This window comes from Vigna unguiculata, chromosome 8, assembly GCF_037176805.1.
Source record: "Vigna unguiculata cultivar grain cowpea cultivar isolate G323 ecotype 2 chromosome 8, ASM3717680v1, whole genome shotgun sequence".
Taxonomy (NCBI): domain Eukaryota; kingdom Viridiplantae; phylum Streptophyta; class Magnoliopsida; order Fabales; family Fabaceae; genus Vigna; species Vigna unguiculata.
Genome location: NC_140799.1, coordinates 31951779 through 32016226, shown reverse-complemented (window position 1 = coordinate 32016226; position 64448 = coordinate 31951779). Strand labels below are relative to the sequence as shown.

The 64448-nt window shown below is 31.2% G+C and overlaps 4 protein-coding genes across 6 annotated transcripts; 2 read left to right on the top strand and 2 right to left on the bottom strand.

The window, feature by feature from the left end:
* Positions 1-8483: 8483 nt before the first annotated feature.
* GLY1 (NAD-dependent glycerol-3-phosphate dehydrogenase family protein) lies at positions 8484-12840 on the bottom strand. Its single transcript, XM_085665393.1, is given in 11 exon segments — positions 8484-8810; positions 8812-8861; positions 8864-8892; positions 8996-9126; positions 9214-9363; positions 10092-10239; positions 10440-10527; positions 10634-10835; positions 11362-11467; positions 11583-11719; positions 12454-12840. Coding segments are annotated over 11 exon segments (1380 nt in total). The 5' UTR covers positions 12766-12840; the 3' UTR covers positions 8484-8783.
* A 1467-nt stretch (positions 12841-14307) lies between these two features.
* LOC146884404 (uncharacterized) lies at positions 14308-16895 on the bottom strand. Its single transcript, XM_085665972.1, has 8 exons — positions 16705-16895; positions 16500-16578; positions 16094-16274; positions 15463-15796; positions 15187-15369; positions 14884-15057; positions 14557-14728; positions 14308-14463 (listed from the first exon to the last, which is right to left on the bottom strand). The coding sequence occupies exons 1-8, from the start codon at positions 16893-16895 to the stop codon at positions 14308-14310; spliced, it is 1470 nt and encodes a 489-aa protein (XP_085522098.1).
* Positions 16896-28081: 11186 nt separating this feature from the next.
* On the top strand, positions 28082-37515 carry LOC114194682 (sucrose transport protein SUC4-like). 3 transcript variants are annotated; one of them, XR_003606413.2, is made up of 6 exons: positions 28082-28785; positions 31546-32285; positions 32546-32609; positions 32693-32736; positions 36459-36677; positions 36918-37515. XR_003606413.2 is itself a non-coding variant. In XM_028085045.2 (6 exons), the coding sequence occupies exons 1-5, from the start codon at positions 28269-28271 to the stop codon at positions 36615-36617; spliced, it is 1524 nt and encodes a 507-aa protein (XP_027940846.1). In that variant the 5' UTR covers positions 28082-28268; the 3' UTR covers position 36618; positions 36918-37515. The 3 variants fall into 3 exon arrangements, 2 of the variants coding, with proteins under 2 accessions (XP_027940846.1, XP_027940845.1); XM_028085045.2 differs by having other exon boundaries at positions 36459-36618; XM_028085044.2 differs by having other exon boundaries at positions 36459-37515.
* Positions 37516-45175: 7660 nt separating this feature from the next.
* Positions 45176-47306, top strand: LOC114194014 (protein DETOXIFICATION 48-like). Its single transcript, XM_028084043.2, has 2 exons — positions 45176-45476; positions 45615-47306. Exons 1-2 carry the CDS (start codon positions 45345-45347, stop codon positions 47160-47162), a joined length of 1680 nt encoding a protein of 559 aa, XP_027939844.1. The 5' UTR covers positions 45176-45344; the 3' UTR covers positions 47163-47306.
* Positions 47307-64448: the final 17142 nt, after the last annotated feature.

Genomic DNA, 64448 nt, shown 5'->3' with positions numbered 1-64448 from the left:
TTTTTATATTTTATTTATTAATAGTATTATTTGTTTAATTATATTCTAACATTCTTAGAGAGAAAATTCTTGTTATTTCTATTTTGATTACTCATTTGTATTTATTTTTACAATTAAAAATGATATAGAACAGAGAACTCAAAACACTTTTTATGAACTAATGTGTTTGATATGGTTATAATTAAATCAGCTTCAACTAAGTCTAAAAATTTATGTTTATAATTGTTTCTATTTTTATTGGTAACAATAAATGAAATTATGAATAAATAAAATTCTGGTTTACTGAATAATTTTTTTGTGATGTCTAAAGCTAATGTTTTTTCTATTATATTAATTTATGATTTAATATATTTTTATATTTTCAATGCATCAAATTGTTATACTTAAAGTTCCAAGTAAAAATGGCAATGAAATTGACATATGAGAATGAGAAACAAATATATTAGAAACTCAATTACTCATGGTATTATCTCCCTTGACTTTGTCAGGTCGGAAAGAAATTGCAGATTTGCTTATCAAAAAGTTGATGCATCAACAACAAGAATTTAAGTTGTCGAGGGGAATGAGACTATAGTCCATAAATTAGTTACAACAATGGACACACATCTCCATATGAATGGCGATCTCATGGAATGAAGTTCAATGGGCAACAACGAAGTTGTTGTTGATTAAAGTACACAAAATAATTTGATTAAATTTTATATCTCATTCCTATGGTGAAGTGTATTATAAATTGTGGCAATAATTAGATTGAGATATATGCATTATTATGCTTACATATGTTTTTATAAAATACCTCTTAATAAACCAAATGATAATCAATTATTGTAGGGGTGTGAGTCACAAACCACCCTTTGAGAGTTTACCTAGTGAGTGTGATGGTGGGACCGCCATTGTGAGACATGGACAAGTCTCTAAGTGACATTCATGAAACAAGATACATGCGGAAGGTTGTAACATGCACCCACTGATTAGAACCTATATAATGAACATCAATATTGTATGTGTTATTAACTAAAACCCGATCACAGGAGATATAGCTCAAGACAATCAAGACTCCACATTTTCTCGGGTGGAAGTTTATAAGCACTAGGTGTAAGGCTCAAATCTGGAAGGTTCCTTACACTGAATTACAATATTTTGTTTTAAAAGATAATATATTTTGTTTTATTTCATTTTTTTATATTATGTGGGGGACTGTTGGAAATATTTTAATATAATTTAAAAATAAATAATAAAAATAAAAATTCTATTGTTACTCATATTTTTATGGACCTTCTAATTTTATGGGTTAATGTTATTTATGATTAACGACTATATTTTTTATTCCTATTTACTCTTGTATCTCCTTGTCTACCTCTAAATACCACCAAGTGCATGAGGGAAAATACAACAAAAAAGACAACAAACACTAGAGTTTTCTCAAAAGTGTTCTTCTTTTCTTCTCTATATCTCTTAAAACAGTGGTGTTCATAAGGTTCGAAGATCCTTAGCTGCACTTGATCGATCTGACGGGTTGTTGTATATTGGGAGAGAAGCGCATATGATTTTGTTTTACCCTGTGCAGTAGGGACGTTTTCTCTCTAAGGATAGCGTTATGCGTGCCTCAATCCAGACTATTTCTACTCCTTACCTCATTTATCTTCTATCTATTATTTATTGTTGTTATAAGAATTATTGGGTCTTTGATTAATATCCTTGATTCACATACATGTTAGTATTATTATTGTTCTAATAATTATTATTATAATAATTTTATTATTAATAGTATTATTTGTTTAATTACTTTCTAACATTTAGGAATAGAACTTGGTTCATTAGTAATCTTAGACTCTTAAAACTAATGCATGATTTCACTTGTTGATGATTCAAGAGATTGGAACTTGATGAATGATTATAGGCTCAAAGGTTATATGAATAGAATTTGAGTATTCTTGTGAGTTGATTTTAACATGTGTATGTGGAATTGAGATAATTTAGAATGCATGAAAATGAAGTGATTGAAGTCTAATCTTGATAAATTGTAAATATATTATGTTAATTTCTTATTGCACATCAACTTTTGATAAAATACAAAAAGAATTTCTTAATGTTTTTGTGAACTTTGTGTCTAATTGAGTCGTGAATTGTAAAAATAGCCATGCGTTGTATAAATTTCTTAGGAAAAAATGATAAAATACTTATTACTTGTTATGTGCGATCGACACACTTGTCATGTTAGTTTTCACTAATAACAATAAACCTTTATGATTTTTTTTATTACTTTAATATGATATTATAGAAGAAATCAAACTTTGTTTTCCCTTTGAAATAGAAGTTTCATTCTGCAAGATGTACCTTTAGCGGCCACCTCACTCTACAAAACATCATCATTTCGTTGGAACACAAAATGACTTTTCACATGAAATTAAACTTTTCATTTACAAAAATTAAAAAAATATCATAGTTCTTTAAATGGTCTTCTACACAACTATTTATTTACAAACATTTGCATATACCTTTAAAACTAAGGAAGATAGTTGTGACTAAAAGTAAAGGTTAAAAAGACAATCATCAAAAACCAAAATAAAATTATTTCCAAATTGGAATATAAAAGGAGAGAAACACTTTTAAATTTCGGAGAGTGGATACAATGTTAAATTTAAGAGACTAAAAACATCAACTTTAAATTTTAGGAAACAAAAGGAATAATAATTAATATTTCTTACCAATGATATTATACTCATTAATCACCTTGCTAATAACATCTATGTCAGCAAAGCAAGTACAACTAAAATAATAATATCAAAAATTAGTTTTTATTTTATTATTTTAAGGTCATCTAAAAGTGCTATACTAATTATATTTACTTTTTAAATAATTTTAAAAAGCTATTGATAATATTATGAAACTTTTTGTCGAGTCCAGATTTTTTAACTTTTTTCTTCTGTTATATCAACTAAATATTAAAAATACACTATATTAATATTTTAAATATATTTTAAAATGTTAAAACGTCAAAATTAATGATAATTGATATATTATAAAGACACGTTAAAGTAATAGCACAACAATACTCAGAATCCAAATTCCTTATTGCCACATAACTTCTCTCTTTAGACTATTTTTTTTTATCTTTTTCTTCTGATATTTATTCCCTTCTATTTGTTTCCTCTATTTCCATCTCTACCTAAATCCAAACTCTACTTTCCTGCTATTCATATCTTCCACAAAACAAAAAAAGATTGACGAGTGAAAAACTTGTTTTTTTTTTCATGAAAGTGAAACGTTTTCTTGAGTGTGACCAATGGAGTTGGCATGATCGATGTACCCAACTCCAGTTTCTTGTAGGAAAGGTAATAGGTGATGTGATGGAGAAATAGAAAACAAAACATTGGATATAGATAAGAACCAAAATTGTTGAATCACATCTTTTAAACACTAGGTCATTTTGTTGAATCTTTTAATATTGAATTAACATGCAAACATTTTTTTTATTAAATTAACATCTAACATTTTTGTGTGTTTTTATATTGAATAAGCTATAACACATGGATCTGCTAACAGATTGCAGAATGAGGGAATGAGAAAGTGTTCACACTATTATTCATGGAATTTTTTTCATGTATTATTGTTATGATAGTAACTTAAATAACGTGTTTTGACATTTTCAGCCATGTAGAGGAGAAATTTTGACTTAATGTTTCCATGCATTCAGTCACTCTCTACTCTTTTGGCACCTTTGCAAGTGAAATTATGTATGAATTGTTAAGAAATAAAGTGTAAATTAAAAGTCTCATTATTTAACATCAAAATAAAGGATAAAAATACCTCATTTTGGATTCAAATTAATCTTATATTAATTCTTTTATATAGATTCATTCATGCCTGTAAATCTTCAATAACTCTCTGATGTTTGAAATATTGTCGCTCGTCTAATTTAATCACTAAAAACTTCTCTTTATATATATAATAACATATTATACTATATGAATTTATATTGATAATTTTATTGACACATAAATTTAAATTATATTTTTTATTAAAATTAAATAATTATTGATAAATAAATAAATTATAATTTAGTTAAAACTATAACTTTTATAATTTTCTTAATTTTTAAAAGTTATAAATTAAATTATAACTTTTTAGACAATTATATGTAATTACAAAAGTCATTCAATCATATTATATCCTATCATTATTTAGTTTACTATCTAATATGTTTATTATATCATGTTTTGTATTTTATCATATCTATTTGACTACACTAAACCATTAAAATGTTATTTTATGTTAATTGTAATAATTGATTACGTTATTTTGATATTTGTTAATTTTTTACAGTTAAGGAATTTGTATGAATATCTGAATATCACTTTTCGATTTTTGTGTTTTATGTTTTTTAGTTTTAGTTCTCTGTGCTTGCCTATCGTTTTTTGAGTTTTTGAGTCAAACTTTTGGAAGTGTTTTTGGCTGAAATTTCTGGAAGTCTTGTGTGAGTCAGTGAGTGAGAGATTGATTTCTAATCTTTTGAAACAATGTGACCTATTCTTTGTATTCTTTTCTTTTTTTACAACCATGCTATTTCTCTATTCAATTCAACTATTTTTTATTTAGTATAATGTATTATATAATTCAGATCGGCCAGAAGGTAAGCATTTTTTAATTAAATTAATTATAAAATTATATTTAAGAAAAAAAATTAATTTTTTTATTTTAATATATTTCTAACTTTATGTTTGAAAATAAAATTTAAATAAATTACTATGAGTGTCAATTAACATTTATTGGCATTAAAAGTTATATTAAATGAGTTAAGACATGTTTTCAATAAATTATAATTTTATTTAAGAAAAAAGGAATAATTATTTCTTTTTATTTATATCTTATAATCAAATTTGATGTATATTTTGTTCTTTTATATTTATATAACTTTTTATCTAGTGATTTCATTCCTTGTCTTTTCTTATTTTCATTTATTCTAGAGTTTTTTTTTTTTAGTGTTTTGACAATGGTTGTTTGTGTATTAATCTTTTTATCTTCATCTTTGATTAGTATGTTTTTTCTTTGTATTTGTGTTGTTGTTTTTATTCTATTTATTGAATTCGTATAAGGATTAAAAGTGTAATTCTTTTGTCGAGATTTATTTTTAGGTATTTTTCAATTCATGGGTTTTAAAAAGTTTTGTACATATATTTTGACAGAATTTGAATTTTTGTTTGAATTAAATTGCAAAACTATTAATTAGGTAGCTGTGCCTTTTGGTGGATAATAAGATGAAATTTCTAATGAAATAAACTATTGAATTGGAATTTTATAAACAGTTTGAAAGTTAAATAAAACTAATTAAGATGATTTTACATAAAAAAAACACTTAAAAGATAAATTTTAAATAAAAGACATAATTCGAATGATTTGTCTCATTTTACCACCAAAACCCCTAATTGCAAAAGTGTAGGTCTACAATGAATAATGCAGTGTGGGTCACCTCATATGCTACAACTAGAGATAAAATTTCAATACATCCAACAGGTAATTTCTCAAGTTTATTTTAATTCAAGATTGAAAATACAGTAAAATAAGGTTATATAATGCAAGAGGAAAAACTATTAATATTTTGGATTAAATTCGGACCATTGTGTTGAGTTCTCCTTATTATATGGGTCAATTTCTTATGTGAACTAAAATTGTTGTTGCATAATCTACACATGTGGGTATGGGTATGACATTCTTTTATTAATGTCTGATGCAACCACTGTTATTTTTAACTCTAAATTGTTAGGAGAAAGAGGGCATTCTTTTGTTAGAAATGAGAGTAAACAAGGAACACTTTACGTATGATACTTTAGGTTTTTCTTATGTCTGTTTTAGGTCAAAATAATATATGTAAATTTATATTTGTTGCATTGATAATATAAGTAAATTTTTTGCCTATTTTTCCTAAATTCTGGACAAAATTTATTTCTGTTATCACATTAACCAAAATAAAGTTGTGTTTATTCAAGTCTTTACAGAAGTAAATTTCGGAGTATTTTCATCATTTGTTTGATATTTCTCTTTTATTTATTTATTTTCATCATGGTTATTGAATCACAAATTATATTGTTTATTTAAGAACTTAAATTTTGAATTGTAAATCATACTGTATGGTGCATCTTAAGATTCATAAACATTAATAAATGCAACACATACTTAAAATTTTAAGATATCTAAATATGCAAAGAAATGATTAATAACAAAACAAATCATCATCAAATAGAGTAGTTGTATCCATGTGTATTTACCAAACAACTTCATAATTTCAGCAACACAACCTTCAAAATGCAAAAAAGCAGTATGGTTGATTCATAAGATTTCTTTAACTATCGCTATATCCTACTAAACAAATTATTCATTATAGTCATCCAAAAAGTAGGTGTTGTTGTTGCTAGTTGCATACTTACTATATATAGACTACAATTGCTTGCTTGTATACTAAACAATCTTAAAAAAACTTTCCATTCTAATAATTCATAATTCATTCTCTTTCCCTCTAAGATCTACTCAAGTCATCTTTATCTTTTATTGAAAGTTCTTCTCCTTCGTTAATGCTTTAACTCCTTCTTCATCTCTTACTATGGATTTTCCATTTTTATCAGTCTTGGCATTTAAGTTTCTAAGACCTATATTAGCATAAAGAAAAACAAATAAAGTTTAGTTCTAGTTTGTTGAACACTCAAGTTCTAACTTCTAAAAATTATGAATAGAAGTAAGTACCTATCTTCCCTTTCTTTTTTTTTTTTCCTTTTTCTTTGCCTAGAGCTTCCTCTTCAACAACTAAACACTCATGTTCATTCATCCACGAGGAATCAATAGGTAAATAAGGATTTTCTTTTCTATTGATCCATTCATCATCTGTTTCAATATACAACAAACATATAGGATCATAAATTTTTCCCTTCTTTCTCTTCTTTACTCTTTTGTCTCAACTCAAATTGAAGATTGTACATTACATAAACAACAACATTTAATCTTTGTTGTTCCAATCTATTTTTTCTTTTAGTATGGACTTGGTTAAATGTGCTCCATTTCTTCTCATACCTTGTTACACTACATTTGAAACTCAAATTTTCATGATTACCTTTTCTAACTCTTTACTTATCCTAATACAATCCTATCCAGGATATATATATATATATATATATATATATATATATATATATATATATATATATATATATATATATATAACAAATGTAGGAAAAAAAATAGAGTAGGTTAAAAGAGAGAGATTTGGAATAACATATATTAGAAGAAATTTTGACATTTTAAAATTGTTTCTAGTATGTCACTTAAATCAACAAATTAGGTAATGAGATTAAACTCTTTTTTATATGAATTTTAATAAATTTATATGTATTTTTATAAAAAAGAAATTCTTTTTAATTATATATTAATTATTTTCATTTAACTTATTTCAAATTCTTATCGTATTTATTTATATTTATATTATTTAATTTATTTTCAGTTTTGCATGATCATATTTATTTGTTTAATTTAATTTAATTTATTTTTAGTATTTGAAAAAGTTTATTTCAAAATATATTTCATGTATTCAAAAATATTTGTTATGAAAATTCTATTTTGGGTATATTCCAAAATAGAAATACTGGAAAGCTAGTTTTAAAATATTTCAAAACAGGTAACTTCGGAAATCACTTTTGAAGAGGTACAATGGTTTTTTTTTTCAAGAAAATTATGGAGTGCAATTAAAAATTATGGGGTGCAGGAAATAAAAGTCCTAAATTAATCCCCATAAAATTGATCAGTTTTATAGAAAACTTAAAACTACGCGATAGTTCAGTTTAAAAAAAAAAAAAACTAAATTGTTCGTTTCAATAAATTGTTAGTTTTGATGGCTTAATGCGGTCTACATTCTCCTAAACTTGTTGAATGAATTAAATTGCATAATCGAAACACAATACTTGTAAGTATAAAAAGGTAATAAGAAAACACCTGTTGATTACCATGTAGTTGAAGAATAAAATCTTTTACGATCATACAAACTACACTAATTAAATCATTACAATAAAAATTTGATATGCATAATTTCAAAAAAGTAATGATTTATATCCAGACGGAAACAAATTTCTTAAAGTAGTTTATTTAAATAGTTTGTTTTTCACAATAACAATAGAAAAAATTACTATCAAACCCATTGTTTATCAAATTTACCATAAAAGAGAATTAGAATCCTCAACTCATGAATAGCATATCCTAAACACTGCTCGAAAAATTGAATGCCTAAAGATATATATATATATATATATATATATATATATATATATATATATATATATATAGTACCGATGGAGGTATAATAATTTAGACAAGTAAATGTAGTTTATAAAGTAATTCAGTTTTAAGCAGTTTCAAACAGTTGCAAATTCCAAAAGCAGCATGGTTTTATTCATAACATTCAGTTTGATTCTAACAAAGCACATTTCTAGTTCAATAAAGCCTTTTATAGTTTTAAATCAATTTATTTTGCCCAACCCTACTTTTACATGTGATTAGAGAATCCATAGAGTAGATATAAGACAAAAATCATCAACTGGGGCAAAGATGCTAGTAAAAACGTTCATATCAAAGAGAGTTGCACAAACAAATGACATTCATCAGAGTGATGCAAATTTGTGGCTCCAAGTATCGTCATTTTAAAGAAGTATATGCATTGAGGTGAGATTTGCATGATCCAGAATGTAATGACTGTATGGGGCAAAACCCGGAATGTTCAAAATTTTGCTCACCAAGCCTTCAGACTAGAAGCACAATGGTGAAAAGAATTGAGTACTTGAATTTCTTATAAGCAGCAGTTAAAAAGCAGCTGATAGATAAGGGGTGTGCTGAAAGGTTTCATACTTCTTCAACCTATAATGAAAATTAGTCATCAACCGAATGTGTAATCTCAATATTGAACAAATATAGTTGCTCTTAAATGAGGGTCAGAATAACCTGAGGGAGGCTCATTAACTCAAAAACAGCTTTCTTAGGAGTAAGTTCATTGTCAATAATACGAGCAACTGCTGTCAAGACTGGCATCTTTACATTATATTTCTGCGCCAAAGCAATCACAGCTCCGGCTGTGGAGACACCTTCTGCTACCTGCAGAATAAGGATAAACATTTTGGAAACTTGCCACATGCTAGAAATTTTGGAATGATCAGATGCACTTGGAAGCTTCTTAGATACCTGATTCATGGAGCTGAGTATGTTCTCAAGCTTCTCACCTGATCCAAGTCGCACACCAACTGTTCTGTTTCTTGAAAGATTCACGAAACATGTAAGCATTATGTCTCCAGTTCCTGACAGACCAGTTATTGTGGTAGGTTTCGCACCCATCTTCAAGAGATAATTTGAGGGAACAGAAACAAGATAGGCAGAACACACGTCAGGTTCGTTGGAATGTTAGAAATTCTACATCAATTAGAGATATGACTAGATTATGTATAAGTGAGTATAAACCTTATATTATAAACTGGTTTTGTAAAATTGAGTCAAGTTTAAAATATACATCTTAAGATGATATCAAAATCTATCCTAACAAAGTTTGTTTGGCTTATATGTCAATGTCACCTTCTATTGGACACCAAGAAATATCCAGTCACATGTTCAAAATATTCAATCCTTGACACAAAGGGATGGTCGGAAATCTTTCATTATACGTCAAGTTAAGCCCACTTACAGGAAGAAAATGTGCATATGTACACCAATATAGGTGTCTACTATTGTATTTAAGTAAAATACATACATATATATACACACACACACACATATAAAGTAACATCAAAACCAAGATCTCCATTGAAATGGCTATAAACCATCAGAGCTCTATTCTCCGTACTGTGTTAGCCATTATATGCATCATTGACTCTCTGCCTTCAGAAAATTAGACATTGCATAAAGTATTGCTCTTACAGTTATCGGAGTGTTGATAGTAGACAGCCATTTAAGAGGAAAGCAATTTAGTCCTCTATGGAATGATTACTCCGAACAGAAAAAGGGAAGGGAAGGACAGTTTCTACCATGTGCAAAGAATTCTGAGAACTGACTTAATAGAGGTCAACTACCTTTGTTGCAAGCCACCGTATCTCCGAACAGCCTTGCGAGACAAGAGCAGCCATTGAGTTGTTACCAAGATTCATACCTTCTACTATCCCAGCTGCTATTGCAAGCACATTCTTGAGTGCACCAGCTATTTCAACTCCTGTAACATCACTGGAGTTATCAGAGATTACAAGCTGAACATTTGCACCAATATACCATACATAAAACAAACAGAAGGTAGGACATAATAAAAGTATGGGAGAAAGCGTACACTAAAGAGGAAGACAAACTAGTTCAGAAGGGAGAACAGAAATGAAAGCAAATCATTTACATAATCAATGTCATGTATGAATCTAGTGAAGGTCATCTACCTTGATGTGCTGATTCTTAAATGACTTGAAGCTAGTAGTTGCTGAACTGTATTTGCCAATTTTTTGTCTTTTGACGCCACCACCATTGCTGTTATTAGAAAATGAAACCAAAAGGCAAATTTGACTGACTTTCATCTAATAGATGCAATCAAAGAAACAAAATGTGCACACACATGTAGCAACATCATTGTCACCTGTGGGTAGCTTATCCATCAATTCCAGAGCAAAAGAAGGCCCTGATAGTGCAACAAAAGGTTGGCGAGGATTTCGTAGTGCTTGAGGAATAATTTGAGCCATCATCCTCAGTGTATTCAGCTCTAGGCCTTTACTCAGAGAAATGAATGGCAAGCCTGGATCAACATACTCTGCAACACTCTCGAGAAAAGATGCACTGAACTGCAATAGCAGAACCAAAGAATTAGACAGTCATGTCTTTTACAAATTTCAAAAGCTATAAGAGTCATCAAACGTATTGCATTTGACAGCAAAGATTCAAACTTAATGAAGCATCATACCACTATTAACGATTAGTATGAATACACTTACCCATAAGTGCCCTTAAGAGAAGAAAACAAAAAAAATTAAATTAAACTTTTCTCTTATGTTAAAATCAATTTATGCATTTCGTCTTTTAATAAAATCTCTTCCTCTAGCTTTTAAAAAAATTACAAACATACACTGATTTTAGCTTAAGAAAAAACAATCAAAGTTTGATTATTTTTTCCATTTTCGTCTTCAAGTGTATTATGAAGAATTCTATTCAAACCGTTATGTCATTGATTTTAACTAATGAATAAATGCTTGATTCATTTTGCTTTTTATTTTCTTTCATGGAGAGAAGGTTACCCAAAACACCTACTAATTTTCTATAATAATATGCAATGATTGACAAAGTAAAAAATAATCAACAAATTTAAACGACCTGAACAGGTACAGCATGGAGGCAGTAATCAGCACCAAGCAAAGCAGATTTGGCATCGGTCGTGGCAACTACATTTTCTGGCAGCCTATGATCTGGAAAGTACTTACTGCCCAACAAAAGAATACAAAAACAGTCACCTACAGATAACAAAATTAGATTACCACAACTCACAAGTTATCATGTACTTGTGCAGATTATGAGCACAGACAAAAAAAGGTTACCAATTAAAATGGTTCTCATTGATAGACAAGCAAACTTGAGGGTCCCGAACCAGCATATTCACCTCTAACTCAGCCTTTCTGTTTGCCACATGTGCAGCCATTGCCGTCCCAAATGACCCCCCTCCAAGCACAACCACCTTTTCTCACCCAAAAAACAAATTTCTCAGCAACACTACCACACAACACACCACAATGAAACTCGCAAACACCATATCACGCTACCAACATTCAGACATAGAATCACAGGAAGAGAGTAAAATGTTTGTTATATTTTCTTTTAAGCTTAATTAAGTTTTAAACACAGTATAAATTTAATTATATTTAATTACCGTGTTGTTTGATTATGCCGTCAAGAAGAAAAATGACATAACTTTTACTTTGGTCTTAGCTGTCTCAAATTCACTGACCAATTCATTTTTCTCTCACTGATGCAGTTAAACTCTCATATTACCAACAAATTAAAGAAGATTGGAGAGGGAATTAGTGAGTTGATTCAACGAATTAGACACAAGAAGATGAAAATAATGACTATGTCATGTCTTGCTTAGTAAAATCAATCGAAATAGTTAGTTACATGAAAATAAAAAATAAATAAAAATTGATTAGTGAATGGAAAATATAACCAAGATAGTAAAAGCTTAACTCAGCGTTGTCTTTATTATTAATTTAATCAATTTCAATGCACTTACAACTATAATCAACTATGCTTCAAAGGAGCTAGTAAATTGTCTGAAGTATTCGATCAGATATAACATGACATTTAGTGGTTCACAAAATCTTAAACAGTATTTGAACGCAATGAAGCGATAAACCAAAATTGTGGGACAGTTTCTTCTATTTGATCCAATCATAATTTGAAATAAATTGCGACCTTATTGGTGCGTTGGAGGATGTCAGTTTTGGCCTTGGAGCGCCAAGACCGGGACCAACGGAGGATTTTCTCCCAGGCGACCCGAACAATTCTCCGGCGGTCACGGTTCGGGTCGGGTTGAGGATCGGAACCTGGGTCCGGGTCCTGAGGAGGAGAAGCATTTGCCACACAAGAATGAGGGTGCGTATTGCGAAGGGTGAGAAGAGTGGGTTTAGAGGGAAAAGTGTGAAACTTGGGAGGGAAATTGGTGTTGTGAGGCTTTGAAGAAAACAATGGAGTTGCCAATGGCGCTTCCAACACTGCTGCCGCCATTGTTAAAGCTTCACTTCACTCTGAGAGATTTGGGTATCTTTGTGTAAGATAAAATGCCACGCTTATTATATCCCTGTTCAATTCCCAAAGGATAGGATCATAAAATAAAATATAATATAAAAGACTTCATATTTTTTTTAAATAAATTCTTCTAATAGTTGGGCAACCAAGAATGCCTATTTTTTTATGTTTATTAAAATAAAATAATAGAAACAACATGAATATTATATATACTCTTTTCCATAGTAATTTGTTTGTAGTTTCATTATTTTCTCTGTTTTAACCTTTTTGCTGACATAGTTGATTACGCAAGGACACGTGGAATTATACAAATTTATTTTTCTCACTAATAATAAATTAAAAAACAATAAAAATCATTGACATTATATATTATCTATATCACTATTATATAGAGAGATATCATTACTATATTTTTTTATCAATTTTCAATAAATAAAAAGTAATATATTTATTTATTTAATAAGTAATTGAATAATTTTTTTAATTTCAAAATAACTAAATGACTTTTCTTCATAAAAGTAGTGGTTACATAATTTTTTCAGCAGGCTATATTTACCAAATATAATGTAATATTGTAAAAAATATTATGGGCACCATTCTTTGTATTTTATTTTTTTTATGAAATTAAGTTTACTATGTAAAATAATTTTGAAAAACGTATAAATAAACAATAAGTAATACATTTTTAATAATACAAAACATTAAACTGAAATTCTTGCATAATTTTGAAAAACGTATAAATTAGCAATAAGTAATACTTTTTTAATAATACAAAACATCAAACTGAAATTCTTGCAAGGTTTTGTAATTTTTGTTTTCTATTACTAAATCTTGGTTGTCCATTACTAAATTTTTCAATGTATTATTTTTTGTTTCTCTTGTTTATTCTCTATCACCCTTGTTAATAAATGAGTGTGATTATCGAAATTCTTTGATTTGTTTTAAATGTTATTTTTCTTGTGTTTATTGTTGATATATAATGTAGCTCTCAGTATCCAATGTATCTCACTTATTGTCTCTATTGTTCATTCTCTCTCATCCTCATTGACAAATAGGTATGATTACTGAAACTTTTTGATCTGTTGTAAATGTTGTTTTCTTTGTTTACCGCTTATATAAAATGTGTCTCTCTCATTCACTCTCCCTCACCCTCGTTGGCAAATGGGTGTGATTACTGAAATTCTTTATTTTGTTCTAAATGTTGTTTTCTTTGTTTATCACTTATATATAATGTATCTCGTGATATCCAATGTATCTCACTTCATGTTTCTATTGTTTACTCTCCCTCACCCTTGTTGACAAATTTGCCTAAAACCATTTTGCCCTTACCTCTAAATTCAATCTCAACCGCACGCATCACATTCATCATCCATGAATGTGACATCGAACCTAGGGCGTAAAAACTCTTGACTTGTCCCTTGATGCCTTCTCTCAATCCACGAAGAAACACATGTGAAATATTGGGGCTCTAGAATTTTTGGGATTTGGGCGGTCAAAAACTTGAAGTCCCTAATATATTGCTCAACGTCTTCGATCTGCTGGAGGGTTGTCAAGTGCTCGTAAGCATTTCCTTCTATCATAGTCCTTCAAGAACTCTATCCACCTTCTCTGTCTCATGTTCAGTTCCTTCTGACCAAACAGATACTTGAGGCTCTTGTGATTACTAAACACGCGGAACTGCGCACCATAAAGATAGTGCCTTCAGATCTTCAAGGCAAACATCATTGCTGCCAACTCCAGATCATGAGTGGGGTAATTCTTCTCATGAACTTTAAGTTGTCTTGAAGCATAAGCCACCACCTTCTTATCTTGCACAAACACACAACCAAGGCCCCGATGAGAGGCATCACAATAAACCTCAAAGGGTTTACCAATATCAGGGATAACCAACACTAGAGCACTCGTCAACCTTTGCTTAAGCTCTCGAAAGCTTTCCTCACACCTATCAGTTTAAGCAAACAGTTTGTCCTTCCTAGTAAACTATGTCAGAGGCGCCACTATCTTGGAGAGTCCGTCTATGAACCTTCTATAGTAGCCAGCTAGCCCCACAAAGCTCTTGATCTTCGTCACTGACTTGGGACATTCTCACTTTATCACCGCTTCCACCTTACCTCAGTTGGATCCACAGTTATGCCCTGAGTCGATATCACATGTCCCAAGAACTGCACTTCTTTCATCCAAAAATCACACTTAGATAACGTGGCGTACAATTGTTTCTCCCTCAGAATCCCAAGCACTATCCTCAGATGCTCAGTGTGCTCCTCATGAGTCCTAGAATAGATGAGAATGTCGTTTATAAAGACCACGACAAATTTATCCAAAAACAACCTAAAGATCATGTTCATGTAATCCATAAACAAAGCTGGAGCATTGGTCACACCAAAAGACATAACCACATACTCGTAGTGTCCATATCTGGATCTAAAAGTTGTCTTCTGGACATCCTCTACCTTCACCAAGATCTGGTGATATCCTGATCGCAGATCAATCTTGAAAAACACTAACATCTCATGCAATTGATCCATCAAATCATCTATCCTTGACAAGAGATATTTGTTCTTAATAGTTAGCTTGTTCAATTTTCTATAATCCACACACAAACATGAGCTATCATCCTTCTTCTTTACCAACAACACCGACGCTCCCCATGGCGACGCACTAGGCTGGATAAACTACTTCTCCAACAACTCCTTTATTTGCTTCTTTAACTCTACCAACTTCGTCGAAGCCATACAATAAGGAGTTATCGATGTTGAACATGCTTGTGCTATCAGATCAATGGAGAACTTGACTTCCCTCCTCGGGGGTAACCCTAGTACTTCCTCTGGAAACACATCCTCAAACTCACGCACCCCTAGTATCACTATTATCCTTTCATCTTTCTCAATCTCTGAGTGAGCAAAGACCATGAAGCACTGAGCGCCTCCCTTCATTTCCTTTATAACACTATGGAAAGACAACAACTCAAGCTCCTCTGAGTTGGAGAACAACAACCTCTTCTCTCGACAATCTAAGAGAACATGATTGGCAGAGAGTCAACCCATCCCCAAGATCACATCCAAACCTTGTAGAGGTAGGTAGAGAGTCAATCCATCCCCTTTACCTCCACAAGACACCTAGCACACAAGGACGATGTCCTAACCAACCCAGATGCCGGAGTAGATACCACAAGATCAAACTGCAGCTCACACACTGACAAACCCAACTCGCACACAAGACTCTGACACAAAGGAATGTTTCGCTCCATAATCAAATAACACACAAAGACGTTTACCAACAATCATACAACACCCAATAACAAGGTTACTTGAGCCTTTTGCCTCTACCCCGATCATCGCATACATGTTGCCCCCCGCTTGAGGCCTGCTGCCCCATCTTCCTTGTTGAGTCTGAATCGGGGGCCTTTCCATAGCCCCTCTAAAGGAGGGATAATTCCTTATGAAATGCCCCAGCTTCCCACAACCATGACACTTCTGCGTATTAGCCAACTGCAGACATGCACTCCTCAGATATGGTCCATTACACTAAAAACACCAAGACATTGACGACTGCTGAGATGTGAACCCCTTAGCCATATGAAGTTGCGGCCTAGCATAAGGTTTCTTCCTCTCCACAACTTTAGGTCTGGACCCAGATGATCCATTGACCTTCTGCTGCTGACTTTGCTAAGCCTCCACCTCAACCTTCATCCGCTCCATAACTCAAGCTCTCACCACCAAAGTTGCAAAGTCCTTAATGGAGAGTGATGCCACCATCAAACGAATGTCTCCTCTGAGACCATTCTCGAACTTCCTGCATCGTCATTCCTCATCTAGTGGCATGGTGTAAAAACGTCCTAAATGCTTGAACCTCTCAGTATACTCGGTTACAGACTTATCTCCCTAGGTCAACTGGAGAAAATCTACCACCTTAGCATACCTCACACTATCTGGGAAGTATTCAAACAAGAACTTCCTCTTGAAGGCTTCCCAAGTGAGCTGCACTCGCTTCTCTTCCATGACCAACCTTATGATGGCCCACCAATGCTCGACCTCTCCAGTCAACATATACATTGTGTAAGCCAGCTTGTTCTCATAAGGACATCTCACGGCATCGAAGATGTGCTCCATGTCTTTCATCTACTGGTCTTCAAGGTCGGGACTAGTTTTGCCATCAAACTTGGCAGGCTGACGCTTCAAGAAATCCTCTAGGCTCCACTCAGGGGTGGGGGTGGAGCTTGGGGACCGTAGACAGGTGCACCAGCCATGTTCACCTCCAACTATCGGAGGGCTTCCATGTGTTGCCTTTGAACAGCCTTAGAAGCCAACCTCCCAGCCTCCATTTGTTGCATCACCATATGCTACTGCTTAAGAGACACCTCATGACGCTGCATCATGGTGTTGCTTTGTTGAGTTAGGGTGCTGCCATAGCCTCAACCGCCCTTGCGATATCTGGCGCATCACTCTGAAGGGGTGGAGGAGTTACACGAGGAGGTGCCATGTCAATGGACACATGGGAGAAACCATCAGTCAAACTCGATTAAACTAGAAACTTAACTAACACAACACTAGAAAGACACATCGAAAGCTAAGCAAGCACAAGCCCACAGACCCTAAAGAACTAATACCATAAAAATGTGACATCCCAATTTTCTTAGAATAAATTTCTAATAAATGAAGTATCACATAGTTATAAATAAATAGAGCATAAGACAAGGAATATAAAGGATCAACTAATATAGTCATTCATAAATATACCAGGAAAGAAAGTTAAGGCACACCACGATGCCATGAATAGAACATAAAAGTACAATTGTTTTACAAAAGAATACTCATAGAGCAAGAAATTACAAGGCAACAGTACTCCAAAAGATGCTCCATAGAACAAGATCCAAACCATGCATGCTACACTGCAATGTTCCCATAATCTTGATGACCACTAGGGGTTTCCACATCTGCTCACACCAATAAATTTAGTGATCAATGCAAAAAGGAAAACCAAACAGAGAAACAAACACCACACAGAAAAGGTAAGCTAGAGTAAAATATTTTTGTTCATGTTATTAAGCAAGTAAATATTAAATCAGGTTATGAACATACAAAGAAATAGGCACTCAAACCATTCGATAGCAAACAAATGCAAGACTTTTTGACCCAATTATCCGAATTATATTCTTGATATAGAATTCTAAAGGAAGTATGCACCTTAGTTGGTTTCTAAACTCTGCAGAGTTTAGACACAAGGGGTTATCACCCAACCACACCACAGAGTTAATCCCATGATTATCTAAGGCCATTATTTTGACCCAGACTAGGACCTCCTGCCACTCTCACCATATAAATCATTCTACTTTATGTGAATGTGAACGATTATTAGAGTTCAAGATACCTTCCTTTATCTAGACATCTCATATATCAAGGTATACACTAACCACACCATCACCAAGAGTTTCCCATGAAACTCTTTTACCAACAACATTTCTCATGCCATCTCAAGCATTAAAATCGCATGTCAATGTCCAACCAACCAACCCATTCGTATTTCATTTCATACCAAGAATGTCAATATCACTTGAAACATACATAATCACATATTCATGCTTTTAAGAGTAATTAAATCAATCCACAAGTGAAGTCATAGAGTATGAAACCAATCTGCCTCATTCTCGCTCAAGCTAAGAGGTCTTGCCCAAGCGACAAGGTCCCCTCGCTTAAGCTAGACACTTCTCGCCTGGGAGAGAACCCGTACAGAAAACACAGGACATCATCACGAGTTCTCGCTTAAGCTAGACCATCTCGCTTGAGCAAAATGCATTGCTTAAGCCACAACTTGCGTAGGGACCAAGGGAAGTTCTCTGATATTCTCGCTTAGGCTAGAGGGTTCTCGCCTGGGCGAGAATAGCAGGATCTCTCCTGCTACTGCATGTAGCAATAAGAAATCCACCCAGAAACTCATACAACATATTTTTAGACCAATACAGACATCATCCAAGCATCACAAACACGAAACCAAACTGAAACAAGTAGAATATATATATAAAAAAAAAACATGCAAACCCTAGCTTCGCTTACTTGGACAGATGCTAGCCAATCAACACCGACACCCAAAGAAGAGCACCACAACTCCAAAGATGAACTAAGCAGTTGTAAAGTACGAATGTAAGGGTGAGAATGAGTCTCTAAGGGCAAACCCAAGACTGAACCAAGACAACTGAGCGAGATAAGGAAGAAAGGAAAGGTTAAGCATAACTTACTTGGAGGAAAATGAGCTCAACTTGCTCGAAGGGGGAAGGAGCTTAGGCCATAACAGAGCTCTCTATTTCAGCACTCTGAGGGGGGAGGGGAACAATTTCTAGAAAATGAGGCAGAATGAGAGTGAGAAGCTGAAAAGGGGGGTTCTGGAGAACTTGGTGGGCTACCCTTTGGCCTATCTAAGAAGGCCAAGCCCAAAACATTTTTAAGACGGAAAAGGGGGCTTACAATCTCCTAAATAACAAAATATTTTGACCTCGAAAATTAAGGCTTACTTTAAAACAGATGTGGATATGACTTCCTCATATGCTCCTCTAGCTCCCATGTAGAGTCACTTGTCCTTCGGTCTCATATGACTTTGACAAGATTGATGGTTTTTCCCTTGAGCTCCTTTACTTGGCGATCTTCTAAACCAACTGGTTGTACATCCACTGTTAGATCCTTCCTAACTTGTACATCCTCATCCTCCAATATGTGAGATAGGTCAGACACATACTTCCTCAACTAGGAGATGTGGAAAACCAGATGGAGGTTAGTCAACTGAGGAGGTAAAATAACCTCATAAGCTATAGGCCCGATCCTCCTCAGGATCTAATACAAACCAAGAAACTTAGGAGAAAACTTCCTTGAGCGGATAGCCCTTCCCACACCAGTGGTTCGGGTCACCCTCAAGAACACATGATCCCTAACCTCGAACTCCAAGGGCCTCCTCCTTTGATCCACATAAGCTTTCTGCCTACTCTGAGATGCCTGCAATCTATTTTTCACCAACTACACCTTTTCTGTGATCTGTTTCAACAACTCTGGCCCAACCAACACTAATTCACCATTTTGGTACTAATACAAGAGAGTCCTACATCTCCTCCCAAACAAGAGGGGGTTCTAGAGAACTTGGTAGACTATGTTTTTAAGACAAAAAAGAGAACTTACAAATATATATATATATATATATATATATATATATATATATATATATATATATATATATATATATATATATATATATATATATATATATATATATATATATATATATATATATATATATATATATATATATATATATATCATGCTTATTCTTCATTAAATGAAGTGTTCCCGACTTAAAAGAAAATTAAATTAAAAACAAATTAAAACTTTGCATAAATAGATGGGCTAAAAACAAGGTAAATATGAAAAAGAAAGGATAGGTGAAAATTAATTTTAAAATGCTAGAAAACTAGAATGTAATTAAATTGACAATAAAATTGATAGAAGCATTGAAAAGAAACACAATGAAAGGATATAAAGCAAAAAGAAAAACACAATATAATTTTTATATATTTAAATCACTGACTGATCCTACATCTATTATTTCAACCTTGAAAATTTTGATTTTGTTGTCAAAAATATGTTTGTACAATGCATATAAAACTTTACGTTTTTACTCCATATAAAAAATATTTCATATTTTCTCTAGGTAAAGTCTTAACATTGAAAAATAAGTCAAGTAGTGTTTAGGAGATATTGTGATGAAGTAAAATAGAATAAATAATAAAAATAAACAATAAGAATTAAATGAATAAAAATACTAATTAATTAGATAAAATATTAATTATTAATATATATATATATTAACATTTATTACATAAAAGAAGTTTTTAAGAAATAAAAAGAAAAAAAAAAGGAAGATAAGAAGAAGATAAGAAGAAGAGAAAAAAAAAGAAAAAAAAAAGGATGATGAGAAGAAGAGAAAAAGAAAAATTAAATTAAAAATAAATTAGAACTTTGGAAATAAATAAATGGGTAAAAAAGAAGGTAAAAGTAGGAAAAAAAAGAAAAGGGTTGGTCAAAATTGCTTTTAAAATGCTACAAAACTAGAATGCAATTAAATTAAAAGTCAAGATTGATAGAAACATTGAAAAGAAAAAAAAAATGAAATGATAGAAAGCAAAATCAATAATACAACACAAGAGAATTTATACTAGTTTGAATTATGCTCTTGAAGTATGTCAACTAAGTTTTTAACTTAAGAAGATGTAAGAAAAGAATTGATGATTTTGTTAAACTAAAAGTATGAGTTGATTTTAAAAATTTTTTCTAAAAACATTCCCCTCTTAGATTTTTTTTTTTTTTTAAATGGTAGAAAACTATGATGAAATTAAATTAAGAGTCAGGATTTATACATGCATTGAAACGAAAAACAGTGAAAAATGAAAAGATATAAAGTAAAAGCAACGAGAGAAAATAATTTATATCCGTTTAAATCACCACTATATTTCTATATCTAAACTTTCTAAACCTTAGAAAAATTGGTTTAGTTATCAAAAATAAGTTTGTCCAATGCAACCTATGTAACATCCATATTTTTTAAATAAGTATATTTTTATTTTATCCTTAGTTTAAAAATATGAGTTAAAAATTCTTGCGTTTGTACTCCTGTGATTAAATTATATAAAAAATGTTTCATATTTTATCTAGATAAAATTTCGACGTTCAATGAAAAACAAATCAAGTAGTTTTTATAAATTATTTTGATTAAGTAAAATAAATAAATAATAAGAATAAAATGAAAAATATTAATTAATTAAAAAAATATAAATTATATATATATATATATATATATATATATTACATTAATGAAGTTTCTAAAAAAAAAAAGAAGAAAGAAAACAAAAAGAAAAAAATGGATAAGAAGAAGAGATAAGGCTTATTCCTTGATTAAACGAAGTAATCATGACTTAAAAGAAAATTAAATTAAAAACAAATTAAAATTTGCATAAATAAATGAATTAAAACAAGGTAAAGGTAAGGAAAGAAAGGATAGGTGAAAATTATTTTTAAAATACTAAAACACTAGAATGTAATTAAATTGACAATCAATATTAATATAAGTATCGAAAAGAAAATCAATAAAAGGATATAAAGCAAAAGCAATAACACAAGAAAAAAAATTCATAGTTGTTTAAATCACCATTCATCCTACATCTAGTCTTTCAATCTTGAAATATTTAGTTTTTTAGTGAAAAATATATTTGTAAAAGGCATATAAAATTTTGCGTTTTTACTCCTATGATTAAATTCATATAAAAAATGTTTCATATTTTATCTAGATAAAATCTTAACATTGAAAAATAAGTTAAGTAGTTTTTATAAAATATTATAAAATGAAAAAAATAAAAAAATACTAAATAAATAAATAAAATGTTAATTATTAGAATATTTGTATATATTAAAAATTATTATATAACGGAAGTTTAAAAAAAAGGATAAGAAGAATAGAAAATGTTTATCCTTCATTAAATGAAGTAATCATGACATAAAAGAAAAATTAAATTGAAAACAAATTAAAACTTTGCTTATCAATAAATGGGTGAAAAAGAAAGAAAGGGCAGGTGAAAATTAATTTTAAAATGCTACAAAATTAAAAATTTATTAAATTTAAAGTCACGATTGATACAAGCTTTGAAAAGGAAAAAAAAAATGAAAGGATAGGAAGCAAAAGCAATGACACAAAACAAGAAAATTTATACTTGAATTATTAATATATATATATATATATATATATATATTAAAAAAATGTAGGAAAGAAAAAGTAGTTAAAGAGAGAGAAAATTCGGAATAGCATATTAGAAAAAATTTTGACCTTTTAAAATAATTTCTAGTATGTCACTTACATCAACAAATTGGGTAATGAGGTTAGACTTTTTTTTGGTATAAATCTTAGAAAACTTATATGTATTTTCATAAAACTTTTGTTTATTTTTAATTATATATTAATTATTTTCATTTAACTTATTTCGATTCTTATTTTATTTATTTATATTTATATTATTTAATTTTATTTTTAATTTTGCTGGTCATATTTATTTGTTTTATTTAATTGATTTTTAACTATAGATACATTAATCTTATTTATTTAATTATTTAATTTATCTCTAATTTTTACGTACTGATTATTTATTTTATTTTTATTTACTTTCTAATTATATGTATTTATTTTATTTTATTTATTTATTGATTTAGTTTATTTATTTCATTTAATTTATTTTTAGTTGCACTCTTATTCTATTCATTTCATTTTATTTATCTTTTATTATGCGATGAACTTTATATTAATTTATATTTTTGTTATTATATTTGTTCAGGACATTTTAATTCATATCTAATTATTATTTAAAATTCCTTTTTTATTCATATTTTATTTTGTATTACTTTATTCCTTTATAATTCGAATATATATATATATATATATATAAATAAATAAAGTAAAAATAAATATTTTTTATGAACTTGAATAAAAGAAATTTATTTATATATTCTATTGTTATTTTATAATCTTTGTATTGTATTTATCTAGATGGTGTGTATAAATTATTAGCCAAGGATAAATGACACATATTGATAATCATCACATTTTGTGATCCTTTAAAATGTTCAAGAATATATTAGTTGACTAAGAGTCTTAGGTTTGATTTCATGAGTTAAGATCAAACTAATATAAGAGTATCTTTGTTTGGAAAGTCACAATTTTGATGGAGAAAACTTGGGTTGAGACTTTATATCCATAGGGACTGAGCCCCAAAATCCACAACATCACACAATATCAAGTTTTAAAAGAGTTATTTAGTTGTGTGACCTATTGACAAGTGCACCAAGTCGTTTGTAGTATAGTTGAATGAGAGTTATTGTATCCTTATAGATTTAGTAAGCATATTGGTAATTTGTTTTTGGAGTTTTGTATTTGGAAAATATTGATAGTAGTATATTAAACAAATAATTAGTTATTTAGATATTTCATCATTGCCCTACTCTTGTAAGTCGTTGCAAGTTTTATCAAGATGATACTAAGGAAAGACAAACTCGGTGGAGGCAAGGAGGATCATTGAGGCACAAAAGAAATGAGTTCAACAATAAGAAACCCTACAACCATCCATATCACGCATCTTGAAATTATTCAGGGAAAAAACACGAGTTGGGTCGGTTATGAGGTTAAGAAGATCCAACCTAGGGAAAATGTCGAGATGGGTCAACCTAGGCAAATGATCGAGACAAGTCGTAGGACGAAATGGGCAGACCTGAGCCAAAGGTCTAGATGGCTTGGTCTAGGCTGAAGGTCAAGATAGATCAGTCCGTGCTAAAGATTGAGATAAGCCAGATTAGGCAAAAGTCGTGCCAAGTCAACCTAGGGTAAATATCGAGATCGACTAAAGGTAAAAGCGGGTCGAATGACAAGACAAGTCAGTTTGGTCCAAAAGTTGAGACGACTCGCCCAGGCTAAAGGTCGACACAGATTGGCCTAATAAAAAAGGTCAAGATGGGTCAACCTGATCAAAAGGTCGAGGCGAGCCGATTAGGCAACAAGTTGAGACAGGTTGACTTGTGCAAAAGGTCGAGATGGGTTAGCTTGAGCAAAGGGTTGAGATGAGCCAACCTAGGTCGAAGGTTGGACTATCTAGGGCTGAAGGCCAAGATGGGTCAACCTAAGCTAAAGATCGAGATGAGTTGACCCAAGATGGAGGTTGACGCGGGTTGACCTAGGTCAAAGACTGAGATGGGTCAATTAGGACAAAAGGTCAACATGAATCGACTTAGTCAAAAGGTCGAGATAAATTAAGTCGCGTAAAAGGTCAAGATGGGTTGGCATGGGCCAAAGATTTAGACGGGTCGGTTTAAGCGAAAGGTCAAGATTGGTCAGCTCGTGTGAAGGTCGAGATGGGCCAGATCGAGCGAAGGTAGTGATGCATCGGCCTGGGGTCAAAGGTCGAGAGGGGTCGATCTAGGCAAAAGGTCGAGATAGGTCATCCTGAGCTGAAGGTCAAGATTAGTTGCTTAAGTTAAAGGTCAAATCGACTCAACCTATGCCCATATTTGAGTCGAGTAAGCCTTGACTGATAGTTGAGCGAGTCAACTTAGGTCAAAGTTCAAGACGAGTTGGCCCTAACTGAAGGTTGAGACATGTCGACTCGAGACAAAGATCAAGACGAGTTGGCTCGAGTCAAAGGTTGAGATGGGACAACTTAAGATAAAGTTTGAGATAAGTCGACACAATTCATAGGTCAAGTTGAGATGTGTAATCAAAAGTAAATGTTTAACTTTCAACCCATTAGTTATATCATGTGGTTAATTGACATTAACATCATAGACACTTGACACAACTTTTAAAAGACGTGTGCATTGAATTAGACTCAAATATTTACACCTCTCACACCATCTTTACTTAGTTATCACTCCAACAAAACTACATAATAAGAACACATCCATTTACCTAACATGATGAATCTTTAAACTCTAGACACGATTCTTTTTCACACTTCAAACTAAGTTACAATAATCTCTTTCAACTCTCTTACCTAATTTTATTTACGTGAGTTAAATATTAATAAAAATAGGATATCTTATACAAAATTTCAAATTCAATACCTAAACATATCAACCTTTTATCTTTGTTAAAATTATAATAGAAAGATAAAATTAAATGTACCCTTCTATACAAATTATTAATAAAAGTTCGATCCTAGATAAATATAATACTATATTACTTAGCTAGTTACCTAAACCAACACAATTAAATAATTTAAATTAGTATCCGCTAAACAAGTTCTAAATTAATGTCAATCTTTACTCATTTCCATTCCTCTCATTTATGTTTTTGTTATAGTGACAATTTTTACTATCATCACAAAAAAAACATCAGTCTTCCTTTTCAAAAGATCAATAATAGATTCTATAATATTATGCGATTAGAGTTTTTGTAACATGTGTAGCTTATGAGTGCGGATGACAAAAATATCCGTGTTTACGGATATTTTTAGATAAATTTTGCAGTAAATAGTTAGTGTTTGTGGATATTTATTAATCGTGAGTAAAGAATATTTTAATACCGATTTATAAACGGGTCGGGTGTAGATATCATATTATCTATACCCGAGTATATATGATATATATGTTAGTTGTAAAAAAACAAAAACAAAAATTTAATTTATATTTTATTAAGTTAAATTTAATTAAAATTAAAATTTAATTTATATTTTATTAGATTAAATTTAATTAAAATTAAAATTTGATTTATATTTAATTTAATTTATATTTTATATAATTTTATTTAGAAAAATTATAAAATATATATCGTTTTAAATATTTATGGATATCCATAGTTATCCGTAAGTTTTAAAAATTTGCGAATAATTTTTAAACAAATATTCAATGAGTAAATAAAGAGGTAACAAATATTTTTTTTTTGTGTGGGTCAAATTAATAGTGTCCTATAAACCTGGCCCATTATCATCCCTGAACATATTTGTGTCTTACTAATTATTCTTCTTCTTCCCCATTTTAGTAGTACAATTCATCAACCCATATATGTTATCCATAGAGTAAATAGATAAACACATATTTCCATATACCAAATATTATTTTATTTGGATTAAACATCAAATAGAATATGAGGTCCATTGCATTGCATGTCTCGTCCACTTTCACCCATAAAAAAAACTCTTCCTCTCATTAAACATAAACAATTTTTTTTTTTTTTATCATAGAGTGTTGATAAACAATGCTTCATTTTCTCAATTTTTATACGTTTTGTAGGTACATGTTTGTAAATCAAAATCTACCTTTTCCCCTTAAATGCAAACTGTAGAATCACTTTTTTGCAACTAGGTCCAAATTAAATTAGTTTCGAGGTAGAACGAACATGATGTTGACGTCACCCCCATAAAAATATCTGGCGCGTGACTTTACTTCAGTACGAATCAAATAGATGAATGAATCTTGCGTCTTTCACGACCATGACAATTTTCTTAAATTTTTTTAGAAAAAAATTGTTTTATTTATTGTGTTCCTAAGTCGAAACAAAACCTAGGAATAACGAAATTCCAGAGAGTAAGTTAACCATGCTCACAACTACGATGCATTGTAAATGTCTCAAGTTCTTCTGTCATGCAATTAACCAAAATGATTGAAGTGTGTGCTCTGTGGCCCCTACTTTTCTACAATTATCATCTTTTTAATATTTTCTATATTCTTTGTCTTTTCTTGATGAGATTTTCAGAAAAAAATATTTTCACAAATCGTTTTCTATACACCATATTTTTTTTCTTCAATTCTAAACGAATCGCAGCGCAACGATATTTTAAAAACATGACTATGTATACGAATACGAATACAAATACAAATACAAATCGTATATTTGTTTAGAAAAAACAGAAAGTATCTTGAAAGGCTTTGTTTTATTTTTTTGCCCTTCATAGAAATAAGACAAGTACTAAGAACAAAATGAGATAAATAAAGGTGAACGAGGGTCACTTTAGGATATTCTACCCCACAAAAATAAAGATTTGGTCCATGCCATACGACGTATATACATAACTATTTATGATGTACTTTACGTTCTTCTCCCGAAAGCCGAAAGCCAAAAGCCAAAGGCAAAATATCTTCTAATCAGTGAACCATTTTTTTCTAACCAATAATTATTATTACTTAATTAGCCTTGCCAACCCATTACCACCACTTTTTCTTTATCCCTTCCCTAACCTTATGTCACACACTACCCTATTAACCTAACGCTATTATTAACTAATAATATTTAAAACACATTTTAAACGAACCCGTTCCTATCCAATTCCCTTGTCGTTTCATTGCCACTTGAACTTCTCTTCATAATTACAAGACAAATATTATTCTCATTATATTTTAGTTGACTAAAATATCCCTAACTCTATCTTCTCTCAAATCATATTATGTGCGCACAAGGATTTCCAAATTAAACTGCTAATCATACTTTTAAGACCTGTATTAATATCAAAACTTCATTCCCTATGGTAGAATACTAAATTAACTTTTAATTTCTTTCATGCTTTTTATTGTTGTTTAATTTTAATTAAGATTAATTTCTGTCAAATTTTAATTTACTTTTTTTCTTTTCGATTGAATTGAATTTAAGTTAACTTAATAACTAAAAGTTAATCACTTGTAATTTTCCTTAATTAAATTTGAGTGTAGAGTTAAGAATTAATGATAAACGGCGAGGGTAGTTTCGTAAATAAGTGTGGCTAAGAGGTCAAATATGGTGATGACAAGTCCCACCTCGCAAGTTACAACGGAATCGCACTGAACTGAACCACACCGCACCACCTTTGCTTCTGCTTCACACCACAGACGAACCGCCACAGACACAGACCACACAACACAGTTTCTCTCTTTCTGTGTCATATCTGACGAAACGGTTTTCATCAGAGAGAGGGGGCACCGGGAAAAGTGCCGCCACCTGCGATGCCGAATCCCGAGGCTAACCGCAGCCAAAACTCCCGCTCCCGGGCCCGTCCGTCTACGTCAGCGGCGCCGCGGCAGCCGGTCAGGGCCCGGGCCTCGCTGCGCCAGCTGCTGCGCGTGGCGTCAGTGGCGAGCGGTATTCAGTTCGGTTGGGCCTTGCAGCTCTCCCTCCTCACTCCCTACGTCCAGCAGCTTGGCATCCCTCACCAATGGGCCAGCATCATCTGGCTCTGCGGCCCGGTCTCCGGCCTCTTCGTCCAGCCTCTCGTCGGCCACATGAGCGACCGCTGCACCAGCCGCTTCGGCCGCCGCCGCCCCTTCATCTTCGTCGGCGCTGTCGCCATCGTGATCGCCGTCGTCATCATCGCCTACGCCGCTGACATCGGCTGGATCCTTGGCGACACCGCCACCTACCGACCGGCTGCCATAACTGTCTTCATAATCGGCTTTTGGATCCTCGACGTCGCCAACAACGTCACGCAAGGTCCCTGTCGAGCCTTGCTCAGTGATCTCACCAGTATGCTTTGACTCCTCTCCTTCTATCTTAGATATTGAATTCAAAATTCACAATTCCTAATTCGAGTTAACACTGTCCTCGGCTAATTGATTTTTTCGTTAGTTGATTTTTCGAATGCAACTGAGGTGTTCAATTCGACGAAGATCGAGCTACCTAGTTGACTTCCCTGTCTCTTCATGGATCTTACTCTGTTTCGTAGATTGCGTGATTTCGCTTATGTTTATTACATTTGACTTGGCTCATTTACTGAACTTTGACTGTTATGATCAGCGTGCGTTGTTACCGTTGACCAGATTTGACCAAATCTTCTACTGTGAAATTTGTAATTAATGTTAAATTTGGCGTTTGGTTTGGAAAGTTGTTTAGATTTGAGCTATTGTATTGATTGCCAACTTTTTTTTTTTGTTATGGAGAAAGCAGAATGCAAAAATGTAAAGTGAAAAACGCGAAGATTCAATTATGTCTTTTGTTAAGGGTTATTTTGTTGGGATAGGGCTGGTAGTGGCTCCTAGTTCATAGTTTGGGTCAAAATGGCGACTAAGAAACTCTGGGGAAACAAAATTTAAGTCTTCACGGTCATTGTACACTTTCTCTGCATTCTAGTTGTGTTGGTGGGGTCAAGGGTGTTATCTTTTTCATTACATGCTTCTTCTGTTGCTAGATTTGTTTAGTACTTCTTGTCTTGCTTTAAACTCATGGGTTTGCTAGATTTTTACTTGTACTTTAGTTACATCCTTGCCTGTTGAATTGTAACTGTTTTTCTTTGATTGATGAAGAAACACATGTCTGTTGAAAACGAAACATAGTCTCTGAATAATCTTACGTGTACAAATCAAAATATGGAAAAACAACATCATGTATAGAAGAAAAAAAAGGTATACATAAGATTACATAGAGGTTAGTGCTTACTAACAAGTATTTGATAATTGAAACCATGGTTTGTTTATTAATGCGGCTACAGCTAGTATCTGTTTCTGATATCCGTTTTTTTATTCAATGTTGATTAACTCTTGAACTTGATGTGTTTTTAAGGATGTGACTATGGTTTATGTTTGGATTGAGCCTTTTTTTATATAGTTAAGGACATCTATTTGTCAGAATTTATTTTCTTAGGTCATGTCTTTCGTCTGAGTTGATATTTCTATAACTTTTGAATTAGCAACCTTTTCTCGCATATTCACAGCAGTGAAAAATTTGAAACTTCTACCTAAGGGAAGAACCAAGTTTTATGGTTTTTGCTGGCTGAATGTCAGGTTCTCTCCGGTGACTGTTAGCTGGTTTAGTGGGCACCCCCTTGGATTACAATCCTTGTGTTACTTCGTTTGACGATCTTGTGTTTAGAAAAAACTAGATAAACTGTGAATTTAGATTTTTCATAAAAGAAAGGTTTTGATTCTATGGGGAGGTGTAGCCTAGAAGTTAAAGTAAGTAATATTTTGGCTTGTTTTCTCTTCATCCCTCATCCTCATGACTAGTTACCCTTGGTTTGTCTAGAATTTGCTGTGAGCCTAATAATCCTAATGGTGAGCTCATGAGGTGAGGACCCTCCAAACTTTTATAAGCTTTAGTCTGTCCATGTCTGTTGCTTTGAGGATCCTCATGCATAGGATTTGTGACATCTGGAGATTGGACTGACCAGGTAGAGTTTTAGATAGTTGAGGGTAACACAAATTTTAGATTCACATAGGCTTTTTATTGCCTCTAGAACTTGAATTGTGGTGATCTAACATTAGATTTAAAATAGGCTCTAATGCAACATTGAATATTTGAGTTGAGCCTGAGTGAACCCCAAAAGTGAGTTTGTAAGGTGAGGATTGTCTAAGTTTTATAAGCTTAATCTATTGCATTGAACTCGAGCGTAGACTTTGTAAGACTATTTATTTATTTTTATTTTTTTTCGCATTTGGGAAAGCTGCAGACCTATTTAAATTTTTAAATAGTTAAGAGTGACTAATATTTGATTTGCGATGGGCTCTGCTATCATTTTGAATTTGGTATGAGCCTGGCTCAACTTCTCAAAATGCTTGCTCATGAGATAACGATAGCTCAAGCCTTTATATGTTCTACTTTGGCCATATCTGTAATTGATGTGGGATCTCTACCTTCTCATTATGGGATATCTTCTGGATGTTATAATTGCATAAAAGGCTGAGATAATGAAACTTCTATTTCAAAAAGCTTAATAAATGTCGTCACATTTAGAGGTGTCTAAGAAATTTGAATGAGAAGAAAAATGTTCTTCACTCCTGTTAACAAGTACATGTTATACAGAATGTAAACTGTTGTGACAGAACAGAGTAAGCTGCTACCAACTAATCCAACTAGCAGAATCTATACTCTAACTATTCATAACTGCTATTGTACTAACTGCTGTGTATAGCAACTTATTTGAAAATAAATTTCCTGTATTGACCGAAACTGTAGGTCCACTTCCTATACAATCTTCTGCCATATTATTGAATTCAGTTCTCAATTAAATTAAATGGATATAGTAATTATCTATTGATTTTATAACATATAAGTTAAATTGTCTGAATAAATTTCACGAGACATTATGCATCTTTATATACCTCAGTAACTATATCTGATACTTGGACGTATAAATGCTCATTTCAGAGAGAGAGAGAATCATGTTTGTTTTGTGCGAATTCTCTCCCTCCCCTCATGAACAAATAAAAAACCACGTTTTCATTGCGTCTGTCATCATTTATACGAAAATGATCAGCAAGACATTAATGTTCATCTTCTTTGGAATGTTAGGCAAGGATTCTCGAAGGACACGTGTTGCAAATGCTTACTACTCACTGTTTATGGCCATTGGTAATATTCTTGGCTATGCAACTGGATCATACAGTGGTTGGTACAAGATTTTCCCTTTTACACTTTCCCCTGCTTGCACAATTAGTTGTGCAAATCTCAAGTCTGCTTTCTTTCTTGACATTGCTTTCATTGCGGTCACAACATATATCAGCATCATGGCAGCTCATGAAGTGCCTCTAAATTCTAATGTGGTGGCCCACGCTGAAGCAGTGGCCGAGGAGTCAGGTAGTGCCGAAGAAGCTTTCATGTGGGAATTATTTGGGACATTCAAATATTTTTCGACCCCTGTGTGGATAATTTTGTCTGTTACTGCTCTCACATGGACTGGGTGGTTTCCATTTACTCTATTTGATACGGATTGGATGGGTCGAGAGATTTATGGTGGTGATCCAAATCAAGGCCTTATTTATGATACTGGAGTTAGAATGGGAGCACTTGGTTTGTTGCTTAATTCAGTTGTTCTTGCATTGACATCATTGCTCATGGAAAGGTTATGCAGGAAGAGGGGGGCTGGTTTTGTGTGGGGAATCTCAAATATCGTGATGACATTTTGCTTTCTTGCAATGCTTGTATTAACCTATGTGGCAAGTAGCATGGGCTATGCAGGCAAAGATCTACCTCCACCTGGCATTGTGATAGCCGCATTGATTATCTTTACCATTCTTGGATTTCCCCTGGCAGTAAGTTGCCCTATTCTACTGCACAAAGCATTTTGTTCCTTTCCTATCAACATTGAATATGTGGCTAATACATATGAATTATATTATTTGGCTTGTTTTTGCTGTGCAATGTCCTTTGTCTCACACTGTCCTATCTTGTACAATCTCTTATTTTTTTGGGGGGGAACCCTTGTCATACATTTTATTTTAGTATAACTTGTTCTTAGAAATTGAAATTTCTAAACGGTACTAAATATTGTTTGACTATTTATTTATTGCAGATCACTTACAGTGTTCCGTATGCCTTAATTTCCACACATATCGAGTCTTTGGGACTTGGGCAAGGTTGACTTCTTTTCATTACAGTGTTTATTATTTCTTTAGTACGTGTGTGTAGAACTATTTATATGGATTGCTGGTATTTGCAGGGTTATCAATGGGTGTCCTAAATCTGGCAATAGTGGTCCCACAGGTATTTCTTCTTTGAATAGATATATGATTGAAGTCAAACTGCCTTTATTTTGAAGTATGTACTTGTTTGAGATATCACATTGTCTAGAGGTAAGATAAAAATATAATATATAAATGGAGAATAATCTCATCATATAAGTCAGTCTTGTTAGAATAAGTTAAGTCCAATTCCAAATTCTAATAATACAAACCTAGTATAAAATATATTCTTAGTAGATTTTCATTTGAACCAGGTGTACTTATTTAATTCAATATGTAATCTTGAATACTGAATTGAATGTAAATAGTGGTCCTGATTCACACAAGCTTCTCAAGTTCTGTACAAAAACACATTTGCCTACCACTTCTGTGGGGGAGAATATCCTAAAGTGAGAATTTGATTTTGAATATAATTGCAGTAATTTTTGTTGTCAGCCAGCACATGGAATCTCTTGGAATATATTTGTAGTATTGTTGCGACAGCTATATAGCTTCCAATAAGAGTTTCTTTGTAAGAGCCTTGGAAAGTCCCGTTAGTAAAAGGAAATTAAGGTGTCAGATTGTTATTTCCTGTGTTGGAGGAGGAAGCTCCATGTTAAGGGGATATTTTCTTCTTTGTGCTTAAACCTTGCCCAAAAACTAGATTTTTATCCTTTTTTAGATTTTTGTGTGTTCATTTTCTGAGCCCAACAATTAGCCTATGTTCAATTGTGTAGTTTTTACTGTTCCTGCAGATTAGAAAGGTCGGATTTAAAAAGTTTTTGTGTTCCCATTCAATTTTTAATTTTTAAAATAAAAAAATACTCGTGTCTGCTTTGTAGGTATTAGAAATTCGTATTTCTTAATATCCCAACACGAGTATTTATTTTAAAAATGTATTTAATTTTTTATAAATTTTTTAAATTCGTATTATTTAATTTTAATTTTTTTATCACATTAAATTACAAAATCATTCTATTTTTTCCATCAAGGGTATTTTGGTAAACTTCAAATTTTATTTATTTTCACAATTGTTTTAATCTATTACATCAATCAAATACTCACTAACTTTTACAAAATTCATCTCTAAATTCACTCACATTATTCTCTAAATCTATTAAAAAAACACATTTCTATCTCCTTAAATTCACACAAATCCATCTTCAGAGTCTCTTCCAAATTCATCTTCACAAAGAAACACAGCCTTAGTTTTTATCCAGCTTCAAGGTATTAGACAGTCACGAGTCAAATTATCTGCAGTTTCATTCACTCTATAAAACAACGGGTCTTAAGTCCCTAGAACAGCTATTGTTGGAATAAGAGTAAATTTAACCAGCATGACATTTTTTTGTTCTACTACATTGTTATAATGAACATAAAGTGCATTTCTGTTTCCTCCTGAATATAATATTTCAAGAAATTGGCAGATCTCAATATGGTATACATAAATTGGGAAGTCACTTGCATATCATAAGACATTTCCTGCTGCCTCTTTTTCCACAAACATAAGTGGTTTAGATAGGCAAGGATAGTAGGTAGGGAGCCCTTTGGGAAATAGAAAATGAATCCATTGAACTTGCACTAAGCAATTAGTCTTACATATCTTACTTACCGTCAGTGGAGTGAACCATTGGTCCTATGATCCATGAAGAAACTGTCGGATATTTTAACCAACGTGTTTGAATTTGAAAGAAACCACTTGCATTAAGACTGCACATATTAACTGTTGTGTTTGAAATCATAGAAATACGAAATTGATTTGATAGGATGTCCTTTACACTGAAGGTAACTAGATTTGGCTTCCAATTCACTAATTTGGAACTTGCACAAAAAAAAAAAAATAGAGGCCATTTCAGCCCCTAAAATTGTAGAAGACTGTTAACCTAGTCTCAGAAATTATTAAAATTCCAAAATAGTTCAGGCATTTGAAGACTATTCAAGTTAGTTCAATCACCCCCCTAAGTTAACAAACAATGTCAGAGATGCTGATATGGCTCCCCTATGTCCATCCATATGTGGCAAACCAGTCGCAAGGATTATTTTCTGTAACATTCACCTTCTGCCTCTTTCTTCTATTAAAAAAAATCATTTGAAATCACCCAAGAATATGAAGAACCAGAACTTTAAGAGGGAGTGCATCATTTACCCTTACACTGATTTCTTTTGTGTCACCGTGCATTTTAACACTGAAGCAAAGCGTTTGCTCACATGGGCAACTACTGAAAATACTTGTTATAGCAGGTTACTATTTACTTTTGGCGTTTTGTTCCTTAAATAGTAAAATTGTTGATTAGCGCGTGCTATCTCCTATTTAGAAAATAGTGTGGGCCTCTATTTTGGCAATAGATACACTTGTCCCATTTCAATACTCGTGTCCCCAAAGACCTTATGTATCTAGAATATGAAGAATCAGAGCTTTTAGAGGAGCAACACAGAAGAAACGATGATGACTAATGATCATATGCACAGTCAAGAGAGCTTTGTACCTAGCACAAGTTGGTTTTTGATACGGGTTGTAAACCATAGCAAAAAATCAAAATTGTTGTTTTCCCAACCATTGACCCATGAGTTTGCAAATGCACTCCAACTTCCTTTCATGCCTTTCTTTTGTTGTCTAAGCTGTACAAATGGTCCTACATTCATCTCCAATGTGTTGTTCCTTTTGAGGCTTTTATTTCTATAGTTCTTGGGACGGTTCTGAACTGGAGGAAGAAGCCGAAAGCCAAAATTGTTAGAATGGTCCCTGTGAATGGACTGCCACATGGGAGCTAGCATGGCAATTATAGTCCGTTTACTTGTGCTTTTATTTCCAATTTTGATTTCTGTTTTCAATTTTTAAACGGTTGTTCAGGAAACATACACAACAAAGAAAAGTTGTTTTCAACGTTTTCTACACAAGTCTTTGATAATATGAAAAAAATTGACATCAAGGTGTTACTTTTGTAATTAAAAAGTATAGAGAAATGAGAATAAGAAATAAAAACAGTAAAACTGATCCATAATGTGCCGCATTGGCATGTCTGACATTTAGTTTACTGGGGAAAACAGTTGTATTAACTTGAGTGATGATATTCATTTTTTGATACTGTATGAACCATGTTCATAGTAAAAAAGAAATTCCATTTTGGAACTATCATGAGATCTTAATCATTTTTTGGATTAAGTTGACTCTGCACCATAATTTCAAGGACTAAGTTGGCAGCAACCTACTGTTTTAGGGACTAAAATGCTGATGTCTTATGACTAGGTTGCTACTTGTGGGTCAATGTTGGCATAGGTAGGCCACTTAACACGCCACATTAGCACGTTTGTTGCCATTGTTGAGTGGGGGTAACAGATGGAATAAAGTTGACAATCTTCTATTTTAGAGTATTTAGACATTTTAATAATTTCAAAGACTAAATTGACACATTTCTACAGGACTAAAATTATGATTCCCTCAAGAAATAGAATTTGAATTAATTTGCAAATCATTCTCTTGTTTGTAGGAGCACCTCTAAGATAAATTGAATTTATTTTGTTTTAACAAATTTGTTTACTACCCTTATTTAGAATATAGGTAAAATAAAATCACAAATGTAATGTGGGCAATTTTTCATTTCTAATAAATTAAAGCTAAAGTCAAATTTAATCCAACCAAGCATACTAGTATGTAGTTCTTAGCAAATCATGTTTTGTGTTCTCTAATTGGAAACTTTATAAAAGAACAATAGTTATGAAGTGTTTTTGGTGCCAGATTACATAATAATCTTTTGATTTTAATAGATAATAGTGTCCCTGGGAAGTGGACCATGGGATCAGCTATTTGGTGGAGGAAACTCCCCAGCCTTTGCTGTGGGAGCTGTTTCAACCATTATCAGTGGACTCATGGCTATATTGGCTATTCCTCGATCTGGTGCTCAAAAGGCTCGAAGTCATGCGTGAGGTATCATGTTCATGTTAAAGCATTTATTTCTTTCGAAGGAGGATGGTGAAAATGAACAGGTAGCAAGAATTTGTATATAGTTATTTTTTATTGTATCTTTTTTCCTGAGCAAAGATTTTACTCCCAATTGTCTTCTAATAAAATAAATGTACTTTTGTTGTATTGTACTTTAATATTATTGGTCATTATTTGAAGCCAAATGACCTGTTTTCTGAGTGTTATTATTTTCTGAAGCAAAGAAAGCTTTGGGAACAAATTTTGTGTGTGATCCTGATGAGCCAGTTGTCTGTTTAAAACAGTGAGGTTGGTTGGCTATGTAAATCATGAGACATGACAAGCTGTAGAAAAGGGTGAATACTCTTGATGTCAAAGGAACGATGTAAAACACAAAATTTATATATCATTACCTTTCCCATCATCTTGGAATCTCATGTAAATATGATATCATATAAGCTGTCACCAAATTCTGGTTGACACATTGTGCAATCAGTGGAGACCTTCCTCATTGTAAATTAGTTATTCCCGTGCTAGATGTTCCTTTCGTGGCTAATTGCAAAGTAGTTACGGCATCTTCCATGGGTTCTAAAGTTCATCTCGGGCAACATTCTTTCCCACCAACACGAGTTGCTGCTGATTTGGAATTATTCGAGATGAAAAATTCTTTTATTTTTAGGCAATTCTGGTTGTGTATTAGTGCTTCTATATTGAAGTGTTGGAATCTTCTACATTTGTGTGACTTGTTTGTATTAGTGGGATGAACGTGTTTAGTGGCCAACACTGAGTATGTGAATTTTTCTGATGGAAAACCTTGATGGAGACATCCCTATAATGCTCTCCTTATTTTGGTATAAGTATTTTTCTTTCAAAAAGAATAAAATTCTTCAACAACTGGTCTCATTTATCGTGTTCGTTTAATGCTCTTATATTTGGTTTGTAGGTCTTGCTTGTGTGGTGCCTTAAAGACATGCTTTAAGGAGTACGTGTCCTTCTCTTAATTTATCATAATCACTAAAAGAATAAAGTACTTATTTTAATTAAATTTAATGTTTTTACTTTTCATTCACGATTTTTCTATCAATGGGTAATGGTTAATGAATTAAATTGAAATATTTTAATTAAATATTGAACGGAATATTTAATGTTATTATTAGATTATTTTTTATGAAAAAAATTATATTTGTTGATTTTCTTACTCTCTCCTTGAAGGCTGCCAAATTTTTTTCTAGATATTTTCTTTTCAATTCATAATGAATGCTTAGGGACAAATTCCTCCAATCGTTTTGCTGCTTTTGTATGATGGAATAGATTCGTGTTTGATATACTTCACCCTGATTTGCTTTCAATCATCTTTCGCATAATATCTTTTTCTCACACACACCACACATTTTGATTGGCCATCAAATCTCTTCAATGGATTGATGAACCATGAGCAAATAACTGCATAAATTGGTTTTGATAAGGTTTATTATTGTGAAAAGGGAGATTTTCACCTTTTCACAGTTTGGCCCATCAAAACTTAATGTTCATTCATCCTGATAGACAAAAAGATGCTTATGCTTATTACATCTGGTCAAGAAAATGGACAAAGTATGTCCAAGTAGTAAATGATTACTAAAGATAAACCAAAACAAAAGGATGTAATTTGATTTGTGGATGAATTTGGTGGTTGTATGGTAGAATATTTGACCCCTTGATAATACATTCATGGGAAAAAGGTTTCGCTAGATTGATACAATACAAGTGTGGAATCTGTTCCATCTTCTAGAGAAGCATAACATTGTCAAAATTAATATTTCATTTGTCTTGTCACTCTTTTTGCCTCAGCTAGCGTTGTAGTTTTCACTGTCATATCCATAAAATTTGAGCTATATTCCTCAACTCATCTACTTTTCTAATCAGCTTGAGGTATATTATTCTCATCTGCTTTACTTTCTATAAGCCATTTTTTATGTCTGTCTATTATATTACTAAAATTTATTTTGTATCTCTCTCTCTCTCTCTCTGATATATTTTAATTATGCAGATAACTGCAAGAGAATTTCCCAAAAGAAAAAAAACTGTCTAATCTATCTATTGAACTTGTACTAAGATGTGTTTTAAATTGATGAGAGAACTTTTGTTTGCCACAACCACGTGATCCTAGTATTGGGTATCTATCAATTAAACCCCTCTCAGGTGGGAAGGAGAATTAGTTGCCCAATTAAAATGCCAAATTCGAATTTGGATTCCAAATTTCCAACTCATGTTCACTCTTTGGATGACAACGTTTTTCTATCTTCCCATCTTCAGTACTGATTCTTTGGATGCTATGCCTGTGACTCCAACTAAAAACCAGCTAAAATAAGATATCACTTTATTTCAACCATAAATTTTCTTAGCAAAAGATTCCCCCAAAAGAATATTTGTGGAAACATTTACTTTACTTCAAATACAGGAATCATAATTTCAACCTATGCCATTTTACATACAAATTTAATGCTTATCAATTTGAAAGCATATATAAAAGGAAAGTTTAGCAAAGAAAAAAACAGTTTTTCCAACCATTAACTACTACTATATATTATTTCCAAGTTCCTCCTGCTAAAGATTTTGCAAATAACAATAGGTTGTTGGAGTGTAATGGGATTCACATAGTCTAAAGCCGTCACACTCTTTTATGAAGCTAGCCAGTTTTTAATATGTTAATATGCACAATCTGAAGGTGTTTGCCAACACTGATAGCAACACCTTGAAGGCTGATGATACACATCAAAGATGCAATTCAATATTTTGTATTTTCATCTCTGTTTTCGTGTATGTATCAAGACTAGACTAGATGGATATAGGATATGGATGTTTTGACCTCAAATGTATGGGTTTTAATCATGTTTATAGAAATCTAAAGTAGGAAACAATGTAGATATCTTTTTGTATAAGGGTTGGGGCATCCCATGTCCTCCGATACTTTGCCAATTAAAAATAATTGCAAAGGAGGGAAAGGTAATGCAGTTTGGGAGAATGCCTAATTGTTTGTTCATCTAACTCATATTTAAGTAATGGTGGAAGCATGTGAAACTAACACCAACTTGGTGCATGTGCATAGTACTTGACCTGTGAGAGATGAAGCATTAATTATGGTGAGGTTGACCTAAGGAAGCACCTAATTAGGCTACATAATAGAAGCAGAAATATTAAGAATGTGCATGTTGGAGATAATTGATTTTTAGTTATTCAAAACAAGATGAATAATCTGCTTGGTGGTGAGTGTCACGTCCCCTACCAGCAATGCCAAACCCTTTTACTATGTATTGCGTTGCCTAGAATCTAAATGGGGACACTGCTATCTGTTGTGAAAAACAGGTCCACACTATTTCCCAAATAGGGGCTAGCATGTGCTAATCAGCAATGTTACCATTTCTCAGAAACTAAGCACCAAATGTAGAGTAACCTACTATCACTAGCTAGTACTTCAGTACTTGCTCGTCATGACACCCTACAAGAAGAAGTTGAACCTCCTTGTGTTCTTTCTATGCTAATCATTCACTTTTGTTGTCTTTTAAGTTTACCAAGCAAGATAACTATTAAGTAGCCACTTTCTCCAAAAATGTCTAATTTGCTTGTACAAATTCTGTAGTATTACAGATAACTATTTCCTACCAACATGGTTGGTAAAAAATCTTACCTTTTAAACATGATATCAAAAGCTTTATAATGGAAAAAAAATGTCTTGAAAGAGATTAATTCATTCAATGGATTAAAATTCTTGACTTCTAACTTTATGACAGGTTGGTCTAACTCAAAAACTATGCCAGATATTACTTCCTCAGAAAGATTTTCTTTTTCATACTCAAATATATACCACAAAAACTAAATATTTGTTGTGATATTTCTCTGTCAACCTAAGTAATCATTCTAAACAAAATTGATTCAATCATGTACATTTTTGATGTATTGTGTTTACCAACCATGTTTAAACCTTTTTATTGTCTAAATAGAAATTAATTATGAAATTGTTTATTAGGAAAGACGGGTGATATTGACCACCTTTGAAGTATGAGTTGTCTATACAAGACATCTGACATCACTTTCAACATAAAACCTTAACCATAAGTACCCTTTTACTTGTAGTACCTTTCATCCTAACAGGACACATTTGGCTGATCCTCTCAAGAAGATTTTCGATGTACATCGGTTTTGATATTGCTAATGGATATTTTGAGAGAGGATCACAAAAAAGACACAACAATAATAAGACATGAGTTCAATCCACACATAAGAGAATTACATCACCTTCAACCCAAATCCTTAAGATAATAGATTTATAGGTCTTCTTCCTTATTTGTTCATCTTTCTCATTTTTACTCAATGTGATATTTAGACTCACTTGTATTCGCTGTATTCCCAGCTAGAGGATTTAATGTTTGTGAGTCTTTTTTTTCTTAAATACTATTCAACTTTTTCATTTCTACTACTCAATGTGGTACTTCAAACTCAATCTTGGATTTCTAAGTGCTTAAGTTACTAATTGAAAGAAATAATACTCTGTTGAACTATATCCAATTAGGTTGATCACTGAGGACAATGGTAATGCTATCCTATACACATGACTTGTGACCTTTGTGATTCAGATTAAATGGATGTTGTGATTGGAGCACTCAAATTCTCTCTCTAATGTTTCCAATTTCCCATCTGTCTCTCCTCCGTATGGCCACTAGTGGCCCAATCCATTCCATATTTTCACTTACTGCTATAAACATACATATATAATCATACAGATGAAGAAAACCTTTACAGAATGGAAACTAGGAAGAAGGGTGCACTATAAAACCCTCTAAGCCACAAAAGCAATTAGCAACTTGTCATTGGTACTACTGTCTTCTAAAAGACCATCTGTTAATAGCAATCTTAATTCAGACATTTCATTTCTCCTCTATTGGTTAACACAAACTACTCACATTACCGATGTTACCTAACTTGGTATCTGCATATGTCACTATAGTGCACTCATTCATTGCCCTCAATCAATTTGCCTGCTTGTGATTGAACATTCAAAGGGCAATAATATGAAGAGCAATAATATGAAGGGAAATAGAGGGAGAAGAGTAGAAAGTGTGGGGCCAAAACTTAGATATGTAGTGAAAAGTTGCTATCTTTAGAATTTGGGAAAGTAGTGATCAATGGAATGGAATGTTTTGGTGTTTTGGGGTTTCAGATATGGTTCTATTTCTATCCACACTAGACAGCAGGAGTTGTGTTAGGAATGGGGTTTTATGACATTGGTTGGGAAAGAATGGAACATGCAACACTTGGATGCCTCAAAGAACATGCAAAAGCAAAACATTTTGCCTTCCAAATCAGAAGCTATTGTTCAAAACAAAACAAACCATGTTGCATTTGCAGTATACATGAGAAATTTTAATATAGGACAAGAACAATGCTAATTATATCATTGCTCTTTGACACTATTTTTAGAGTTATTTATTTTTTCTTATAAATTTCATGTGGGTCCCTACGTAACTTCTAGTCATTTTCATGCATGTACGTGTCAGTGATAATCAATTTGTTTTAGGCTAATAATAGGTACATTAGTTGTGATGATAAAGTGTTCTATTTAAGGTTGTGAATGCAATAACCAGTTTAAGGCTCTTTTTATCCATTCATTGAAATATTAGTACATTCACTAATATATTGAAGCAAACAAGCATGATAAGTAATTAGATGAATATACATATACATAGTAGAAAATAAATATAAGATTAAATGAATATTTTGGTATTTAAATGCTTTTAATTAATTTATTTTAAATTGAAAGGGTTGAAGAATGTTAATAAAAAACAAAATTCAACGTTTCCATAAAGATATTAAATTAAATCAAATTGATTTTTGCATTGTTGAATGAAACTTTCGAAAATTAAAATTGTTTATATTTTTTCTTAAATTAATGATGTTACAACAAAGATTAAGTGGGTTAGCACTATGTTTTTGGTAAAGATGAAATCTTAAAATTACTTGATGATAAACTTTAATAAATAATTTCACAACTTAAAAACGATAGAAATGTTTCTGATTAAGATGTTATCTAAGGCTATAAAGGCATACAATAAAATTTGTTTACATATGAATGAAAAAAGGCATACAAATAAGTGTCGAGAGAGGTTTTGCAGAAAACCCTACATTTAATATATATAAAAAAAAGAGCCTTTTGCTTTCATTCATAATTGGGCAATGATATGTGTGAGAAGTTGACAACAATAAATCTAGTCCTCAGGTTTTCTTATGACTATAAATCTACACTAATAGTATAGTAAGGGGAGTGAAAGTTTGGAGCAAAATTAAAGGAAAAGAGGTAAGTTCTCATTTTTAATAAATATTTTTCGAAGTTTTATTTTTACCACAATTAGTATTAAGGTTTAATACTTTTTTATTTATAGTATTTGTAATAATTGTTTAATTATATGAATATTTTTCTTTTTGTAGAAATATAAATGTATCACTTTATCAAGTTATCACTCACTAACAATATTAATAAATAGTAGGATCAAATTAAATAAAAAATAATAATAATTAAATATTAGGTTCAAAAGAGATATTAAACCTTAATATTAATTGAATTTGTTTATAACACATCCAATACTATGCATGCCTTTTATGAATATCATAGTTTTACTTATTGAAGTTGAGAGCAAATAAATGACAAGTTTTGAAGACAAACATATAACTTATAACTTTTATATAAGTAGAAATGAGAGAATTTATAAAATGTAAGTTTAGTTCACATTCAAAATGCTTAGAAGAAAATTTTGAAGACCATGGCTTATTATCACATGCTAAGCATGGACTAGATATCTTGATAGCACTATTATAAAAAAAAAAGGAAGAAAAAGGAGAAAGATATTAACCACAAGATTGGTATAGAATGGATGTGTATAGAATCTTATATGTGACAAAATAGTACTAAAATTATTTAAAAAATATTTTACAACACAATCATATTGAGATGTTGTATAAAAGTATGCATAATTTGGACGGTAAAAAGGCAACGACAAATAACCTCAATTTAAAAACTATGAGTGTTGTGTTATTTTAAACAAGATGATTAAAAACAATGCATAAAAATGTTGGAAACCTATTGAAAAAAACCATAAGTGGCAGAATCTTATTTTAATTGGTTTAGATGTGTAGGAAAACTAAAAGATAAGATGAAATAAACAACTTCAAGTGAAGTCCTCAAATAAATAAATAAAAATAAAATAGAAGCCAAGAACACAAATAATTATAATATAGATATTGCAAAATTTTTATACAATTATTCAATTATATATATAAATTAAGTTTGTTATTTTTATAATAACTACGTTAAATTTATAACTATGATATTTAACTAGTTTACAACATAAATTTTTTAAACTCATAATAGAGTAATAATATGTAATAGACTCACAGATAAAATAGTATATTTAATTAATTAACTTATCATCTCGTTTGAAAAGCATGGATATGATAACAAATAAGTTAGCAACTACTAAAAAATTAAGCCTTTTCTTTAATCAAGAGATGAAATACTATTAAAAAAATTAGTTGGACTTAATAAAGAATGAAATATTTCTACCATAATGGTTTAATTTCACATGCAAGAATTGACTTCTCATAAACACCCCCCCCACTTTACCAAATTTCAGTATAAAAATCTTTATTTTCCTTCACGAGAACCCCAAACATGGTGTTTTTTTTTTTTTTCCTTTTTAATTGAAAAGGTTATCCATTTCCAATAACATTACTTAAAACCACTATTGAGTGCATCATTATCGAACCATAGTTGTCGTTTTTAGACGGCTGAAAAAAAAATCATCAAAGCGAATAAAGGCATTTTGTTCTCTTTTTTGTTTTCTCTTCATTTTCACCGTCCTAAAGATGATAGCTTTGAACTTATTTTCTCTCCACACTCAATGCTATAATAAAATAATTTTTGGTTTAAAAACTGAGCTTGAGTTTAGTTGATTGTAGATTAAAGAGTAATTTTTGACTGAGATCTCTCACCTTTTTGTCCTCATATTTATATTTTATATTAAAATTTTGAAAAATTATACTATGATTTTCATTTTTTAATATTTATCTTTTATTTTCTAACGTAGTTTAGTGTGGATCATTAATTTTTTTCAGATAAAAAATAGAAATACATTTATCAATGACTCACACTAGATCACTTCAAAAAATAAAGAATAAAAAAGCGAGATTCATTTGTCCTAAAATTTTAGTGATTTGATTAAATTTGAAATAACAGTATTTTTTACTAAGATATCTCATTTTTTTGCCATCATATTTATATTTTATATTAAAATTTTACTATGACTCTTATTTTTTAGTTTCATCATTTTCTCTCTGATGTGATTAATTGTAGATCATTGATTCTTTTAAAGAAAAAAATAATAGTATATTAATCAATGATTCATATTAAACCATCAGAAAATAAAAAGATGATAGTCGTTGTATATTTTTTCTAAAATTTGAGTGATTTGATTGAATTTGGAAAGTTGCCATCTTTCATGCATAAAAGGGCCTCCCCTTGGTTCATTCTCCCCACATACAAACCTTGCTACTCTGAATCAAACAAACCGCACGCTCACTCTTGTAAGGCAGAAGAAGAAGCAAGAGTGGTAACAGGGGAACACACATAGCACATATTTTCCTACCTTTCTTACACAAACACACTCTTCTTTTGTATCCACATAACACTTTATACCATAGTCATGTGTAATCCCAACCCAACTTCACCATCTTCATTTCTCACTCCCTCAAAATCTCACCCCAAACTTCTTCATCCTTCTCCTCATCATCATCCCCCTCAACATGATTTGCACAGATGGCCTACCCTTAATGAGGTAATCAAACATAATCCACTTCAAACAACAAAAATGACACATGTTGTTTGTGTTTTTGTCTTTATGTGAAACTAAATTACTGACGTTAGAAACAAGTAACTATTGAGCTTATGTTTCTGTGTTTCTGCATTGATTCAGGCCATAGCAGAAATGAAGGCAATAGGGATGATATCAGGTCCAACAGCCATAACTGGTTTAGTCTTGTATTCAAGAGCTATGATCTCTATGATTTTCCTCGGCTATCTTGGGGAGATGGAACTAGCTGGAGGGTCTCTCTCTATTGGTTTTGCCAACATCACTGGCTACTCTGTGATCTCTGGTTTAGCCATGGGGATGGAACCAATTTGTGGACAGGCTTATGGAGCAAAGCAATGGAAGCTACTTGGGTTGACACTGCAGAGAACTGTGCTTCTTCTCCTCTCAACATCAATCCCCATCTCATTCATCTGGCTCAACATGAAGAGAATCCTCTTGTGGTCTGGCCAAGACAATGAAATAGCATCAGTGGCTCAAAAATTCATCACTTTCTCAATACCTGATCTTTTCCTGCTCTCACTTCTCCACCCTCTGAGAATCTACCTCAGGACTCAGAGAATCACATTGCCACTCACATATTGTTCAACCATCTCAGTTCTTCTCCATGTGCCTCTCAATTTCCTCCTGGTGGTTCATCTCAAGATGGGAATTGCTGGGGTGGCTACAGCAATGGTGTTGACAAACCTCAATTTGATTCTCTTCCTCTCCTCTTTTGTGTACTTCTCTGGTGCATACAAGGCCTCATGGGTTCCCCCAAGTGTGGACTGCATCAAGGGGTGGTCCTCATTGCTCTCACTTGCAGTTCCAACCTGTGTCTCAGTTTGCCTTGAATGGTGGTGGTATGAGTTCATGATAATGCTATGTGGCCTTTTGGCCAATCCTAAAGCAACCATTGCTTCAATGGGAATCCTTATCCAAACAACCTCTTTGGTCTATGTTTTCCCCTCATCACTCAGCCTTGGTGTTTCCACAAGAATAGGGAATGAGCTAGGTGCTAACAACCCTGGAAAAGCAAGAGTTTCAATGATAGTGTCACTCTTTTGTGCTGTGGCATTAGGCCTTGCAGCCATGGTTTTCACCACCTTGATGAGGCACCAATGGGGCAGATTCTTCACCAGTGATCATGAGATTTTGGAACTCACATCACTGGTGCTGCCAATTGCTGGCCTCTGTGAGCTTGGAAACTGCCCTCAGACCACAGGCTGTGGAGTCCTGAGGGGCAGTGCAAGACCTGCCATTGGTGCCAACATCAATTTGGGCTCATTCTACCTGGTGGGTATGCCAGTGGCCATCCTTCTGGGCTTTGTGGGCAAAATGGGGTTTGCAGGGCTTTGGCTTGGGTTGCTTGCAGCCCAAGTCTCCTGTGCAGGTCTCATGCTCTATGTTCTTTGCAGAACAGATTGGAATGTGGAAGCAGAAAGAGCCAAGGAACTCACAAAAACAACATCAACAACTACTACCACTTCTTCTTCTGCTGCTGATTCTAACTCTAAGTTACCTACTCTCACCCCTAACATCAACAACAATGCTCATGCTTGTTGTTCTCTTGAAGAAATAGTTATTACTGCTGCTGCTGATGAACTTACCAATATTTCTTCACTTGAAACAGATCCTCTGATCATTCCCACCACCAGACACACTCAAGTTTAGTTAACCAGAGTTTATTGTTTTTCTTTTTTGGCCCCCATTTTTTTTACCTTCATTTATTGGATTGTACTGTAGGATAAAATTGCCCCTCCTTTTTTGTCTTGTTTCTTCAGGTTGTATTATTAATACCCCATCTTTTTTTTCTTCTTTTGTTTCTTCAGGTTGTATTAGTAATAATTACAATTGAGAAAAAAAAAGAATGTTTTTTTTTATTAATTACTTCCTCATAAAGACACTGATAGGTAGAGAAGGGGTTGGAGGCAGGGCAAAAGGGATTTCTACCTGACTTTGGTACTGATCCATTCCATAAAAAGCCAAACGAACTAAAAACAGAAAAATAGCCTCTGATACCATTAACACTAGGCCTAACAACTCACTGTAAGCAAAATTCTCTGAGCATCATGTTCTTATTCTTATTCTCTTATCTTTAACAATCATACACCAAATAAAACCATGCAATATTTCAGTTATGAACCAAAAATCTTGTACCTTAATCTCTTGCACTCCTGTAATGTGTGAGAAAAATGTTACATTTACTAAATGATGTTTTCTCTATCTTTTTATCTGCAGCCAGAATATTCCCGATAACAATTAGAAGTAATCTCTTAAGAGAGACATGATAACACAATGAAGAGTTAAGTTTCCCTCCTTCTAACAATGTCTTCCAAAATATCTTAAAATTAGTTTGAACAACCTCTTGAAATACCAAAAGATATGTTAACACAGTCATGAGCCATATCTTAATCAATGTGCCTAACCAACCTCATTATCTGAAACTGTTTGGTGTTTTAGTGATAAATACAGAATGACAAGCATTTAGCAGAGGCAATTCAGCACTGTTGAACAGTGGATGAAACAAAGAATGACCCCACTAACAAAGAGTGAACTTTAATAAGCAACATAAGATGTTACCAAATAACACTAATAAGTTGAAAAGGGAGCAACACACATTCCTCCTCTTATCAATGTTTTTGACATCATGGCAGAAGGCACATTGAGTAGTAGTGGATGAGGTCATGACAATGGCAAAGAAAAAGGGCAGAAAGCAATGTTCCTGTTTTCCCATGAACACACACACACACAGAGTGTAGTGTGTGTACCACAAAAACATAATAAGCAAAGGAAGAATGAGGTTGAACAGAAAAAACAGTGACAGAAAAATGCATGCACAAAGCATCTATATGCAGAGAGAGAGAGAGGGAGTAGTAAAAGAATGATGGCAATAATTGGCAATAGAGAATATGTACAGAAGAAGGGTATTGGGGGGCCCTGTTTCAAACTGTACATACAAATCCATGTATTATTGCCTCTGTCTATTTCTCAGATAACAACAAATTGGAACAGTGTCTTTGCATCACCACTTGCTCTCTCCACCTTAAGCTTCTTCTACTCTTCATCTTTTTCTCTCTTTTGCTTCAAACTATGTCACCAAACACTACTTTATTATGAATAAAAAAAGGTAGTTTATTGTGTTATTTGTGTTGTAGCTAATTCCTCTAATTGTTCATGTGCACATTTTCTCCAACAAGATGTGGTACAGGTCCCATCTTATTTGCAGTTTGGAGGGGAACACACCTAAGGTCAAGTTTTGTCTTCTTCTCCTTCTTTTCCGCTTTATGTAGTAGTGCTTTTGTAGAATTCAATCCACTTCTCTTATTACCTTATCTTCTGTTTTTCAACTTGTATAAATAATATCTGCATTAACCCTCTTCAACAAAACACTTGGATGCATTTCCTTTTTAATCGGTTCAGAATTTAACCGTGAGTTTAAGTCTCAAATTAAAAAAATTAAGGATCTTACGATAAAAATACTCATAAATTTATTGTATTAAATTTTTGAGTTGAAAATGACTTAATATCTTGAGTGATAAAGGAGAGTACAAAAAATTCGAATGTCAAAATATCATCGTTCATTTTTACTCTCCTTTATCACTCCTTTTACTTTCTCTTCTCTTTCACAAATATAAAAGTTTACTAATTTTTATGATGATTTTACTTTACATAAATATCAAACAACATCTTTTCCATGTAAATATTTAATACATTTATCATTTGAAAAAAATAAATCATCAGACATATGCATTTGATCCTTGAAACTTTTCTATTTTGTTACCTTTTTAACACAAAGATCTAGTTTTGTTGCATTAATGAAATTAGTCAAGCTTCCATTTGTTTTGTAAATTTTTATCAGTTATTTAGGTGGAATTGACTTTAAGAAAATTGGTTTTGTTAAAGTGTGTATAACTTGCAAGTCTCACCTAAAATTCTTTCTATCTCATGAAAAAAGTAAAAAATGTTGACTTCTCTAGTAGAATCAATTCTACCCACGTAGAATTGATTTTGTAAACCTCCATTTGGAAATCAACACGTATGAAATCAAATTGGTGAGACAACATGTGACTCAAAAATAATATTCTAAGTGCTGTCCAACTGGGCACTACAAATGAAAGTGCAAGTGATTACTAAAAATTTATAATAATAAAATAGTACAAATTTGTGATAACGGGTTAACCCATCACTTTATAAGCTTAACTTGGGAGAAGCAATTCTATATTAAAACAAGTTGGATTAAATTAAAACTAATATCATGTGATTAATCACACTATTTGAATTACTCTATTTTAAAAACCCTAACTTTGTGTGCATGGATACGTTTAGTTTCATAGTATTGATTTCATAGAATTTAAAACCTTATATTCGAATCCTCTTCTATGTCCTATGAATTAATTTAGTTACATTATCGCAATTTTATGATTTTGTTTCGCGTTATATGCTTCAGTTATCTCGAAATCGAAACATATAATGACGTGATAATATTTTTGTAATTTTTGCCAATTTTTCTGTCTCGGTTCACCAAATACTCAAAGCAGAATATGATTTTCTACTTCAATTACTAAATAACCGTCTGATGAAAGGCCTTGTAATCTTCGATTTCATAGACCTAAAAAAAATATATTGATATTTCAAAAATACTACTGGGAAAGTGGCATTTGACTCCATGTAGTTGATAAATCGATGACAAAAGTTATGTTTTTCCTCAGTTAAAAATTAAACCGAAACCATATAACTAATTAATGATTCAAAAAATTGCGAATGTGGAGTAACCAATTTGTAATTAAACTTAGTAACCAAATTTTGCATTACAAATGTGAACCAATAATGCTATGTTTGAGACATGTATAACTATAAGGTTGTCACCAAATAAGGACCACAACCATGTCATTCGTTGGTTGGAGGGCACAAACACAACGAAAATAAGACATTATAGGTGCTTTCATTATCAAACACTACTTCACACCTAGGATCATGTTTGAGAAAAATAATGGTCATTATTCAGTAAGGAGTACAAAACCAATGAGGTTCAAGCAAGGATTGATTTCAAATTATAAGATAATCCAACCTAATAATTTTTTTTCTCACATTTATTATTTGTGTTGATAGTCAAAGAAAACAATAATCACATTATTCACGTTTCTCTTCAGATTATATGCAGCAATGTAATGTTCATGAAAGATAGTTTTCCATTCCATCAAAGCATGAACCACTTCAAAAGTTTAATATTTTCTTTTGCAAATTTGGTTAGGAAATTCTCTAACGAAACATGTCGATACTTGACTTGATAATGAACCAAATTTTCCAAATCCTATTGTGGAAGGAAACCATAGTGTTCCTACATTTTCTTCCCTTGAATGTTGAGTTATATTATCCTTATGTTTTGTGGTTGAGAAATAAAGGACTGAAAAAATTGGAAACTCTATGAATATATATATATATATATATATATATATATATATATATATATATATATATATATATATATATATATATATATATATATATATATATATATATATATATGTAAAAGCCATAATGTATTAGGATATTACATCAAGGATAAGGTAGTTGTCTGCAATGTACCATTACACAAGTATTGCAAAGTCACAATCCATCTATGATAGCCACATAAATCAAATAAACATTTTAATTATAGTAGGTTTTTTTCTTTCTTCAAATCTCAATTTTTTTTTTCTTTTAGTTTGGTTTACATGTATAAGGTATTTTACTTATTATTAATTTGAAGAGATAATATAGCACAGTACATCTTGATATGTGAATAAAGTTTTAGAATAATTTCCTATATGAGTACATGAAGATATATCACAGCTCAACACCGTGTTTCTTGACGTGAAGCTTCATCCAAAGCCACATAGATTCTATTATCTTCTTTCTATGTCCTTTTCAAATCATTTGCATTTATTTCAATATTTTTCTTAACATAATACAAAGACTGAATTATATTAATCATATTTAACATCTTATTAATAATATATAACAAATAATAATAATATATAATATATAATATATAATTATAATAACAATAATAATAATATATAATAATAATAATATTTATAATAATAATTTTCATCTTTAACTTTTTGAAATAACAATTTCATTTTTACCTTAACATAATTTTCACAACTCACATTTAAATTTATATCATATTTATCTTCAAGGATAAAGTGATTCATATAATTTTATCCAATTAAACATTATTTTAATCTCTCATACTCATTATATTATATACAATTTTTCATCTCAAATTTATTTAAATTACATTATCTTTTTCTTAATCTAAACAATCATATATTCACCTCCAAATCCACTTAAATATAGGAATTATTGTATAATAATTCACTTAAGTATAGGAATTATTGTATAATTGGTATTTTAAAATATTATAATATTAGTATATGTTATATAATTAGTATGTATTTAAGTATAAAATTTGTCTTGTTTGCTTTTTGGGATGATATGGATAAAGTGACATTCAAGTAATGAGTTATGATTATATGCAATTTACTGAAATTCAAGTGTTTGTATGAATGCTTAAATGATAATTTGTATAGTTTAAGCAATCACTTGAAGATTAAATGAGAGTGCTACATGTCAGTGTTCAAGTGTTGAAGAAATAAAGACTTTAATATTATACGATAAGTGCATCACTTAGTCTGTGTTTGAATTTTAAGATGAATTTGGAAGAGTGAATTTGAAGAAAAAATGAAATGAATGCAAGGATGTTTGGATTAAGAAAAAAATGATAAGAAATAAGAAGAAAGTTTATAAAAGTTTGTAATGAATTAATTATTGTATATAATAAGAAACTAATTTTATTTATTTAAAAATAAAATACATATTAAAATAAAATTAATTACTTTAATTAGTTTTTTAATGATAATAAAATAATAATAAAAATAAAATATATTTGTAAATATTTAAGTATGATTTATTATTATTAACTAAAAAAATTACATATGTTTTTATATTTTATTTAATTTTAATTTTTTGTTATTTTTAGCAGGATATAAAATTATTTTCTAAATAAAAATTAATATAAAATTTTAATAATTCACTTTCTTCATTTCTCACCTTTGAAACCGCGTTGGAGCCTTAAATTTCTAGTTTCAAAAAAATGAGGTTGTTGAAATAAGATAAAATTACTCAAATAATATAAGGTCACTTAAACTATATCAAATTAATGGTCATGGTAATGTTGATGATGATACATTATATATATATATATATATATATATATATATATATATATATATATATATATATATATATATATAAATTAAGTATGAAGTCTATTTATTTTGTAGGAGTGTAACTCATTAAGAAAATAACATATCATATATTTTAGTAATGATCTAATCAAATAAATAAAATTATATAAAAAATAAAATAAAATGAAAGATGTTACTATATAGTAGGAAAATGATATATTCCATGCTAGAAAAATAAATTATTTATCTATAATTTTTTTTTATTTCTTTTATCCACCTCTCAATGTAAGATAGAATAAAGTAGTATTTTTGTATATTTTATTAAGGGTGCTAATTTATGGTCTATGGACGAATTTGTGGACATTAGTTTGTTGTAAGTCTTTCTTTTATTAGTTTTCGTTTTCAACAACGTTAACTCCTTAGTTAATTTTTTTGTTAACACACGTTCTATATAATTATAGAGATACATCATCATTTTAATGATATATTATTTTGTTAACACACGTTCTATTTCATAGTTGACCTACATCATCGTTTGAAAGGTAGCACCAAGGGATGAAAATAAAAATAAAAATATATATAGAAACAAAAAGAATTATATATTTTTGTTACGATTTTGTTTGATTTTCAATTCTTATATTATTTTTAGTCGTTATAATTATAAATTCTAATAATGCAGATCTGCAATATACTGAGTTTTATTGAAAGTTTTTAAGTTTTATGGGGCATTATTTTAGAAAATTTAGTAATTAAATTATCTCTATCTTATTTTTAAATTCAAATTTAGTAATTAAAAACTAATTGTCAATTTTTGTTTTTCAAAAATCTGAAAACGCAATTTATATGACAAAAATATTACGTTTAACTAATAGTTTTCATTTTTTTTGTGCAATTATCTAAAAACAACACATAACAATAAGTGTATTTAAAACTTTTAACCTATAAACAATTTATAGTTAATTAGTCATACACTATTAATCTCACAAAATCTGAACTAACACGAGTAAATTCTTCACCTAGGTTTCTTTTGAGAAAAAAAAAACTTTACTTCTTTTCCTTCCATCTTGTCACAAACTAAATTTAAAATACACTCCATGTTTAACTTAGTATCATTTCTTATTTTGTTTTTGCATGTTGTTATATACGTCTATCTGAATCATGACTAACAACATCATGTTTGAAAGGATTTCATTTGACTGTAATGGTATAAGGCCAAGAGAAGGAGTGCTCATGTTCTTTTGGTGCATTTGATGATTTTGATTTGTCTTTATATATATATATATATATATATATATATATATATATATATATAAACCTAATCTACTAAGAACTCAGCTTATTTGGGTTAAATTCGTGGTGAGTCGGAATGATTCACCGATCCGCCCATAAATTATAAATAGTAAACTTGATTACTAACATGTTTATCTTAATTACATTATCGTCGCTCGACGATGAGTATCAGGCAGACCCGTTCTTCGCTTCCGTCTACCCGACATCCTTGACTCATAAATCTTCATATTACCAGACCCACAACTTTAAAGGTTGGTGGATTGCTTGCGTTGACGCATAAATTTTCATGTTTCCAAACTTGCAACTTTAAAGGCTGAAAGGTCGCTTGACATTGATGCATAAATAATATGATCAACAATTGGAGTCCTACGAACATGGCTACTGTTCGACTGTTGACTGCTAATTTCATTCTAGAGTGATTGTCACGACAATCGATCACGGCTTTAAACCCCAACCATTGGATCGTAAGATAACCAACGATGTAGAACTAGCAACGCGACCACGGAGCTGATCGGTGCTGTACAAATTTCTTTGAGCACCGATTGGCTCTGTTAGGGGATAGACCCCTACGGTACATATATAATTTTTTTAATGGTTTAATTATTCTTTTGGTTCCTATTTTTGTCCAAAAGTTTCACATTAGTCCTCTAGTTTTTTTAAGTTTCAATTTGATCTCAATTTTAAAAAAATTGATACAATTTGGTCCTTTCATTAAATTTCTTGAAGCGAATGAATTATTTTTTTTTTATCAAAATTGACATTGTGATTATATTAATTACATCAATAAAGCAAATCATCCTTATTAACAACTTCAATTTTGATAAAAAAAAATCTTTGATCCGTTTCAAGAAATTTAACAAAAATGATCAAATTGCAACATTTTTAAAAAAATCGAAACCAAATTGAAATTTATAAAATCTCGAGGACCAATTTGATATTTTTAGACAAAAACAGAGACCAAAAGAGTAATTAAACATTTTTTTTAATTAAGTGAATTAACCCGTTTAACCCACCAACCTATGGTGGATCGGACCGAGTTCAAATTTGTTAGGTTCGCTAATAAGTAAGTCAGGTTAGATTGATTGACCAGCTCATGATAAGCCGGGTTAGATCAGACAGAGGTATCCGTTTTGACGGATATATATATATATATATATATATATATATATATATATATATATATATATATATATATATATATATATATATATATATATATATATAACGTTTGTGTTATTAGTGTATGTTTCAAAGGTTATTGCTCTCTTGGTACGGATTATCCTCACTCAATGCACGAATTTTAGATTTTTTACGGTACAAAAGATCTTTGGTAGATTGCGAAGAAAAAACATTACATCTGACATAATTTTCACGACAGATGTGTTTGTTCCCCTCTTTCTCCATAATCCCCACAAAATATTTTCTTCTTTCAACCATGTCTAATGTATCTTAATCATAACCATATCTAACTCTATACGTGCTTCCACGTTTCGAATTTTCAATCTACGTGAAATTTTAAAATACCCAAAGTATTTTTAATATCGATTTGAATCATATATATTAACCACACCAAGTTCATATATTTTTAAAAAATATTATTTAGATATTACAATTTTCGTGTTTCTCCCGTTTTAGTTGGAATCGAATCGAATCGAATGTAATTCAAAGTCGTGTATTTTTTCAACAAGAGCAAACCGCTGAGAAAATGACACGTGTCCCCAAGCATAATAACACACCAATGACATAATTCATAGAAGTGCCACTTTTTCTTAGATTTAGTGAGGCCACTAAAGGTGTAACAAAAAACAAATAAAAAGGTACACAAGCAAAGAACTTTAGGGTAGCGAATAAACCAAAAAGAGTCGAAGCAAAGAAGAAAGCACCAAGATTAAAGAATCAATGGAGATGTTTGATGTGAATATTTTTGTAATTCATTCTAAAAAAGAATTTGCTTAATTATTTGTGCTCCATTCCCTCTAAAAATGTCTTGTCACACACAAAAAACAAGCACTTCACAAAGAGTGAGTGGCCAAAACCCTTTATCCTCTTCACACTCACAAACAATTAATCAATGGAGGACCCTGTGGATAGTGTTGTCACTTCCAATGCATGATTTTTACTATAAGTTATCATGTATAATATATATGCAATTTATCTATATATGTTTTTTTTTTATCTTCTTATTATTGTATGGTGCCATTTATGATATTTATCTTTGTTACTTTCTTTGCGGGTATTAGCAATTTTTCTAAGTGTTCACAAAAATTTTCCTTTTACCATAAAGGGTGTTGACCTTTTCCCTCGTGCGCAAAAAGGGAGCACGTTTGGTTGGTTGGAGTGAAAAGTCAAAACTCAAGTGTGTATTTGTATTTGGACAAAAGTTTGTGATATTTTCAAATCAAAGTCAAACGAAGTTTGGCCAATAGTAAAGGTTTTTGCTTTGAGAAAAAATGGTGTTAAAATGCTGAATTATTTGGACAAAACCAACTACACAAAGCTTTTAGATATTATATTTTATATCAATGAGATGTGACACAAGTAATTAAGTGTCTTATAGTTCTTTGAGTATAATAATATAAGAATTTGATTCATGTGTATGCATGCCAATAGAATAGTTACGTTTTAATATTAGTACTAAAGACACTTTTACTTTTAACTATGTATATAATATTTTTTAAATTGAAACTTTGCATCATAATATTTTTATTTTTATTCTTCAATTTTAATGTCTGAACTACCGAGGTATATAGTTTGAGGATTGAATAGGAGATGTATTAATATTGGAACAATCAATGCAGTTTAGTTGATTTTTATAATAACTATTTTACAATTTATTTCTAACTATATGATTTCTTATTAATGACAATTAAACAGAAATTGTAATTAAAAGTAAGGCATAGCAAGTCAAAAGCTTAAAATGCTATACCTGATCACTTTATGTGTTTTTTTTCTTCTATTGTTTTGATTATTCATATATTACTCCAATACCCAAAGAATCTTCCTTCTATTCTTTTTTAATTTTTAATTTTCCAGTGAGATTCTAAATGTATCATTTAAATACTAATTTTGGATTTCTATTTTTTTATGAGCTTGATTTTTTGTTTATTTAATTTTGTAACATTATTAAGAGAAAAAAAAAATCATTATATAACTCTTCCTTAGGGTCACTATACTTTGTACTTTGTATAACCTTCAATTTTCCATACATTGAAGTCACAATTTTAAAAATTATTATTTTAGTTATACTTATGACTATTATTTTAATATAATATTTCATTGTGAAAAAAGGTTGTCAAGTGAATATGATAGACAAGGTGGTCTCAGAATATTTTTCCAATAAGTTATAACAATTTCTAATAACATATATAGCACAGATCAAACCTTCCTAAAGAAGATGCATGAGATTTTTATACCATTTATTTAATGTGTTTGGATTAATTTATTTTCTCTCCAAACTATTTCATAAAAGAAATCATCTTTTTAATTTAGTAACATATTTCTAAACATTACTTTTTACATTTTTCGGCAATAGTGATATAGTTATCTATATAAAATAAACTTTTTTAAGGGAAAACCAACAGAATGGAATTATTAATAAAGTAAAGTATTTAAAACGTGCACGGATTCCCTTTACATCAAATGTTTTTCTTAAATGAGATAATTTAAACATGCAAATACGTTTTAAAATAAGGCATGCATTCCATTTATTTCGTACACCCTACGCGGATTTGATTTTCTAATTTTCTTCGTTAGGAAAGCTTGATAGGGAAGAACTGGTTTTATTATATTAATATATATTAGATATATAGTTTTTTTTCTTTTCAATAAAAGTTACCCGTAACAAGAATTCATATTTATTATTATCAAAATAGATGGATTACATGAACTCCAAAATCGAATTATAATATACTAAAAGCATAATTATCATATATATGAAATGAATAATATTTGTAGTGGGTATTTTTTTTTTTATGAGTTTATAAATACGTATAGGTATGGACATGATTTTGGGACATTACATTATTAGTGTGGTTTTGAATGAATATTGAATAGACGAGACGTCATGAAATTATAAATATCTATTTCTACTTGTAAATGTAGCCGCAGCGCACCCATGAGAAGTATAGTCTCATACGAGAATATTTGAGTGTTATAATTTTATTTTTAAAAAGGGTTGAACTCGTATTGTAATAATTGTTTTGATGAGAAAATAATGTATTATTATAAGACTGATACGAAAATCCAGTGGATTAGTAAAGTTTTGTTGAATGAAAAAGAAGAATGGTAGAAGTAGAGAAGAAGGAAGAAAAAAAGTGTAATGGGGGTCCCCTTGACTTTAGAGGCACGGGTGCGGTGGTGGTGTGGTGGTGTGGTGGTGGACCATTTTCGTCTTCTTCTCTGCCACATCCATTAAAGGGCTGACACGTAGAAAGCTATAGGAGAAGGAAAATTTGAAGGGGAATTCCCTGTTGGTACCGTTTGTAGGGAACACAACTCTTCACCTTTCATTTCACTCATATTATGCAATGCAATGCATGCATCTAACCTATATATGCTGTCAAAATTTTATTGCATATATGTTGTTTCAGATATATGTCTATAACCGGAAAACTATCTTTACTTTTAGGTTAAATTAGGTTTCAATATAGATTTTAAGAGATTTTCTACTCATCAAGTGTCACTTATTTATTGGAAAAGGATGAAGATTCAACTTTCCCTACTAACATCTATGAGTTATTAGGTTAGTTTGATGAGTTTGAATTAAAGGGTCCAAGAGAGATCGTAAGTTTAATTCTTTCATTAATCAAATAATAACACCTAACGTTGTTGATAAAGAAAACAAGTGTTATCTTATTAAATTGCTATTGTACCACTTGCATGTTTAATTCTTAATAGGAAGATATATTTACAAAATAATATATATATATATATATATATATATATATATATATATATATATATATATATAAAGTATAAAGTAATGCTCTTGATATCAATGCCTTTTACAATTGGCATCATAGCTTTATTAAAACAAAAACCAACCAACACTAAATGATTTCAATCTAGATCAGCTTTGTGATCTACAAAACAAAGAAAAAGGTCGAGTATATAAATCAACAGTTGTTTATCATTTGAAAACTTATAGATTTAGTTTTTCTTTTATCTCTTTGATATTTTTATTTATGTTTAAATGTTTTCCTTCATCTTTAATGCATCTTACTTCATCCAAATCTCTTTGTTTCCTTTTACTATTTGCACACCTTTTTCCACAATAAATTTGACCAATCTTTTTCCTCTATTTTTCTTGACAAAATTTTAAATCTAGTGGTGTCTAACTCAAACTTTCTTTATCTCCTTTGCTCTCTTCGATAGTGATAAGAGAAATAAGTTGGACCAAAACAAAAATGAATGACCAGAAATATATAAGAAATAAAGTGAAAGCTAAAAGTGTTTTGTTAAAAAAATATATATAAAAAAATAAACATAAATATATATATATATATATATATATATATATATATATATATATATATATATATATGAGAAATAACACAATTATATGTACCCCTTTTTAAAATTATTTATATTTTCTCTTACCCTAAACCAAATAACCAACATTAATTCCATTATTCTCTCTAATAATTTCATATAAAGTTTATTGATGTTAGGGACAAACCCTTCTCCAAACCATGGCATATTCAAAGATTTATTTATAAAAGTGGCTATATCTTTGAAATACCAAACCTAGTGAAGTACTTTACACGTACCCTTACTCAATTAACATTACTCATCCATTTGTCAATGTACGAACTCTAATTTATTAATGTAGTTTGAGCCATAAAGTGTGTTACCCTCAATTAATCACCAAATATTAGCATAGGCAACATGTTTTTATATATGTTTATTAGAGTTAGGTCAACTTTGATTTAACATTAACACAGCTATGTTTGTGTGTTTGGGTTGAGATGAGACTAATTATGAGACCATATAGGATAAGTTAGAATATGTGGAAGCAAAAAAATGAAAATTGAAAAACTTGATAGGAACCAATCGTGACAGAAAAATACCTAGACGAGTCTAGCACTTGTGCCACTATATAGGGTAGACTGAAACAAGTTGAAAAAGAGAGGGACATGGTAGCTATGATTTATGAGGAAAAAAGGATTGGCAACTATAGAGTACACTGATTTTGTGCAAAACACGTGGATAGGGATAGAAAATTAAGATGATGATGATGATTATCTTATATATGTAGGTTGTTGTTAATTGAAGTGAAAGTAAAGCAAAGAGAGAACATGTGAGATGTTATTAGTGGAGAGTGTTTGAAAATTTCTTACTTTGTAGCCTATAATTGGCATTTGACCTATTTCCATTTGTTGTTGCGTTGACTATCTGGTGTGGATGGATATATTGAATGGGCAACTTTGGTAGCAGGAAAAGAAAAACACGATCCCATGATTCAATGGTCGAGTAATTAACGTTAGTGGGGGGTGAAAGGAATCCGAAAAAAAGGTTGTAAGCACCAACCAATGTAATGCAAAGATACTAAACACCAATTCATGTCCAAAATCAAAAAGAGACAAGATACTAACAGAAAAAGATAGGTATAGGCCAGCTATATATCTTTTCTTTTTAGTGAGTGGGGTTTGCAAAGACCAGACCAGTGTGGAAATTTCCATGAACAATTCACTTCAAGTTTCAACCAACATCATCACCTTTCTTTGCAGCAGCTTCACAGTCAAACTGGTAATGCTTATATGTTCAAAAACGCTAACCAGCCTATAGTGACGTTCTGACAACTGACACAGATAAAATTCAATTCAATCACCCCAAAAACCAGTCAAGACTGTGACATCAAATTGGCATTTCGGTCTTGTCCTCTTCTATTTTAGCATCACACTCCGACCTGTACATATCGATGACAATCGAGGTATTATCTGCTTTAGAGTTTAAAATTGATATTTGGATATTGTCGTCTTGAGTCTTAGCATCACACAAACCTCTTATTCCGACTGTACCCTATGACTTATCTACATCTCTAGTCAGACTCTCGGTCAGGCAGTCCAAGGATAAGCGGCCGAAGGCCGCCCGCTACAGGCGGATAATCCCATAGGTTGTTGATGTGGCAATTTCTCCGAACTGATTTTAGGGAGCCCACGACCCGAGCGGTTATAGTCGCTCATTCTAGTGGAACTTTGTCGCCATAATTATGAGGGTTTCGACAGCACGCACGACATTTCAGTCGGACGGCTGCATTAAAACTAAATTTGTAAATTAAAGTAATACAAGTCTGATAATTAAGTTTAAAAAATAATTGAGCCATGATTAAGAAAACCCTAATCACAGACCCATGTCAAACACTATAAATAGAACTGGAACCCAAGGTGAGTTGGTAAGGACTTTTACTTCGTATTTATTACAGCATTAATTTCATTTACCCGAACGGACTGGAATTGACTTAAGCATCAGAGTCTTATAAACAGGTATCCCGATCGTCTGGACAACCGAGCGGGAGAGAGCAAAAGGAGGGCGAACAGGAGCGAAAGAAAGAAAGCCGAACGGTAGAAACTGTAACGAAGAAAGAATAAAGACAAATTGAATGTTTTTAGATAGGTACTTGGTTCCTATACCTGAAACACCAACCTAATATAGTTAAAATCAATTATTGTATTGAGGTATTGTCCGCTTCACATAGTGAATATAAGAAGTAGGAGAAAAGTTGGATGAAAATTGATAAAAGCGTGATGCTGATAACATAATGAGAAAAGGAGGAAAGAAATATATTGATGATACGGAAGCATGGGCATTGTCATGCTACCAACTTGGCACTGGTGCAACAAAACTATCCACAAATGAAGTTTGAATGATGGTGGTAGAGTCAAGAAGCAAATCATGTTATTTGAAGAGTTTCATTTCATGTGTAAGAAGAAGAATTGAAGCATTTGAGTGCATTACTTGGACTGAGTTGAGTGGTGCATGTGTAAGGTGAAATGTATCCATACTTGCAAGCAATCAGAAATACGGCATTAAGACCAATGCAATACGTATATGAACTAGTCCAACTTTCTGTCTTAGAAGCCAAGATATATAGCATTATAGGTAAAAGTAGAACATTAAATTTACGTAACCTACGACATTTCTTAGCCTTGGTTACGTGTCTACGTTCGTAGCCTTGTCGGAAAGTGGCTTTTATTATAAATTTAAAATAGAATTTTTTTTTATTAAATTTAAAGAAATAAAAAGTTTAAGTATGTTTAATTTGTTTTTAGTCATGTAATATATAATCTATGGACCAACTCCACTTGGTCCATCTTTATCTATGGAATCGTAATGGGCTTTAGTGAAAGCTGCTAATCTGAAAACTCCACTCACTATTTTTATGGGTTATACAAGTTGGTCTCATTTTAATGGACAGAAATAAACTTACTCTCACTCCATTTTCCGTACATTTATTTATTTAATTAACACTCTCTTTGACCACTTTAGGTGAAATTAGTTGACTAGGTGAGGCTACTATGACATCAATGATTGAAGTTTTTTTTTTTTTTTTTCATTTGCTGAACATAAATGACATTTTCTATATTGTTATAATTAAAGGGCTTAGTAAAACAAATCGTTATTTTTTTTATAGTTAGCACTAAATTATATTGGAACAACTTATTATTAATGTTTTAGTGTTTGATTATTAACAGGGATATTGTAAGTGGGCTAGCTTGCTAGTGGTTGGTCTATAAAAATGAAGTAGGTGCATAATTATATATATATATATATATATATATATATATATATATATATATATATATATATATATTAGTAATATTATATAAAAAATTAATTTCTTAAATTATTTTTTACTTAGTTCAAACTCTAACTTAATCCGTCAATTTTTGACAGACTAATTAACCTTTGTCATACCAGTTTGACAAGTTAAACAAAATGAATATAAAAGATTAAAAATTTCAACTAGATCAAATGAGTTAGTTCAATGGCCAAAACTCACTTTATCACAAATAATTTAAATGAGAAAATGGGATGTAGTTTTGAATAAATTAGAAAAGTTTATATCACTTGCCTTTTGTGAATGGTATGATTTATCGTATAGTGTGTTAAATATTTTATTTTATGACAACTTTCATGTGAATTGAATCAAACTAAATTAAGATTTTGAATTAAATTAAAACAATCTTCGGATTTGTATAGTTGATTATGCATGCATCAAATTGACTAATTGTCTAATTTAATATGTGGTGAAATAGCATGAAGTAAATTGAAAGTCGAGAATCTAAATGTAGAAGAAAGCACGTATGGAAGAGAACTAGTATATTTATGATATATTGATCTTATTTTAAAAACTTAAAATTTGTTCATGATCATGTTATCATTAATAAAAAGATGAGGTGTACGGTGAAATGCTTAAAAGTAAAATGTTTAATCGCAACAAAATGTCAAAATATAAGTTTTTAGTGTTCAAAATGACATTTATTTTGATTATTGATAAAGGAACAATATTTTTTTTTTCAGAGAAAGTAGGAGTGAAGAAAGAATAAATAACAACCTAGCACTCTTGAAATTGTTTTGAACAACTAAGTGAATTTTTGAAAAAGAGAGAGAAGAAAATCATGTTAAAAGAATTTTCGCTAAATGGATGGGATTCACTAAACAAAAATGGAGTTGCAGATCTCCATGTATAAACAAATAAAAAAATTGAAAACCAATGAAAATTAAACTTTTTTTTAATTTAATTCCTGAACAGTTTGGTTTGGTTCAAATTTTGTATTGAATCAAGAACAAATTTAAATTACTTATTGTATTGAAGTATAATATTATATATTTAGAGTTATAATTAACAACTAATAACATACACAAGTGTACCATAGTGAAAATTGTTTTAGGACTTGATTGTATGATACTTGCACTATATTTATAATGGTTAAACTACAATAGCACATGAGGTAGATTCTAATGGTAAGATTATGTAATTAATGGATATGAGAGGAATCTAAAATTATAAATGTGGTAATAAATTATATATAAAAAACATAACATGTCTTCAAAAATTTTTTAACAATTTTATTTGACAATTTTACATATCTTTCAAAATGTGTTTAACAACTTTATATTAACAAAAAATCATAACAACTAATCCAAGTCAAATATAAAATATTTGCTTGGTTATATTTTATATTAAATTAAATTCAACCAAATTAAACAGCATTTGACTTTTAACTATGATCCAAATAATGTTTTAATACAAAAAAAAAATCAAACAAAGTGAGGTTTTTGAACACTTATAAATAGGATTTGGAGAGATATATAAGGAATTAGTTTACATATTCTTGGAGTGAAACATACAAATAAATTTTCTAAACCTAAAAAAGAAAGAAACTACAAGAATGAAAGGCTAGTACCTATTTGAAAATTTCCTCTATGGATA

Bases quoted from the DNA above. Each gene is read 5' to 3' on its own strand.
- LOC146884404 (XM_085665972.1), bottom strand. From the start codon at position 16,895: ATGGAGCACATCTTCGATGCCGTGAGATGTCCTTATGAGAACAAGCTG. The intron at 16,579-16,704 runs GTATGCTAAGGT...ATGACGATGCAG, and splicing joins TACTTCCCAGATAGTGTGAG to GAAGTTCGAGAATGGTCTCA. The intron at 14,729-14,883 runs GTGATAAAGTGA...TTAAACTGATAG, and splicing joins ACTGAGGTAAGGTGGAAGCG to GTGTGAGGAAAGCTTTCGAG.
- LOC114194682 (XM_028085045.2), top strand. From the start codon at position 28,269: ATGCCGAATCCCGAGGCTAACCGCAGCCAAAACTCCCGCTCCCGGGCC. The intron at 32,286-32,545 runs GTAAGTTGCCCT...TATTTATTGCAG, and splicing joins TTCTTGGATTTCCCCTGGCA to ATCACTTACAGTGTTCCGTA. The intron at 32,737-36,458 runs GTATTTCTTCTT...TGATTTTAATAG, and splicing joins TGGCAATAGTGGTCCCACAG to ATAATAGTGTCCCTGGGAAG.
- LOC114194014 (XM_028084043.2), top strand. From the start codon at position 45,345: ATGTGTAATCCCAACCCAACTTCACCATCTTCATTTCTCACTCCCTCA. The intron at 45,477-45,614 runs GTAATCAAACAT...GCATTGATTCAG, and splicing joins GATGGCCTACCCTTAATGAG to GCCATAGCAGAAATGAAGGC.